Below are 72,089 nucleotides of genomic sequence, written 5' to 3' on the forward strand. Positions count from 1 at the left end.
ATACATAACACCCTTGGCCTTCATTCTAGGTTTATTATATATATATATTCACAACCCCCACCCCAGTTTTTGTTTGGTGTTCATAGCTATGGTGGTTCCCAATGCTGCTATTTTTTCACTTAAAGAAGCATCTTTGCTTACAAATCTACCAAATGCAGCCTCTTCTAATTTCTTGTCTCTTGTCAAGATCAGAATGTGTGTTGTATGCTATGTCATGGTCTCTACAAGCAGCATCTAGGGGATTAACACCAGGATCCCCTCTGTTTAATCTATGGTCCAATTTTGTACCGGGACCACAATACTGATAGCCTGGAATGTGTAGTTCAAATGGCAGCTTGTTTATAATGTCATTAACCAACCCCCGGCCCTCAGAAATATTCCAAAATTTAGGTGGTAGAGTATTAATAATTTTTATAAGATATCCAATCCCCTTAGTGTCATTCACTATAAAATTAGACAATTTTGTGCTTATCATGTCCATAATTCCAACCTTTTCATTGTAAAAATTGTGGTTGCCAGCATTTTCCTCGCCAGCTATCACCAATATCCTGTCTACAAGTTTCCTGACATCATCAACCCACACAAATTCTTTAGGCAGGGTGTTGTATTGTTTGATTCCACTGCCAGTCTTAATTTGTGACCATATGGGCTTGATTAAATTGTTGTATTTTGCTCCACTGCTAGACTTGACTCTTTTTTGTGTGGGATCATTGTTCTGGTATAAAGCATCTGATTTTATTAATATTTCTTTGTAATGCTCATAATCTTGATCTGTATAGCTGCCAGGTCTTTTCCTAGTCATCAGTTCCCACAACCCAGGTGTGCCGGGATATTTAACAAAACCACCTTTTTCTCCAAGATGAGATTCTGAATATACAATTATATCATCTCCCATAAATGTTACTCTGAAATTGCCAATTCTATGTATGATGCTACCATCACGCTCTGTGTCAGCATATAAGCCAAAGACCTCATCTTTGTTGTCTTTAGGTGTGCTTAAATATTTTTGAGCAAGAAGACCCAATTCAATAGGATCCTGACTAGCTTCAATTCTTCGAGGAGCAACAGGACTAGGTGTATGAATACTGGAAAGTGGGGTGATTGGATAATCTAATATGTTCCTTGCAGCTACAGGTACAAGCTCTGCGATCAAATTTTGATTTTGCTCTGTAACAGTTTTGATATTTTTACCTAATTCACTAATAGCATCAATAATAGGCTGTTCTGTTTGTTTGTGTTGTTCATAAATTCCTCGGTTCTGTGATTTCCATCCCTTAAATCTTTTTACAAGATAATCTCTTAATTTAAGATCATCAATGATTGGCCTTTTCATGGTTATTTATATATGTTTCAATGTCTAGAAAATTGTTGATTTTATTTCTGTATTTGCCACTATTGGGTTTTCTTGTCATATCAATTGTGACAAACCCATAACTGTCCTGGTTCCAGCACCTACTGCAAAACTTGGAAAAATCATTGTAGCTCAAGTCCCCACCTACATATTCATCATGTATGTGTTTGAGGTTAGTATGATCTTGATGAAACACACATATAAAATTGCTGTTGTCTCGGATCAGCTGCTTCGGTATTTTAGAAAAAGTCTGTGCCAGGTAGAAGCAATCAATGTTTTTGTGTCGGCCCTGTGTAAAGAAATTTCTAACCTTGTTTTGATTATCCAGTATAATGTCATCAAACACAACAACAGAATTATCGAGACATTCATGAAGTGGCTTAACATCTGGTACAAAAGTGGCTATATCCAATCCATCATATAGCTTCATCAGCTGCTGATATTTTAATTGTTCCAAGCTCTTAGAAAAGACATACAAGTGCATGTTTTTCCAGTCTAACCAGTTGGGTGCCAATAAAAAATTATCAATCATTAGTGTAGTTTTACCACAAGCTGATGGCCCAACAATAAGACATCTAATATTTTCAGGCAGCAACTTGCCATTTCTCTTAATCTGCTGTTCAGGTTCTGGCAACCTTTTTATAACATCCCAGGTGCTCATATTATCACTTTGTCTGCATCGATCCAGCTGTGTTCTGGAAGTCCTAGCCATTTGACAAATAACTTGTTGCCTTTTCTGCAGATGATTTTTTCTATGAGATATGTGTCAGGCTGTTTAGTTTTGCTGAGTTCTTCTTCATAGAATCTGCCTTTGAGAATTTCTCCTCGGTGATCTTTTATTATATATGTGTTAAGGGTCCCAGGTTTAACTTGAACCACTGTAAATAATTCAGTGCTCCAGTTTCTTGTAAAGCCTCTTTTGAATAAGTGCTTATATTTGCTGATTCTTACTTGATCACCCACCTTGTATTTGGCCTTTCTTGTTGTTGGCTGGTATCTAGGATAATAAACAGTCCTGATCAATTTTTGCTCATCAGATGAAGTTACTTCAGAGGGTTTCATGTTGATTGTGGAATGGACCGAGTTGTTATATTTATGTAGAAGTTCTGGAAGAATATTAAGCCATTTATAATTACCTTGAAGTGTAAATTGTTTATACATAAGATTTTTTAGGGTTTTGTTGAATCTCTCTACAATTGAGGCTTTGAGATCACTGTAACTCGAATAATGTTGTATTGACTGGCTTTTAATAAATTGTTGGAACACAGAATTATAAAATTCTTTGCCATTATCTGTTTGCAAATAGCGCGGTGATCTTCCACTCTGATTGATGATTGTCCTGATGGCTTCTGTAACACATTTTCCAGTCTTGGATTTGAGTGGCACAGCCCAGGCAAATTTTGAAAATGTGTCTATTACAGTGAGTAGATACTTGTAGCCCTTGTTGATTTTGTCTAAGTTTTTCAGCTGTCCACTTGCCATCTCAATCAAGTCGCTCTGCCATAAATCATCTATGCCTTTTGTGACTACTGGCAGTCTCTTATAATTATGTCTGGCTTGTCTGTGTAATTCATCAACAATAATTTGTCTAGACATAATATGTAAACAGGAATATTGCAACTATGGGGTGTTCAGCAGCTGATACTACAGGATTTTCTAAATATAATTTGTCTCCTATTTGTATATGAAATTCCAGAGATCCATCATCTTCAGCATAAGATGTTTCTAATGTATTGGGATCTGTAAAATCCTCTAACTCTACACTGGTGATTTTTGGTTTGTTGTCAGCATTTGTTATTGATAAGGTGGGGTAGTGGTGTGCTTGTGGTTGAAGCCAATATTTGATCTTGCTTGGTCTCAGTGTGCCCCCAACAAAAAACTGGTAATAAAATTGTGCAGGGGACAGCATATATATTTTGCCACCTGGTGTAAATGGTGAATCATATTCTTTGTTGGGGATGCTGTACAATTCAAGAATTACTGTATGTTTTGGATTCTCAATTATGCCGGTTATTTCTTTTTCTGCTGTAAGCAATCTGCTTGGTACAGATTCAAGGTGCTCATTGATGGTCCTAACAACATCATCATGGCCTGGCTTGATTTTTATGTCCACAACAAATTTCTTGTATTGTTGCACAATTTCTTGAAGCTGGGTGGCAAAAACAGACAGAGCATTTGCTTGATTGGATTCCATGGTCCCTAGCTGTTGCTTGATATTAGCTACAATTTGTTGCAAATTTTCAATAACTGCAAATTTTGAATTTTGAGCAGTAAGATCATGGACCTGTCTTCTGATATCCTCAAACAGGGCATGCAGTTCATTAATATGTTGATTGGTTGGAAGAGTGGCCACTGTCTGAGTAAGTTGTTTGATCTCTGTCTGGATATTCTTGATATCTTCTGATTTCAATATGCGATTCACTGCTCTCTTAATATTTTTAAGTTCCTGTGATGTAGGCAGATTTGATACAGTATTTTGCAAAGATTCAAGTGCCAATTTCACATTATTTAATTCAGATGCATCAGCCACATTTTGCATAGCATTTTGGAGCAGGGCTATATCAGCCTGAGTGGGTGTTGATTGTTGTAAAATTTCAAGTTTTGTTTGGATATCATCGATCAAGTGATGAAAATGAGATAGCTCAGATTCAGTGTTGAGGTTTTCAAGCTTTGTGATCTGTTGCTGGACACTGACAAGTGTGTCTACAATACCAGGCAGGCGAGATTCTTGTACATTTGTCAAATCACTTTGCACTGCTGCTATTGTACCCTCAAGATGGGTTATGGTACTTTGAATTTTTCCAAAATCTTCATATGTTTCAAGTTGCAGCTTAATGTTGGCAACACTCCGAGTTATTGCACTCAAAGCATCAGAAGATGGCAAGTTGTTCATAAAATTTTCAAGTGTCTCAATTTTTTCTTTAACCTCGGCTATGGCATTGTTCAAGGGGTCCAGATTAGGTATTTGGAGTGATTGAATCTGTTCTTTTAGAGTGGAAATCACTAGATCAAAATCTTCTTGTGATTTTATGCTTTTGACAATTGTTTGGAGCTGTGCCTGGACATTATTTATCTGCTCTTCCAATTGCTGTTTCAATTGCTCAGAGTTGGTGGCCTGGGTCTTAAATTTGGCTTGAAGAGCTGCTACAGCTTCTTCTAAACTTTGAAAATTATCTAATGTTGCCAGATCAGTATATTTCTGAAGCAGCACTTTGAGTTCTGAATCAATTTTAAGAAGAGGGTCCATGCATTGTGATTGCAAATTTGTAATTTCTAATTGAAGACTGGCATTAAGTGTGGTTTGTAAAGCTTGTAAATCACTTCTTAATTTCTTGACTCTGACATCAAGCATCAGAATCTCATCACCGTGATCTTCATGCCTTGTATGGCCAAATATATCATTAGGCATTTTTGTTTTAGTGGTTATTTATTATTGAATATCTGATTCTTAATTCTATAAAAAAAAGGTATAAGCTTGTCATATGATCCCGGGACCTCAATATATAAGCAGTCACCAGCAGAAACAGTATATACAGTGCCAGAAATCATGTTTGAGTGCTTAATTCTATAAATATTTCTCCCTACTGAAATCTTGACATTACCCTCAGGGGTTGTAATAAATTGCAATTGCCCACCTACAGGTAATTGGTAATGATTTTAATTATTGTTAAATATGTACAATATTTTACCTGTTTTATCATCAACATCGGTAAGTATGCTGTTCAGATGAATAATTAACAAAGCACTTAGTTTAGATATCATATCAGAAGAGGGTTGCGGTGTTGGCAGGTCCATAATAGCCTGTTTTTTGAACCCAAATAAGTTCATAGGCATGTTTGTTTATTTCAAATCATGCTCTGTAATTGGGCATTGATTACCACTTTTCAAATCACAATGACCCCCATGGTAGAGTATGTATGCCACATGATAAAAAGCATTTCTTATCATCACGTGGGTCCAGAGCCACTTTTCTTACAATATTGCTAGTCAATAAGTGATCCACACTCTGAATTCTATTTTCTGATGTTCTGATTGTGCTACATAATTTGAGGCAATTTTTGTAATCCTCAAATTCAAGCTCTTTGTCAACAATAACTCTGCCAATGCCCTTGGCCTTTTTGGCAACAGCACCACTACATGTTTCAAAACTGTACATCTTGGCTCTTAACCCAGCAAATGCCACAATAACATCACCAAGTGTCTCATCTTTTAACTTGCCAGGCACTTTTTTGTTGTGGTGTTTATTTTTTGAATGTTCAGTGGTATCAAAATATTTAAACAATTCAGGCTGTGCCATATCTTGATAAACATCTTCTGTTTGAATATCAAGAACAAAACTATCTGTGTAATAATTGAAATTAGGCTTTGCAATCAATTTTTTGCTCCGGCTGGGGTCAGTAATTATTTTAACATCAATATGTTTTCTGACATTCTCAATTGTTTTGCCATACACTGAATTGACCATCAATTTAAACAGGGTCTTATCAAATTGGCTCATTGCAGATGTTCGAAGCTCTGTGTTTGTATCAATATATGGCTTCAACCATCTTGAGTGCCTGAACCTCAAAACTTTTCCAACTTTGGTCACTTGAACACCATGATTCATCAGGAACTGGAGGTTTTTGTAATATATGACATAATCCTGTTTTGGCTCCAGAGTCATCATCAATTTATTTTGTTTAGAGCCAGGTGAGCACTCAACCTCAGGAATTGGGGGCAGATCAGAAAATATGTTGTGTAAATCATCAGGAATTGTCAGATCAACCTCTAAGAACAGGCCATAGTTACTGTCATCATAATCCTTAAGATCTTCAATATTGAAATCGTCGACCCACTCAAGCCCTGCATATGGCAGTTTTTTCATCATAGCATAACCATAGAGGCTGTTGGCATCTACATACAGTATATAATTTGATGGCAGTGCTGGATCATCATCAGGAATATATTTGTTATTTGCTCTGGCATATCTCTGAGAACATTGCACCATGCCTCCTCTTATACATTGTTCCATAAACAGATACATATCTTGATCCTGGATCAGATCCAACTGCATTTTAGTGTTCAAAAACATTGCAGACCATGCTAGGCCCGGAGCACTGTAAAAATACATTGGATCCAGCTTATAATTTTGCATGGAAGATTTTCTGAATGCCTGCAATATATCAGCTAAGAGAGTCACATCACGTTTTAAATATGCCTTGTGATAATCACCAAATGTCTGGCATTTTAAATTGTTCCACATCAACTGGGCATGGTGATAATCTTCATCAGTGATTCCAGATCCTCTGATTTTGCTGTAAAACTCTTGTTGTGGTGGCAGAGAACACTCATCAAATTTAGAAAAATCTGTAACATAATCATATGGATATACACCCTTCCGCCTAATTAATTTCAGGTCCTGATTTGGAAACAAAGCACATGTGATTTTGAATTGATCATCAGATAATTGAGTGGCCAGTGTAGCCAGGCTAGCAGACAGAATTCTGTATGAATCAAGAAATCTTAAGTGAATAGGAACACCATTAACTTTAATTATTTTGCTAATGGCAATATATTTTTCATTTTTTTCAGCTAAAATATTTAAATTCTGCTTGTCAAACCCCTCGTACCTGATCAAATGATGAAAATCATAATTGGATGCACCATGGCAAAATATAGGAACAAATTTTGGTCTCTGGATCTTAATATTACAGCTATTACACAGGGCCATTAAGAATTTACCATCTGTATGAGAATGGTGATGTACCTTGATATTTGTATCTGAAAATTCAGAATCACATACCGGGCATTTTTCTGCATTGTTGAAATCTTCAATCTGTTCCTCTGTTAAAGGCAACATGGGCTTTGATTTTAATAAGACATTAGATGCTATGTCATGGCACTCATTTTCTATTCTAAGTGCAAATTCTTTGATGGCATCTGCTCCCATGTATAAATATTCTTTACTAACAACCCCATCCTGTACAACCACATAATAAAAACTGGAAGGTTCATGTAGCTGGTATGGTGTAATTGAAGGTTCATGAGGATCTGGGCTGCAAAATGCAAGGGGTTTGAGATTTGATTCAAAATCACAGACTATATATGCTGGGTGTTCCAACAGGGCTTCAAACTTTTTGAATTTTGCATTTTCACTTGGCATTGGCATCACCATATGAACAGGTTTATGGTTGCCACAGTATTTCAGATGCTCAAGTAACTTGTTTTTAGCAATTTCTGCATTCTCTTCACAAACACCATTCACCATTTTTCTACCATCAAATACAGACAAACATCTTCAGCACAACTTGAATATTTTATGAGTTTTGTCTAGTTGTGTTCTGACTAAAGCTTCAAGATTATGTATCAGAGTGTAATGATTTGTGCCATCCCCTTTAATTAAGAGCAGATCAATCGGAATAGCAGATTCATCATCAAGTGTACTGATTCTGAGAGGATCTATCAAGCAATTGTCACGGCCAGTAGAACAAGTAAATACATTAATAGATAATTGTTTGCCATTGATGTGCCTGGCCTTTTTTTCAAATTTATCAATATTCTGAACAAGCATTGGATATTCTAAACCCTCCATTGCCTCATCAAAATCATTTTCATGTTGTTTATAATAAGTTATTCGCTGAGGATCCTTTGAAACTGGATACAAAGCAGCTAAAATACACCACAAAAAGCATTTCTGGTCATTATTTTTTATATTAACCACGGCTGTTTTGTTTTTGATATTGGCAGGTAATGGCACATAAGTGGAACCTTGTAATGGGCTGAATTCAGAAATATTAACATATAACTTGTGTGAAGATCCGCATAGGCTCCATCCAGACTCTTTTGCAGCAAATTCAGAGTGTTTAATATTCAATTGATCTATCAAACTGCTTATTATTTTGTCTGAATTTGCATTTGAATATACCGGTACAGTTTCTGTTATGTGGGGCTGTGTAAATTTTGTGCCATTTGGCTTCTTATATTGTGTAAACAATTTGAGAGACAGCTTATAAGAGCCATTTTGTGCATTTAGAATTGCCTACACATCTGGATTTATATTGTTCAAAAAATTCTTAATGTCACATCTTGGCTCTGATACAAAACGGTGATCCCTTAATTGGCCGTTAAAACTGCTATGGATGGGTTCATAGCGTGGCTGCTTTGCCGGTCCAGCATTAACAGGTGTTTCATGCTTCCTTTTCAGACCAGATGTAGATGGTTGAGGGGGCAATGTTGATAACTGTGCAGAACAAGAGCCCACATGTCTATTGAAATATGCCTTGCTAAATATTTTGTGGCATTTAGGACATATTTTAGTGGGAGTTCTATATTTGCCTGGGTCACAATTCTTTTGGTGTCTGGCCCAATTGGGGCTGGATATATTCTTATTACACTGATTGCAATATTTTTGATTTGGCATTTTTGTTGTTGGTTTATTATATATTTCCTGGGGTTCAATTCAAAATTTTGTACTTAATATATATATATATATTTTGTTCAGCTGTGTGCTTTGTATATTTCTTGTGTATATTTAATATGTTAATATTGTTAATTTTTATTCTCAGTTTATTATATAAATTTTTTTGGGTTTTAAACCAAAACTCTATGCATATTATGACAGGTTGTAAAGCTAATAGCCTACAAGTGGAAAAAGAGAATAAATATTGATCTACACTGACCTTCCGCAAATGCCTGCACAGACATGCATGTCCTAGAAAGGCAATGACCTAGCGCTGAGTGTTATGTATTGATTTTTGTATAACAGGCTGGGACAGATATAAGCCTGACTCTAAATAAGAGTGGATTACAACAAACAAGCTGGATGCAACAAATATCAGATTTTTTATACAAAATATAAGCCCTTTTTGTTCAATATACCAGAAATATATTTAAGATGAATAATATATTAAACCAAACAGGTCTGTAAGTATGAGAAGCACTGTAACAACACATCTGTTCTCCTCAGCCACTCTCACAATACTGGCTGAAGAGTAATGCAAAATCTCTTTATATACCCTAAGCCGGTCCGAGAAGAAAAAAACGGGAAATTCCCGAGGGGTCATAATTTTTCACGGGAATTTCCCGAGAGTTTTTATTAAAATTATCTGTGAATTCCACGATACACTCCCTGATGACACTATATGTAGTGTTATTCTCATAGGTGAAAAATCATATGTTTATGATGTAAGAAATGAGAGAGTCACAGAGCAATTCTAGAAGAATTACATTGTTTTAATATTAGATAAACAAATTGAACCTGGTATCCAATTGAACTTAAACCGGAAGTAAATATGTGTGTGTGTGTGTGTGTGTGTGTGTGTGTGTGTGTGTGTGTGGGTGTGGGTGTATGTGGGTGGGTGGGTGTGGGTGGGTGTGGGTGTGTGTTAATACGTTTGGCCTAGTTTTAGGTGTGGGCAAAAAAAATATCAAAAGGGGCATATTTTTAACAAATTTATGGACAACAATCTCACAGAAGTGCCTTTTATAAGTGTAGGCAAATCAATCTGAGGGGGCTCATCATTTGTACACTGTAGCTTCGGGCATTTTTACAAAAATCTTGGATTAGACGGGGTGCTACACTTGAGCAAAAAACTCATATGAGCATGTTGAGCTAGGTTTAAGTGTAGCCAAATCTGCTTGAGGGGGCTCATCATTTGTACGCTATAAGTGCGCTGGTTGTATCATCAATTACACTACTTAACTCCATGCCTTTCCTGTATTTTGCCCATAATTTTCCAGGCTTGTTCAAGTACGTTGCAGGATATTACAAGAAACTATTCGTAATTTGTTTACTACCTCAAATCTATTCCGTGCTGTGTGCTCCCCCCCCCCCCCACCCTATCTGCTTTCAAGAGCTTCCTAGCCCGACTTGACCTGGGCTCGCGAATCCCATCTTTATTTACTCTGGTGGACATTACCGAACCCTCTGAAAGAAACATGCGGTTCTTCTCAGATTACTAGCAGACAGGCCTAATCTCGCCCCTCCCTCCTTCAACCCTCGACGGCAAGCTGCGAAGGGGGGAGGGAGGTCTGTGCCAGGATGGCTGAAGGAGACAGGGAGAATTTTAACATTGATCCTTATGGGTGAATTTTTTTATTCGTTCTCTTGGGAACATAAAACCTCCGATGGCCTTAAAATATATAGCTATCAACGGAAAAAAGACACTTTGAAGTACTGAGTGTCTATCGGAAAAGTCGAGAACTCCAGTTGATTAGCCGTAACTTGAAGTTTAAGTTGTGTTTTTTTTCCTGCGTAAAGAATACATGGGATTATGAAAATTCTTATTCATCATATTTTTCAAACATCGTGGCTAGCTTAATAATCAACTTGAAAACCGTTTCCACTTGCCACATGGGGAGAGATTCATGCTCACTTGAATACCTATCGCTCTTTTTAATAGCAGGATAATAGAGGATATGTTTATAGGCAACCTTGGAAACGCGGTTTCTCCCAACGTCGGAGAGACGGGGTACCACGAAGGATAGGTTCTATGAAGCAAATTTCTCAACATCGATATGATGAGGTTTTGCAGTTATTGTCCCAACGTCCTGAAGATTTGCAACCAGATATTAAGAAGTCTTGCAACATCATTTCTTGAGTATATTTTGGACTCTCAATTTCTTCTAAATTATCACCATTCAACCATGTATCTGCAAAATGTGTAAAGTTCAAACAATACGCACAGACGATTTTGATTCCATAGAAGCATATCCACAAAGTTCCACGGTATTTGGTTACCATTGTCAGTCAAATCTGTTGTCCTTTTTACAAATTTCAAGGTATTCTAAGAAGACACGTCAAATAGATTCTCAAATGTTCATCTGAAAAAGTAACAAATAAAAATATTGTTAATATGATGCATGAGACTATGAACTGAACAAAGATAAAAAAACATTTACATTACATTGTTACAACCTCAGACAAGTTAAGTTAATAATAAAATAAAAACAACTTAGAGATGTTGTGTAAGTGGATGTGAATATAATTGGTCTAAACTGCACCATAATGGTTAACGAAGTGGTCCTGTTATAACAGAATTATTAAAGGTTTGATTCACGATATCAGCTCACTTCAGTGACTCAGATCTATCGTTACAGTGCATGTTAAATATGACTTGGACTTCAATAGGTTATTGAATCAAATATTCGTAAAATAATCAGTACAAATTATGAATTCTCTGAAAATCAACCAATCTTACCCACAAATAAATGATTGGTCTTGTACTTGTAAAATATGTGAACTAGTAATCTTTACTAATCTATACTAATTTGTAAATTCTCAGTAAACATGCAAACTATTGTTTGGTAATCTTAATATTTTAGCTGTTAGGGTGTACTTGTCACGGTATCCAGTGACGTGTGAAAAACACCGTTCGATATTAATCATTTTTGATTATTGATTCATATTATGTTTAAATGTAAAGTGTGAGGTTTGGTTTATTTTATGGAAAAATTTGTATCCGAACCAGACGTCGGGAGTTGGGAGACGGGTTTTAGTGAGCGACAGCAGAACTGTCAAGGCAAAGTACATGACATATTTGCAAGAACACGGGTCGTCACGGAGAAAGGGAAGACTTATTTTCGTCGGGACCAACGGAGAATTCGCCGCGGGGGGCCGAAACTATTTTTCACGGATGACCAGGATAATCAGCTGGAGCCCAAGCTAGGAAGAACCGAGGACGCGCCTTATGACCGCATTTCGAGACAATGGACCAGAGGTCATTTCCATCTCTTCGGAAACCCAAGCCAAGCCACTCTAACGTGTTTCCAACGGACAATTTTGAATCTGGTATAAATCTGCAGGACTGCGAGTTCACCACACAGTTTTACCCGGATTTTGTAGAGGGAGCATCTCCGCGCTACACTCTCGCGCGACTATTGTTTTGTCTCCGTGGACTTTGTTTTTCTGACGTACCGTGAGCGAGTTACCGACAGAGAGTTTATCAGTATGCGCTTTATTCTGTGGAGCATTTCGCGGTGGTTTGTTTTTACCAAGCGTGGACTACCATAAAAATGAGCGGCTAAAAAGATAGAGATGGGAGGCCGTCGCCTGCAACGATGCACCGCCACCATCCGGTGAAGCCAACGCCGATGACTGGCGACCGACACACACAGCGCCGCGAAGCCCAACATTGCCCGACGCCCAGAAGGACGTTTCCAGTTTCACATCCGACAGAAGCCCGTTACCAGAGAGAGAGAGAGAGAAGGATGACTCTAGACCAGCGCCCGACAGAAGCCTAGTGAGAGGGAGATGATTCCAAGGCCGACGTTTGATTGATGCCCGACACATTAGAGAGATTCCGGACCGACGCGTGACCACGTACAGCCGACGCTTGTGAGAAGAGAGACACGCGACGTTCTATGAAAGTGAAAGTGCCCAATATCGTCGCAATCATCCTTCGCCGCGTTCGACCTCGAAGAACATTTTCGCCGCAAAGGAACCATGTGAAAACTCCGCGTCCAGGAAAGATGAACGATCACGCGATGTAGCAGAGTCCGGTAGAGTATTCTTCAGATGGTCTATGTCCATGTAAGCATGTATTGTTTGTCTCACTTATTTGCAAAGTGACTCAGGAACCCCGAACCTAACTTCCGTGTCTAATATTTTAGTAATGTTATATAAAAGGTAATTTAATGTCCATGTAAGCATGTATTGTTTGTCTCACTTATTTGCAAAGTGACTCAGGAACCCCGAACCTAACTTCCGTGTCTAATATTTTAGTAATGTTATATAAAAGGTAATTTAATGTTCATATGTAATAATTTGATTGTCTGTATTCAGAGTTAGAAGCTCCATTCCATTACGTTAATTTTTAGTGTAAATTGTCAAAGTGTGCTCCATTTTTGTGGAACTGACCGCCCCGTCGCGTCAATTAGCTTGTCAATAGTTGACCGATTAGTCTTCTTTATTTGTGGAAAGCGTATTTTATATTGCAAGGTCTTGCGAGTGTAGTATTCTTTATTGCATAGTGGTTATTGTTTTAATTTTTGCTCGCGCCGACGATTGATTTGTGTATTCCGGCAGCTGGAGCCGATTAAGTTTCGCATCACTATGTAATGGTGTATTTGTTCTCAATGGACGAGAGAGGCTTGTATGTATTACCCCCTTCCGAGAAACTTGGTAAATGTCGTGCTTACGACTTGATGCGTACGTTCATTCGAACGAAAGGTTTAACTACGCCGACCCAATTGTTTTATATAACTGCTTTCCGAGGGCTGGCGCATATTTGATTTAAAAGAGCACAGGAGCGGGCAGACTAATCACCTAAATTCACGCAAACCTTCAAACAAAAAGGAAATGGTATGTTGATTTGATCCATGATTTGTATGTATATTCACATGTAAAATACCTCAGAAGTACGAATGAGAGAGAGAGATAGAGAGAATGAGAGAGAGTGAGTGAGGAGGCGATGTAAACAGTTTGTTGATTCCAATATTTTTTTTTATACAATATATTCATATTCTTACCGTTCGTCAGTGTTATCATTTGATGTTTTTCAGGTATCTGGTATAATGCTATTAGTGAGTTATTATTGTTCGAGTCTACATATCCAAGTTAAACCAAAAACTTTAACATTTCAAGGTATTTATCTCCGCCTCGCACTAGTACGACAATAAACGACCGTCTCAGTACCGAACTAAAAAACCTGGACCGTAAGTAAAAGTCACGACTGGTTTCTCGTACCCATAATGACGTCTGGCCCCGTGCCGGGGTATGAATGATACGTCATTTCGGGGACCGCGAGTGCACTTATTACATACTTGTACACTTTAAATACATAAAGCATGAACTTATTGGAAATGATGCACTACCATTACAAGGCGTTCAAAATTATGAAAGAACGAGAAAACCGAAGAATTTTATACAGCTTACAAAACCGGTTTTCTGACCTGATTCTGTGAAGGAAGATAACAGAACGTTGTCCAGAACTTGTACAAAATTCGGGGATCTCACATTAAATCTATTCCAATCCAACCTAACTTAGCTTAACCTACTTAATGCATTAAACATTTGCGAGCTTTATGAACTGTGTTCAAGTTTCAAAAACAAAATGGAGAAAAATCTTGTTCAAAACAGGTCAGAAACGACTCGTTCCAACCATCTAAATACAAGGGCAAAGTGAAACTATAATGAACATCTGATTTGTAATACAAATTTCGATGTACGTACATTTGAATACCACCAGTGAAATACGAAAACAATCTGACAGGAACGATAGTACAGCATTTTGTGCAATATCGATTTAATTGCCAGAATGTAATCTATATCAAGCTATTTCATGCTCTAGTAATAATCACAAAACTGTTATATCCGCATTATGCCTAATTTAATATAATATTCTCTTCTGATTTTAAAATTGCAAGGAATTATCATCTTTGTTTGTAAGGGAAAATGAGTGCTGCGTTGAAAATGTAGACAAGTTGAAGCGATATTCTCACAGAAATTATATTGGAAGGTATTTCCTCAACATATAAATAAATAATACATTCTGCATCACTCTTGCATATTGCAAGCGTTTTGCTTTTGATGGATTAAGCAACAAGCATTTAAATATAAGACTTAGTTACCTTTTAGTTTTTTCCGATGTTCCCTTCTTCCAGCATGTACTGGATTCGTTATTCTCTGGTAACTTGGTTTAACTTTCACGATTTCGAAGCACTCGCATTGATCATATCGTTAGAAAACACAGAGTGAAATCTCGGCAACAGTGTTGACTAAAATCTGAACCACGAAACGTCACTTCAAAAATTTTAATGATAACCACTACTCTCTGGAGGTACGAAATGTTTTAAGTTTTTCACACAGTATTTCAGATGCTTGCAGCTACAGCCTATAGTCGTTGTTTCACAACAAAATCTTCCTTACTAGTCATAAAAAATGCACCGATATTGACAAAACTACCACTTCAGCGCCATATGTATGCAGAAGTTTGAACATGACGGACATCCTTTATTTTCTGTTATTTACTTATATACCTTCAATCGTAACAAAATTATAAGGATCACAGGTTCTAGTGAATAAAACAATCTTTTATATCGGAAAATGTCTTCCTTACCGAATCTATATTAGTTGTATGGTTATCCAGGGTGGTATTTGTAGGGGCGATGAGGGGGAATTCCCCCCTCTGGATACTTGTGCTTGATAAATTTTACCCCTGGGGGAATAATATTTGTGGGGAAACAACAAATTATTGGCAATTTAGTTACTTTTTCCCCACTTCGCCATTCAATTGCACCACTTTTCTGTCAGACAACTGGAAGCTCTATTTGGCGAACACGTGTGTGGTCTCAAGTGCTGCTATATTCCTGGAACTGTCAAACAAGTTTCCCTGTGATTATTAGTTGCCTAAGTGAAGAAAAAATTAACAAATGGAAAATTACACAGCCATGGCTGTGATGAAGTTACACATACATAATCTTTCAACATCACTAAATTAAAACAGATGAGGCGAGTTGGAATGTGATATTTTATGTTGGAAATATTTTTAGGTTTCAGCATGAGTTGTCAAGGCAGTAGTATTGTAATTTTGCAGCAAGCTAGACACATTTGTAAAATACACTGCTGGACAAAAAAACACGGACACTTGCATTTTTTGTGATAACGCATAAATTCTGATTCGAAGGCTAACTAAATGTTGCAGAAATTATTGGAAATAAGAAAACCTGAATATATTTAACAGAAAGCAAATTAAAATTTATTGTTAATAAGTTAAATTAGAACATAAACGAAAGTTACAGAAAACTACCAAAAAAAATAGAAAAAAATCTTAGCAATATTTTTTTAAATATTGTTAACTGGTACTGGTGGGGTATATAAGCTGTCTAGTAGCGGGTGTTACCTCCCCTGGCATCAATTACAGCTTGTAACCGCCGTGGCATACTTCGAATAAGGTTGGCAATCACTTCTTGGTCCAATTGCTCCCATTCTTCTTGAATAGCACGTCTTAGCTCTTCAATTGTTTCTGGAACTATTGCGCGGTTTCTGATATGTCGTTTCAGTTGATCCCAGACGTGCTCTATCGGATTTAGGTCCGGACTTTGTGGTGGTCATTCTAATCGCGTAATCTCAACTTCGTCAAGGTACTTCGTGACAATATTCGGAATGTGAGGACGCGCATTATCATGCATAAAAACAAAGTCCGGGCCTATGAATGGTGCATATGGTACTACATGATCTGCCACACATTCAGTAATATACCTGCGAGTTGCCATTGCCCCATTCTCTACAAGAACCAACTCTGTACGTCCTTGTAAAGAGATACCTCCCCGGACCATGACACCACCGCCTCCAAAGGGTGTTATTTCAACGAAACAACATTGTGCATAACGTTCATTAGGACATCTATACACATGTCCACGCCCGTCTGATGAACGTAGGTTGAATTTTGACTCATCGGAGAATAAAACCTTTTCCCACTGCTCCACATTCCAATGTAAGTGTTTTGTAGCAAATTCCAGTGTTCGCGTCCGGTGACGTGCTAACAACCTGGGACCTGTAACCGGGCTCCGAGATGATAAACCACTTTCATTCAGTCTTCTACGAACTGTTCGTGAATAAATCACAGATCTATGAACATTTCTCAAACGTTGTGCCACAATATTTGAAGTCGTACGACGGTCTCTTAAGACTATGATACGCATTATACGATCTTCCCGTGCTGTTGTGCATCGTTTCCGAACAGAACAATGCCAGAACCCGGTCTTCTACCATAGGAACCAGTTGCATCATACCGTCTGAGACCTTCATGTATAGTACTTTGTGCTATATTTAGCACCCTAGCAATATAGTGCACACTACGACCATCATCGCGAAGAACTACTGCTTTTACTACTTGTTTACGTCTCATTTTCAAGCTAGCAAACTTACAATACACTTGCAAGAAAAATACCAGCAATGACAATGTCAATAATATCTGTTACTATGGTTACTATGAACCAAACGTCATGCCTCTCTAGACATTAAACAAAATAACACCAACAGGAATTGAAAATCAATAAATTAAAACAAAATTTCATGAAATTAATTTTGAGCCTACTAGGTGTTCCAAATACGTAAATACGAGTAAATAAATAAATAAATAGATAAATAATAAATGGAAAAACTATGGAAAATGTTTAATAATGAATGTTCAATTGTTCAATACTTAACTGAGAGCGTAATTCATAAGTAATTGCAATTCAGATGTCAAATATTAAGGTGTCCGGGTTTTTTTTTGTCCAGCAGTATATCATCACTGAAAATACTGAAGAATCAATATTGAATTCATTATCTTGATAAGATCCATAAAAATTGATTATGAGATTACATACACAATGTAGAGTGCACAGTAGTCTTGGATGCTATTTTGATGAGATAGAAAACTTTTTGAGTGTGCCCACCTAATGTTATGCCCAAGTTTAATTCTGATCCCCAAAAGCTGGGTCCCAAGTTACTCCCATTCCAGACTACATTTCTGGTGATGGTTTCAAACCCCAAAACTGTAGGTCCAATCCCGATTAGCTGTGATGATCGTAAAGTGGACTTGATCATATTTTCTGTTAAGATCCAAATTTAAATCGGCAATTTTTCAGCAATTATTAAAAATATATTTTGGTAAAAAATGAAGTGTGGTCTGACCTCATTTCCCATTTAAAATTGTTGAGGTACCCCATGCAACCCCTCTAGCAGGCGCAAAAGGCGAGCACATATATGTACTTGGAGGGGTAGAGAGAGAGAGGGGGGACTGATTATGTTAGGTGGAGTAAAATCATTATCTTATGCTGTTTCTTGACAGTCAGTAGAATTCCCCCCCCTGGAAATTTCTTAACTACCACACTGCGGTTATCCAAAAAAAAAATGGGCCTATGCATTAGTATGGCTTTAGAACCTCCTTAATGAGATATTAAAACATGAAAAAATTTCCAGTGCAATGAAATTCTTTCCCGAATACGTTGTACAGTGTCTCTCAAAAGTTTTAGGACAACGACATTTTAAACTAGGCAACCCAATTTACACAAGGTGTTGGTGGGTTGCGTGTAGAGTTAGGCTCAATTTCAGGGTTGCCACAAGCACAATAAATATTTATAAAATACGCGAAAGAAATAAAAACAAGTATTAGTGTATAAAAAGTATTAAAAATATCAATATTATATCGCAAGTGACAAAATTCTTTCTGAAAGAAAAAGAATACGTTTTCTAGCATTTCATCGCTGATGAGTCTACAGAAAGGAGAAGAGGTGAGAGAAAACGAGAGGTGACAAATGACAGGAGAAAGAGAAAGCGAGAGGAGAAGAGGAAAAGTAGAGGAGAGAAGAAAGAGAGGATAGACGAGGAGAGGAGATGTAGTGAGGAGAATGGAAAAATATTCTAGGAGAGATGAGGAAAATAGAGCAAAGAAGAGAAAAGAGAAGGAAAACGAGAAGAGAGAAGAGTGGAGAGTGAGTAAAGGAGAGAAAAAGAGAAGAACGAAAAGAAGAGGAGAAAAGTGCGTGGAGTCGGAAATCTAAGACAGGAAAGGAGATACGAGGAGTGGAGATGAGTGGGATGGAGATAAGATGCGAGAAAAGTAGGGAAGGCGATATGAGATAAAAGCAGAGCAGAAGGAGGGGAGAGAAGAAGGAGAAGAGAAGAACAGAAGGGACTGAAGAAAAGAGGTAGTTGCAGAAAAGCGTCAAGAATTGATGCATTGGTCAAATTATCGACATGAAACATTCAATAACATTTTGAAATGTATTGGAGAATGTATTAAATTGGTGCGAAATGCCTTTTGGCTTAGTTCAGAGCAAGGTAAAATCTTCCATGTAAGATCTTTGATTTTACCTGCGATTATACCACTAAAAACATGAATGTAATTTTAATATTTATAAGAATTATCCAATTCTCGGTTCGTTGAAATGGAGATTTTGTAATTTAATATTTCCCCTCCCCGCATCGTTAATTCCAAACTGAATCATTCCGTTTCACACGGGGTGAACAATGAACACAATGGGATAGGTCTAAAACTTACGAAAATTTTCTGCCACCGGAAGGGTTTGAACCTACGACCATCAGATTGACAGTCCTGAACGTTAAACACTACACTACAAGCTTTCGCTCCTGAAAGTAAGTAGAAGGAGCTGACCAATGTGAAATGTAGATGCAACTCTCCTCCTACATGTAATGTGCAAACAATACTTGTTTGTAACAAAGAAAACGAAGGTAGTACGACTCGGCGAAAACATTTAATGGAGAATTGCACATGATGAGAACTTTTCATTCGATATTTGCGGAGGTATCCTTGCATTGAACTCGAGTGGGAAAAGGTGTAAAATTAGTATGTCCTGAATTGCCACAAATATAAATAGTTATTTCATTAATATTTGTCAATGTCTTTGAAGCAGTACACAATTATCGTTAAAGTATTATAATTCACGATCTTATACATGAAAATATCCCTATGAAAGTGTGTCAATTCATTTATTTGTTTATTTTTTTATAAATTCCATTTGCAGAACAATGTAGCTACTATACACTGCTATTACAATTAATGTTACCATGCTCTTGTTTGTAATAAAAGGAGAATTAAAAAAAGAACACCTCCTAAGGAGGATCGAACCTGGGACCATAATTAATGCTTTCAAGAAATCTAACCACTACATCTCGCCCTTACTTTCGATTGAAACAACAATTTTTAAGTATTCTGTCTCTCCAATATTGTAAATGAAGTTGGGTATACATATGGTTGAACTTTTACTTTAATTTTGGATTGCTTTCTTGTAGTATAGCAGATATCTTCGAGAAATAATTTTCGAAGTGATGAAGAATAACGAGAATATTGGTAGTTGTGAAAATGCGAGTTATTTCTTCTAACCTATTATTGTGATTAGACATTATTAATGGAAAATATCTAGAGGCTTTAACATTGCAAGACGATATTATTTTTCTGTAAAACTGTAATAGACGAAATGATTGTTTACTGACGCAAGTTTCGTGTTCAGAACAGTCTTATGAAATGTATTTGCTGTTGCGTAAGGTAAGACGAAATAATTACACCGTTTGCGAACTACCAAATCTGCGCAACGTTAGACGTAAACAGGCGGAAAATTTTATTCTTCACACTTGACAGTATTAGTCAAGAGAGACTCGTGGGACACTGTGTTAAGGTGCTGGAGTAAATCCTTCTTATTTTTCTTCCTCGAAGGACAACAATTTTTATAGTAGAGCAACAGTAGTTCCGCTCTTTCTTATTTCTTTTAAATTCTTCCACATTCCTTTCATTGGGTTAAATATAAATAAAAGTATTGCTTGCATTTCTGTCATTGACGTAGACCAGGCCAGTACGCAGGATTTCTTTGCGGGATTGGCCAGACCCTAATATGTGTGTGTGTGTGTGTGTGTGTGTGTGTGTCTATATATATATATATATATATATATATATATGAGAGAGAGACAGATATTACAAAATAGTTCAAATAGTGCGAGCGCGATTCAAAAGTCATGATAATTCTATGTTTTAGAACATAATATATTTATAAATTAAATGTTGCGTACTAGGAATTATTATTACAATAAAGAACATGTCTAATTGTGAGTTAAGAAAACAACAATAACAAAGAGACATTCTCGCATCACGATTGCAGTTCGAAAAAGTCGGGTCAGGGATTGAAAGTAGCGCATTGTCCTGACTAAATCGGTGAATCGGACGTCTGCTAGCCTTGCATTATAAAACTAAAACCATCCAATATGCAGCCTGAAGACTTTTGCGCAAGAAACAGATTCATTTATGTAAGAACAAAATTGAAATGTTTACACATTTCTAAAATCGACGATGTTATTTTCGTAGTTATTGATAGGTTCACATTTAAATATTTCAGGGATACTGAAATATCCCCCCCTGGATACTGGCCTGACGTTAGTGACGTAGACAGTGGGGGAGAAATTTTGGAGAATCTTTGTATTAAATTTATTATTTACATCCACCTTATGCTCAGATAGGTTTATTGACAATCGTGAACTTTTCGTTTAATAGATAATATTTGGTTTTAAACGACGGGAGAACATTGGTCTAATTTTCTTTCTTTCTCTTTTGTGAGAATATATACTTCTACAATAGCAATCGCGTTCGGAAACGGTGAAAAAAAAATGACTTGGTTTTCAAAGGCAGACAGACAACCTTGGTAGCGTAGCGTGCTCGCGTTCAAAGTGACTCACTCACGCTATTCAAGGCCGCTTCTTATCGCAAAACATTGTCCGTCGATGCACCCAGCAAGTTACGAGTGACCAGAGTCGAATTTTAAAGATAATCTGAAGAATGATAGATTTCATCAGAGGCGGCTAGGTGGGCACTAGCTCAACATGCAATATTTTAAGTGATAATTTCTGACAACCAAGAAACCTTATTGAATAAGTATTGGGATAATAATACGCGTACCAGCTCCTTTTTAACAATGTAAGCTCGAAGACAATCTGTATTCCATTTGTTTGTATTGGCAACTTGGTCAACCTGAGGTTATTATAAGGAACTATTTCCTAGATGTTCATGTAACCGTTATAAAATTACAAATAAAATATATTCACAAGCTTAGATATACTAACAACGAAGAAATAAATTCAGAGATAATTTTCAAATGCATGTGTATAGAGTAATTCTAGAAGTACAGAGCTATATCAGAGTATTGAACTTCTTTTTGCAGGATAACGTTTACAATATTGACGCGACATAATAATTAAGAACTGTTTCTCCAAGGGAAGCAAAGGGTGTAGTGTATTGGTTAGAGTTCTTGAAAGCATTGATTGTGGTCCCAGGTTCGATCCTCCTTAGGAGGTGTTCTTTTTTTAATTCTCCTTTTATTACAAACAAGAGCATGGTAACATTAATTGTAATAGCAGTGTATAGTAGCTACATTGTTCTGCAAATGGAATTTATAAAAAAATAAACAAATAAATGAATTGACACACGTTCATAGGGATATTTTCATGTATAAGATCGTGAATTATAATACTTTAACGATAATTGTGTACTGCTTCAAAGACATTGACAAATATTAATGAAATAACTATTTATATTTGTGGCAATTCAGGATATACTAATTTTACCCCTTTTCCCACTCGAGTTCAATGCAAGGATACCTCCGCAAATATCGAATGAAAAGTTCTCATCATGTGCAATTCTCCATTAAATGTTTTCGCCGAGTCGTACTACCTTCGTTTTCTTTGTTACAAACAAGTATTGTTTGCACATTACATGTAGGAGGAGAGTTGCATCTACATTTCACATTGGTCAGCTCCTTCTACTTACTTTCAGGAGCGAAAGCTTGTAGTGTAGTGTTTAACGTTCAGGACTGTCAATCTGATGGTCGTAGGTTCAAACCCTTCCGGTGGCAGAAAATTTTCGTAAGTTTTAGACCTATCCCATTGTGTTCATTGTTCACCCCGTGTGAAACGGAATGATTCAGTTTGGAATTAACGATGCGGGGAGGGGAAATATTAAATTACAAAATCTCCATTTCAACGAACCGAGAATTGGACAAAATTGGATAATTCTTATAAATATTAAAATTACATTCATGTTTTTAGTGGTATAATCGCAAGTAAAATCAAAGATCTTACATGGAAGATTTTACCTTGCTCTGAACTAAGCCAAAAGGCATTTCGCACCAATTTAATACATTCTCCAATACATTTCAAAATGTTATTGAATGTTTCATGTCGATAATTTGACCAATGCATCAATTCTTGACGCTGAGACGATATTTTCTGCAACTACCTCTTCTCTTCAGTCCCTTCTGTTCTTCTCTTCTCCTTCTTCTCTCCCCTCCTTCTGCTCTGCTTTTATCTCATATCGCCTTCCCTACTTTTCTCGCATCTTATCTCCATCCCACTCATCTCCACTCCTCGTATCTCCTTTCCTGTCTTAGATTTCCGACTCCACGCACTTTTCTCCTCTTCTTTTCGTTCTTCTCTTTTTCTCTCCTTTACTCACTCTCCACTCTTCTCTCTTCTCGTTTTCCTTCTCTTTTCTCTTCTTTGCTCCATTTTCCTCATCTCTCCTAGAATATTTTTCCATTCTCCTCACTACATCTCCTCTCCTCGTCTATCCTCTCTTTCTTCTCTCCTCTACTTTTCCTCTTCTCCTCTCGCTTTCTTTTTCTCCTGTCATTTGTCACCTCTCGTTTTCTCTCACCTCTTCTCCTTTCTGTAGACTCATCAGCGATGAAATGCTAGAAAACCTATTCTTTTTCTTTCAGAAAGAATTTTGTCACTTGCGATATAATATTGATATTTTTAATACTTTTTATACACTAATACTTGTTTTTATTTCTTTCGCGTATTTTATAAATATTTATTGTGCTTGTGGCAACCCTGAAATTGAGCCTAACTCTACACGCAACCCACCAACACCTTGTGTAAATTGGGTTGCCTAGTTTAAAATGTCGTTGTCCTAAAACTTTTGAGAGACACTGTACATAAATACTTTTGTTACAATTCTAGAATTTCACATTTTGTAGGATCATGTATGCAGTTTTCATAGGGACAGTGAAATCAACAAGTGAAGAGGCACTTTTCAATCTCACATATTTTGATTCATTTGAAATTTGGCATACTGAAAGGGCCACTTGAGGTAGGAAAATATGCAAAATTGCAGATCCATATCTTTTGTATTTTCGACATTACAGTATTGCAAACTGTGCGATTTCGATGGCGTTGGAAAGGTCATGAAGGGATCTTTCACACGAGATATTGCATATCCATGTCAAAGTAAAGAAACAATTGAAGGTGGTGTAAAGAAAACTTTGGTAGCCATTTTCTCAAAAAAGGGTATTTTAATTTTTTAAAAAAAAATATGTCATACATACACTATTACTCAATAACTGTACAAAATTTGAAAATGGGACGCCAATGGGATCCGGAATTATGTTAGATTTAGGGAAGGGTAGAATAGGATAGGTAATGTACTAGGGACGTTCAATATATAAGTTTCCCTGTGCTATAAAATATTGTATAAAGCAATACCATTAAAAAGAAGCACATGGTTGACAAGCGCCATCCTTCGTCTACAAGGAACAACAATCGATTCTTTATCAGACGTGAAGGCGCATGCGCCCAAGGGCGAAAAGTAAGTGCTTGTTCGGAAAACGCGGGTTCTCGTCATAAGGAGTTCAGAAGCATGGATGGTAAGGGTGTTCTGCTTATGGAATTTTTGGAACGAGGAAGAACCATTAATGCTGACCGTTATTGTCAAACATTGGATAAACTGAAATACGCATTTCGACATAAGCGACCAGGTCTCCTGTCAGCTGGTGTCATTCTTCTTGACGATAACGCACGCCCCACCACTCAGCAGTGTAAACACAACACAAAATTGAAGAATTGGGGTAGGAACGGCTGCTCCACCCTCCATACAGCCCCGATTTATCACCGAGTGATTTCCATCTTTTTCTTGTGTTGAAGTCTGAATTGCAAGGTTACCGTTTCGAAACAGGTGAAGAAGTGAAGCGGAATGTGAAAATAGTGCTCAATAGCCAGAGCCCTGATTTTCTTGCAAAGGGTATGGACAAATTGGTGCAACGGTGGGACAAATGCCTGAATCTCTATGGGGATTATGTGGGGAAGTGAGGAAGGATCCTCCTACACATGTATGTATAGTTTTCTAATGTATCTTAAAAATAAAAACGTTTACAGCATACGGAAACTTATATATTGAACGACCCACGTATTTTAACATATTTTGATAGACAAATTCATAATATTCAAAGGTAAATGTCTAACAGAAATGAAATACAATATTGATTGAATTAACGTACATGGATCTAATGTTTAAATTCACAGTTGTTAAAAATATAGGGTGATTCAAAAGTCCGGTACCATAGGTAACTCCTGCCTCCCCAATGGCGCAGTGGTAGCGTTGTCGCCTTGTAATCAAAGGGTGGAGGCACATAGTCGTTCGGATCCCACTTTAAACTGTAGGTCCAGTCCCGATTAGCCTTACTGTGCATAAAGTGGACTTAAAACTTGCAAATCAATCAATCAACCATATGTAACTACGTCAGGGGTTTATCCAGGATTTTTCCCTTGGGGGTGTTGGAAACATTTGGGGGGTGTAAGTTTGGGGATGTTAAGTGTATATTTTGGACCGTTTTCAAAATGTTCGCCCTAATTCAATTTGTTCCTTGATGTTTCCAGATATTAAACCCCCTCCCTTTCCCTTCACGTAACATTTCAGAAGAAAAAATATACGAAATGCAGGAAAAATGGAAAATAGATTTTTGTGATAATGTTAACATTTCAGTCTAACGTTTCGAATATTGCTATCTGATAATGTTCAGTGCTTGATTTAATCAATTGTTAGATAAAACACAAGAGATGACATTCAAAAACACAAAGTTTAAAAATATCATTACCAGGAATCATTTCATGCAATTCTTAAGCTAGTTATAAAGAAATTAGAAACATTTGCGCAATATTTTTAACTGCATTTCTATGGTTCTTGTCGTAGGTTCATCTTGGGGGGGGGGGGTCCCCAATTCATCGATGAAATATCAGTGCATGGGTACGTGTGCGCTGGCCTGTCTGAAGTAGTAGTAATAAGTACAGATATAATATGACTCTTTAATAAATTACGAAACTGTGAGCGAAGCGAGAAAGAGCATTTTTAGAACTATTTCCTTGCAAACTGATTATGCATATTATTAATTAAAGATAGCGACAGTATCTCAAGATGTTTACTCCTTACAATCTAGCTTTGCTCGTTCGGCATCCTCTTTACCTCAGCACATACCCCCTGCCCCCTCCTGTTCTAGCTTCAGTTAGAAAATATGCATATATATAATTTTAATAGTTCTATGTAGCGAGTGAGTTCCAAATTCTGCTAGTGTTTTCAAATGTCTGTTTAAACAATGATTCACAAACTGAAAAAAGTAACGAATCTCTCTATATATTTAGAGCATGGCCATGAAGACTTTAAAATATAGTGGGAAGTTGGGATGCACGTTTGATAGATGATACCTAGTATTGCTTTTGAACGAAATCGGTCAAGGAATTTCATATTGAAGTCTTATACCCTTACAAAACTTTGGAAAATACGCTTGGCGCTATTGAGCGTGTATCTTTCAAATACTGAACAAGAGACTCTATGGAATTAGGAGTCATGTGCTTGTTTGCCTTAAAAGAAAACTAAATAACATGTGCAAATGAACGCATGGCATGTTAACTGCAAAGTGAAGGCAAGAAATTTTCACTTCTAAATTGAGGTAATGCTTTATTTTCAATTATTTGAAAATTGAATAGCATTTCTTTCAATTTTCAACACAAGGAGCACAATGAACCGAACGAATTTATTTCTCTCCACGTTTTCCAGCAGGCAGTGGCAAGCGCCGTCATGCCCATGGTCAGATGTAAATTTGGGACTTAATGTAATTTTTTTTGTTTAATTCCTTATACTTCCCTTCGTTTGCTTCTTCTGAAAAGTTGAAAAAAATTAAATATGTCATTATGTCAAGGGACCGATTGGATAAAAAGAGGAAGACAATTTTTACTAAATCTATATCTTTGCAAACTGACAATAACTTTAATTTAATAGGATGCCAGTAATTTCACAGGGCACTACCACGTTAACGCTTTTCTAATTTTTATCTGTTTTGCTTGTTCGGCACCCCATTTGTACTTAGCGCCCACAGGCAACCACCCCACGCGGACTCCCCCCCCCCTTTGCAACTCTCTTTCTAATATATAATTTCTTTTACAAAGGTAAGAAATCTTAGAGCCACAAAAATGGTCACATACATCAACTATAGACGTGAATGAATCACTTAGGTTCTTCATGAAATATTTGCGGTTTTATATCGAATACTCAGTCAGTAAATTTCATATTGGTACTTTATGAATATCGTAGGAAGAAATTATACCTACATATAGTGTCACTGATTTTCTACTCACCACTTCCGGTTTCTTTCTGTCTGGTTTTATTTTATCTACCTTCTTCAGCCAGTTTTACAGTAAAGTTTCAGACACTGTTACACTAAGCAGAACGACAACACACGAACTGAGATGCTACACTGAGACTAACCTAAGGCCCAAGACTTTGTTCTCTTCTCCACCACTGTAAAATCATCCATCTCGCCCAAGTTACAGAAATATAGTGTTGCTAACTATAGTAACAGAATTCACTGTAAAGAGTTAAACCTGTATCATTCAATTTCTTCCCTTACTTTTATCGTACATTTTTCACATGAAAGAATCGAATGGAAAATGCAACAACATGTAAATTTCATTACACTCAGGGGTTAAATTTATAAATCTGTAACGTATTTAAGAAATATTTATTTAGGTATTCAAACACAACTGTCAACACTGTGTGCTGTATGTGCTCCCTGTAAGAACGGCGAGAGGTCAGTTTGACATTTTCTAGATGGCATTGTCCCTTCCCTAGAGCTGACCGAAGGGAGCTAGTGTTTCCAGGAAATGCCATGCTGCACATTCCACCCTCCTTCCTTCACACTTTTGTTTTAGTTGATCGAAAGGTCCATTGGACTACGCTTCTCTTGTAGAGCTATAAATAGTTCCTCTCTGTTAATGTGGAAGTATTGTCAGTCTATTGTTGATTGGGGGGTGTTCGTCAAAATTTGGGAGGGTGTTGGGGAGTGTTAGGTTTGTTTGGATAAATCACTGAACTCCGTTATTAGTGCACATAGCGAAATTGGAAAGAGAGGAAAGTTGCTGGAAATAGATGAGTTTCGAACTAAAATGCTTGAATTTTCAACGTATCGTACACCGTTTAGGCTGTACACTGGTGCGAGCCTCATTGGTAGCCGAAAATGCCACATGCTTGGCCTCAAATACTGCATGGCATCGCAATACCGTACAGTACAGGGTAAATTAAGAATTGATGACGATAATTGCAGGCAAAATAAACAAGTATTAAAAACGATAATATTTGACGTGCACACCCCTCCTTTCCCCAGACCTTTAGAAATGGTGAAAAACTCACAAATAATAAAAGCAGGCTGCAATACCTAGTACTTCACACTTTGCCACTGCGCGTGTCACACATTCACATTTTTAATACTTTAGTATAAACATTTGAAGACTAAAACTAGTAAACGCTGTAAGTGCCACAATAATTCAAACATCGTTTTCCATGTTAACTGTGAAATGTGCCATGCTTTATAATGTGGTAAACGTGAAATGTGGCTGGTAGCCCTCTAAGTAGTTCAAAGGGCGTGTATAGAGGTCAATAGTGTGAACGTTCTTACGGGCTGATGTGCAGAAAGATGCGATTTTCCAACACTTTCGCTTTTGGCACTTACAACGTTTACCACTTTTAGTCCTCATTTGTTTAATTATGTATATATATATATATATATACAGGGTTTTTCAGAGCGACCCAGACACTACCACTACCTTTTTCTCGAGAACGGGAGATCGTATCAAGTTGAAACAAAAAATGCACCACTAAGTTGGGCCCAAAGAATCCGTAAAAATTATTTGCAACAGCCCGAAAGCCACCCTTTGTGGTTTTAGTGGGGGGCACATGCCCCGTTCGTGCGATTTACAAATGGGAAGGGTATGTTTGGAATGCAGATTCGGAAAGGCGGGGAAAAAAAATTATTGTCATATGAAACATTTGTCTCTACCACCTACCGTTTTCCGTGTAGAAAATGGTTTTGCAAAAAAAGGAAGGTAAGCCAAATCGAGTATACCGAGCTTAACAATTAAGATAAGTGCAGCACCATAACAGTTTCGGAAAGTGCAGGACACAAGCTTTCCAACGATATGCCACATGATGACTGAGGGACTAAAAAGGGATGAAACCGCGTGACCCAAAAAAGGGGGTCTAAAGTTAGGGAAGGACTCGAAAATTTCAAATGGCAGGGGGGATCGAGTAATACCTCGTTGTAAAGGTCACAGAAAACGTGAAAAGGATGCGAACATGATTTTGTAATCCACTGACCGGTTTCAAAATGGCGACCAAAACAATTCCGACTCCTGAAGTTGGTGTTCCAAAGTGAGGAATTACGTACGTAAATAGTAAAACACAAACACTGGACAGAGTACATAAGATCCTGTACAAAGAATGCCAGCGGAACAGCTGTTTATTCGTGACAAGGTTTCTAAATGGTTACTGGTTCGCTACGATTTTCAGACCATGCCACCCGTCACATGTAACGTCATTGTACTGAACGTCCGGGTGAGAGGTTTGCGGTTTCGTAGTAGTACATGCCTCTGTGAGTGTACAACATGCAGTGAGTAGAACTTCAGGTCCATTGTGTACGAGTAGGAATAAGCATAAGCCCACGTGTTGGGTAGGCTGCAGTACACAACACAGCATGCTGGCCCAGTCGACAAATTACAAAGTACGCCAATTGCCGGTGAGTCCAGTTCCATTTGACTGCACGTACGCTGTTCCCACTGCCCGGTTCAAAAAAGGCAATCGGAAAGTACCACGAGTCGAGGTGTGACGAGCTCTCCTGCATAGCAGTCGGTTCCAGTTTGCTTCCACTGATAACGCGAATACGCCCCTCCAATCTTGGTTTCATTCATCGTTGTCTGTTACAAGTGGTTGCATCGTCGAAGGCATTGTGTGGTACCTCAGGACGTTCTACAGTGCATTCCTGTACTTATTTCGCAGTGGCAAATTGTTGAATGTGAACTAATAATGTCTTTCACGAACGAAGAAGCATTTGATATGCTCATGGTGTTGGGTGAGTGCCAACGAAATAGTTCTGCTGCTGCTCGTGTGTATGCTGCATTGTATCTCGATCGGGAACATCGTTCAAGACATGTTTTTCGTACCCTTGCCGATCGTGTACGCAGAAGGGGCAATGTTCAGCCTTCTAGCAGTCACAAACATGAACGCATTCCTTGGCCTGTTCGAGATGAGAGGTCTGCTGGTGTACTTGCAGCCTTCCATTTCTATCCTCACGTGAGTATCAGGCAAGTTGCTCGTGATTCTGGTGTCAACGAAAGTACAGTGAGAAGGATTTTAAAGATTCACAGATTTCATCCGTACCACGTGTCCTTGCGTCAAGAGCTACACGGAATTGATTTTCAAAGCAGGCTAGACTTTTGCATGTGGTCTCAAGCTCAAGTGAATGCAAATGTTCGATACTTTGACGAAATGTTGTGGTCTGACGAGGCTACATTTAAAAGTGATGGTCAGGTAAATCGGCACAACATGCATTACTGGGCTGCGGAAAACCCACGGTGGATGCAAGAGGTTGATCATCAACGTAGATGGTCTGTGAATGTGTGGTGTGGAATCATCGGCGAACGAATAATTGGACCTCATTTTTTGCAAGCAAGGCTTACGGGTGTTGTGTACCGCACATTTCTTCAGGAACAATTGCCCAGTCTTCTCGAAGACGTCCCCTTACACATCAGAACACACATGTGGCTACAACAAGATGGCTGCCCAGCATATTTTGAGCTGACAGCGAGGAATCAGGTGAATGCAATATTTCGTGGTCGCTGGGTAGGTAGAGGTGGGCCTGTGCCCTGGCCTCCTAGGTCACCAGACTTAACATGTTTAGATTATTACCTCTGGGGACGACTGAAAGAAATCGTTTACCTTAATCGCCCTACAACGAGGGTAGACATGATCGAGCGCATAGTTTCTGCATGCAGGCAGATTAATGAGGCAGAAGTTATTGCAGCACAGAATGATTTCAGTGTCCGTGTGCAGAAATGAATTGAGACCGAGGGAAGACATTTCTAACATCTACTGTTAGTTGGTGAATGTGCATCACACTGGGTGCTTTACCTATTCTTCTCGTTTTCGTTGTTCATTGGTTTCTGATTACTCTCTCGTTTTTCTTATCATCATTTCAATTACGCCTATTTCTCTTGTCAAACAATGGTTTGGCAATGAATTGTAAGAAAATAACCTTTTTCGTTGGCGAAGCAGCCGTTAAATACGCCAACGAATTCCTTATTGTGCGTGACAGTAAACCATTCGTTGCCAGTCCAAAGCCTGGAGAAAATGTGAAGGGCTGTCAAAGTTGCAGCTCAAACAAAGCTTTCAGTAGTACGGTGTTTCAAGAGCGGACCCATAACCATAATTGCTTGTACAGGATCTTATGTACTCTGTCCAGTGTTTGTGTTTTGCTATTTACGTACGTAATTCCTCACTTTGGAACACGAATTTCAGGAGTCGGAATGGTTTTGGTCGCCATTTTGAAACCGGTCAGTGGATTACAAAATCATGTTCGCATCCTTTTCACGTTTTCTGTGACCTTTACAACGAGGTATTACTCGACCCCCTTGCCATTTCAAATATTCGAGTTCTTCCCTAACTTTAGGCTGCGGTGGCTCAGTCGGCAACGCGTCTGACTACCATGCTAAAGGTCCCGGGTTCGATCCCCGGCCGGTTCAAATCCGAGAACTTTTATAACGTTGGAAGCGGCCCCGGCGCCCACCCAGCGTCGAATGACATGGGTACCTGGGGGAAACCCTGGGGGGTAAAGGCGGTCAGGGGCGTAATGCTGATCACATCAGCATTATTGTAGCGATTTTCGGTAAAAACCTGGTTTATCTGTATAAAGTTACCGAAAATCCTATAATCTTCAACACCGAGTGTTGCTTGCGGTAATCCGCTCATGTTACGAAAGAAAAGTTTTGTAGTTCTGGAAATTTCCTATTGGTGGCAGCACCTGTTATGCTACTTCGGCTGCTTTCTTAATCACGCCAGTTGGCATGACGTAACCTGACATACCGTGCGAAGCAAGCACACACAGTCGAGTACAGTTCGAATCACGCATCAGAAAGGGGCAGTTGTAATTGCCGTTACGGCAGTTCGAATTTGTATCGCGTGGCCTTTGCTATTTTCGGTCAGAGCGATGCAAGGGCAGTATAATTCACGTATTTATAAGCAACGTCAATGAACTAATATATACCAACGTCTGACGATAATATGTGAAAATCCAGATGTATAAAGTTTACGCGTGGGCAAAACTCGAGAAATTGGTCAAATTCTTCTTGGTGATCAACGTGTTTGGAATACGCATTGAAAAAGGACTGAAGGTTAGCCAAACACTAGAGGACGTTGTGTAGAACTTCTAAAAGGTATGAGAGTTACATTTTTAAAGTGTGCCCACAGTATTTAGTTACATAATGTAATCTCCCCAATTTCCCTAGTGTTGGAATAAGTGACGTTGTGCAAGTGATCCCCCATGAACCTATTTTACATTTGAGTACGGCGTGTTCAACTATGGCTTCTGACATATATCGCAAGATTGTCCGTACTGTTTGATGTCTTGGCAAGAGGTAGGCCACCAAACTAGTACATTGATCCCTTGAGACGTAGTTAAAATAAATCACGATATATATATATATATGATATGGAGATTATTAAACCGAGAAAACCTCGTCATGGTAATATTCACGCTTGTTAATTTCCTGGAATTGTCCGACCAGCGGGTGATCCCAAGAATGCGCTAACTTTGTAACTTCCGTTAAACAAGGAACTGAAAGGCAAACGCGTGGATCAAAACAAGATCTAGCGCGTTCGAAAGGTTTAACAACCTTTCGAAGCCTATGATGATAAAAGTGAGCTCACTCCCTGAGCTCACTCTCTTTTGGATTATGACGCTCATTTGAACTACACCTATCATCGACGCTCACATGGATAATTAGTCTCTGATTACTCTACAAACACATTAACATTACTGAACTACGACGATGGTGAGCCAAGGGTCGAAGGATAGAACCTTGGCACCTGTCACAATTCGGTCTGCAAGTAGCATCAGGACAAGAACATCACACACCTACCAGGTATGAACAAGCGTGAATAACCTTTACATCAACTTTCCATATCTCTACCCTCCTAATCGGAGCAGGTTCAGCCAAGAGATACAATTAAGCTCTACCTAAATGTATAATTGAAACTTCCCTGTGACCTCAGATCCCAGGTAAAACGGGATTACAACAATATATATATATATGCGCTCAAGTGATATTCACGAATGCTTAATTTGAACAAGCGACTTGCTAGTGAAATTCTACATAAATTGGTAATTCTCGTTAACTGAAAAAACCACGAACCTATAATTGTTAGTCAGACGAGAAATCAGAATTAGTTACCACTAGTAGATTCTGTCCGGCGATAAAACTGTTATTAAGTTGCGAAAGATAAAATAAAGTAAACCGTCACGAAGCGAAGTCGCTTTGGAAAATCGCGACAGTGGTGATTTTTTCGACGCCTTGTTCTGGCATTAGTATCGTTGAATTAAAGAAAGTAAATTTACCATAACCTTCCTTTCGAATGAGCATCTAGTTAACGTTGCCCCCTTTTACTTGTCTAGTTGCATAATAAGAGTAACGCAAATGAAAGCCATGGGTACTGGTCACGGTTTATAACTTACGAATACAAAGTGTTGAACACTTGTTAATTAAACCGATTTTGCTGGACAAAATTGTAATTGGTTTTAAGCAAAACGTGTACGTTTTGCAATTGAATAGTTTTTGCAAGTTTTGTATCCACGTGAAATTAAAAGCAACGATTGTTGAAATTTATGAAATGTAAAAAAAAAATGCGAGATTATGCAAATCAATTACTTCGCTTTCTTGGTGTGGCTTATTGAAAGTTATTAAGGCTGGATGACTCTACGAGTAATTGAATTGTTATTGTTAAAGAAAGACATAATTGAATATAGTTGTCAAAATTCTTACAAATTGAAGTACGTGTACGATAATTTGACCTTGCCATATCAACCAATAAATGTGGGCATACATGACATGTGTAGTTAGTGGTGAAGGCATTACTATTAACAATCGTAATACTGTTTGTTTATGCGTGCGCAAACTTGAAAATTTCGCTTAACATTTATTTTTGCAAGTGAATTGTCGTACAAGCCCTTATTAACGCTACACCGTCTCGTATACTTTTAGACTCCGGAAGTTCGTTTTTTTAAATTGCCAGTGGGTTTCTTTCAACTTTAAAGATCCGCTCACCTCTTTTGCAGGACATCACTCAAACACTTCATACAGTGGATAGTAAACCTTTAAATTTGAATTCAAGGGTACTTCTTTCTATCAAGATAGATTATTTGTCCTGGAAATGGCATTTTTGGATTTCCGATGCTCTTCCTTTTCCTGTCATCATGGGGTCTGATTTTCTATAACATTCACAGGCTAGTATTTCCTTTGCTGATTTGGCACTTACCTTTCCATTTTATACTGGGTCTGTTTCTTTTGTTCGTAAACCTCCATTTCAGCAAAGGATTGCGGATTCTCCTTCACCTCCCATTCCATTAGAACCTGTTTCAATTCCTGCTTCCATTGATATTTTATTGAAGGATTTCCAAGATGTAGTTACGGCGCGTGTTGGTGAGTGTAACTTGGATCCAGTTACTATTCCCATTGTCACTGATGTACCTTTTAGCACCAAACCCTTCCAATTGAATCCTAATCAAACAGCGATATTGCGTGAGCAAATTCAAGATCTTCTGTCACAAAATATCATAGTGGAATGTTCATAGCTTACGCTTCACCATGTTTTTTGGTAAACAAAAACGATGGAGGACATCGTCTGGTATGCTCTTACAAGCATCTAAACAGATTAACTGCCTACGATAATTTTCCCCAACCGAAAATTGACCTTACTTTTCAGCATTTACAATCGGCAAGAGTCTTTTCATGTTTGAATTTATGTAAGAGTTTTCACCAGACCCGATTAGATGAACAGAGTAAAAATCTCACTTCCTTTGTTACATCATTTGGACAGTATCGTTATACTAGGGTTCCTTTTGGGATTAACCTTGGCACACAAATGTTAACTCGTTCTTTGGATACAATTTTGGGTAAATTTAAGAACAAATTTCTTATCAATTATGCAGACGACTTGCTTGTTTATAGTTCAGATGAAACAACCCACTTCCAACATCTTCAGCAAATACTACATGCTTTGCGAGAGGCCGGTTTAACGGTTAACCCATCAAAATTTACTTGGATGCAGCGGGAGTAAAGTATTTGGGGTAACTTTTGCGTGAGGATCAGCTTATTTTGGATCCTGACAGGATTTCTGCGATTCAAGAATTCCCTCCTCCAAAAAAAAAAACAACTTGAAAGCTCTGCAACGCATTCTTGATTTACTTGCTTACTATGCTAAATTTATACTTTCCTATGCTGATCTTACTAACTTTTTGACTGATAAAAAGAAAAAGGGAGTCACTTTTGTTTGGACTGAAAATGACCAATTTCAATTCGAGCGTTTAAAACTTTTTTTAATAACACTGTATTAGCCTTGCCTGACTTTTCACGGGATTTTGTACTGCAGTATGATGCGTCTGGGTTGGCTCTAGGAGCCACACTAAATCAACGTGAACAGAATGGTTCTTTACGTCCCATCGCGTTCGCTTCCCGCAAACGCACAGAGTTGGAGCGTCGACAGTCCATTTATGAGGCAGAATGCTGCTAAATTGTTTTTGGATTGAAGAAATTTGAGACTTATCTCGCAGCCAAACCTTTCACCTTACAGACGGATAATCAAGCCTTGCCTTGGCTCCTCAGACATCCCGAGCAATATGGCAAATTTGGACGTTAGCTCCTATATCTCTTTAGGTTTTCATACTTGGTGGAGCATATCCCGTTCCGTCTCAATCCAGTAGCTGATTGCTTATCTTGAATGTATTATCCGGAAGAATTCCAGTCCTCTCTCCAACCAAGTACATTTCTGGCTTGTGCAGCACCTACATTTCAGGTAATACCATTTAATAAGGCAGATATTATTGACCTAAAACGTAAGGATTCTGGTTTGGTTAAGATTATCCAAACACTTCAGTCAGGACAATCTAATAAACATTATGCTTTGTACCAGGACATGTTGGTATGGCAACCTCCTCAGACAAATTCCTCGTTAGTGGTTGTTCCACAGTCACTACAACATTTGATTTGTCGCTATTATCATGATACCCCTGCAGGTGGATCACATTTAGGCATTCAAAAATGTACAAAAAAGATCAATTCTTTATTTTGGTGGCCTACCTCTTGCCAAGACATCAAACAGTACGGACAATCTTGCGATATATGTCAGAAGCCATAGTTGAACACGCCGTACTCAAATGTAAAATAGGTTCATGGGGGATCACTTGCACAACGTCACTTATTCCAACACTAGGGAAATTGGGGAGATTACATTATGTAACTAAATACTGTGGGCACACTTTAAAAATGTAACTCTCATACCTTTTAGAAGTTCTACACAACGTCCTCTAGTGTTTGGCTAACCTTCAGTCCTTTTTCAATGCGTATTCCAAACACGTTGATCACCAAGAAGAATTTGACCAATTTCTCGAGTTTTGCCCACGCGTAAACTTTATACATCTGGATTTTCACATATTATCGTCAGACGTTGGTATATATTAGTTCATTGACGTTGCTTATAAATACGTGAATTATACTGCCCTTGCATCGCTCTGACCGAAAATAGCAAAGGCCACGCGATACAAATTCAAACTGCCGTAACGGCAATTACAACTGCCCCTTTCTGATGCGTGATTCGAACTGTACTCGACTGTGTGTGCTTGCTTCGCACGGTATGTCAGGTTACGTCATGCCAACTGGCGTGATTAAGAAAGCAGCCGAAGTAGCATAACAGGTGCTGCCACCAATAGGAAATTTCCAGAACTACAAAACTTTTCTTTCGTAACATGAGCGGATTACCGCAAGCAACACTCGGTGTTGAAGATTATAGGATTTTCGGTAACTTTATACAGATAAACCAGGTTTTTACCGAAAATCGCTACAAATCTCCCCGTTCTGGCTAAAAAGAAAACCTTCGGCATCATCCTAACTTAGGAAGTTGATAAACATGAATTAGATTTCCAATATATTTACCCAAAAGATACAACCTAAATGCTATAAAATAAATAAACGTTTAACAAACCAGCACCAAATTTTCACTTCTCAAAAGTGTATTCGACAAAGCGAATAAAATGCAAAAATATTAGCATAAGTTAAAAATATAAATATATAAATTGAATGAAAGCCATGTAAAAATGTGCCAATATAGCATAATACCAATATATGATTAAATATTGAAAAAGATATATATAATTTTCAAATAATGGATGACTATGAATGAATGATGTGATTTGATTTGATTGCAATCATTTCTAAATGGAGAAACAAAATATGAATGAAGTATCATTGATTCCAATGAAAAAATGGTGACAAATTTTATATCATAATTAACATATTTTAAATGTTCCACACTTAAATTCCTAAAATAGAATGTTTGCTGGTACCCTTATAGAACTATACCATACCGTGCCTTCGTGAATCTCTTAGTTATGTCGGTATATATTGTTGTTGAAGAAAACCATAATCGACGTTGAACATGACGCTGTATGTTGAACGACATGAAGTAGGTAAAGCATGCATATCCCATATTTCCTATATTTTGCCAGTCGGTACGGCAAATTGTAATGGACGAACAATTCTCTATTTAACGACATGAAAGTAAAAATAACCAAAAATTAAAAAGGTGAAACGAAGAAGTGATAGGAAAGAAATAGAAAAAGGAAATAATTTTTTAGATTGAAAGGACAAGGATTGAGCATCTATTACAGTTCAAGCAAAATTTTAAAGAAATGACTAAATGAAAGGCTCTTTAAGCTAAAAGTACATTCAAGTTGAAATTGAAAATTTATAAGCAAAAGTTAAGTAAAGGTCTGATAATATACAGGGTGAACAGAAACTATATGGACAAACTTCAGGAGGTGATTCCTGACAGGTAAAGGAACAAAAAAGTTCATATCAACATATGTCCGGAAACTCATATTTCCCAAGGTAGATGGCACTGAAGAATGACATCACCCTCTTATAACAACACTCACAGTGTGCATTTTCGTGTTGCATGATTGGAGCTACGTCGAAGCACCATGGTCCGTTATTCATACCAGGATCAAGCAGCGATGGTCCTCGTATACGGTCAAGCAGATGGAAATGATCGAGAGGCCGCACGGATTTATCGAACCATGTACCCGGACAGACAGCACCACCCAAACCACAAAACCTTTGCAGCCATTTATGGGCGTTTGTGTAAGCAAGGGTTCTTTCATACAGGCGAACATGGAGGGCGGCCGCGGCATGTGCGTACAACAGATCTAGAGGAACATGTACTATACGATATTGAGAACAACCCCAGTATAAGCTCTAGGCAAGTGGCCCGCCAGCATGGTGTAAGTCAAGCGACGGTGTTGTGTATCCTGCATGAAAACTGTTACTACCCCTATCACCTGCAACGTGTGCAGGGATTATCACCAGCGGATTTTCCTCTAAGGGAACGGTTTTATTTTTGCTGGTTTTTGCAACAGGTCACCACCATATTGTGATTTCTGTCGTCAGTCCTCTTCACAGATGAAGCGACCATTGGTACAGATGGTATCGTCAACCTACACAATCGTCATCTGTGGGCTACAAGTAATCCTCGGGCAATGGTTGAATCGTCTCATCAGCAAAGGTTTAGCATCAAAGTTGGGCAGGGATTATTGGCGACGATCTATTTGGACTATTTTCTTCTTCCACAATGCCTTAACGGACAGACGTATCTGGATTTCCTGCAGAATACTGTGCCTCATTTGCTTCAGAATGTACCTTTGGCAATACGACAGGTAATGTGGCTGATGCATGATGGAGTGCCAGCCCACTTTCGCATTATTGTTCGTCAACACCTCAACAACATCTTCCCCAAAAGATGGATCGGACGAGGAGGACCTGTGTCATGGCCCGCTCGATCACCGGACTTTAAACCCCTTGAAGTTTACTTGTGGGGCATCTGAAAAGTTATGTGTATGCTGAGGCAGTTCCTGATGTGCAGACCCTTGAACAGCGTGTCCGTGTAGCCTGGACGCTGTTCGGGTAAAGGCTGGAACATTCGAACGAGTGAGGCAATCCATGATGCGACGTGTTGCCGCTTGCATTGCATCCCATGGAAGCCACTTTGAACACTTGTAACATGGATGAAAGTCATGGCATGTAATGTGTACCAGTACTAATTGCTTTATTGCAGACTCACCGTCCATTTCCGGACATAAGTTGATATGAACTTTTTTGTTTCTTTACCTGTCAGGAATCAACTCCTGAAGTTTGTCCCTATAGTTTCTGTTAACCCTGCATAGAAAAAATGGTGAGGCACCAAACATTTATATGAAAGATATGAAAAGCATTGAAAAGATCAAAAGAATGAAAGAAATATGGCACACTACAAATATACAATATTACCTGTTATCCAAATATATTACAGAGCATTACAATTTTAAAAAAAAATCCAGATGATGATGACTAATTATTAAAATGGAAAACAGACAACAGTATATCATAGGTACACACCTTGCAAGAAAAAAAATATAAAGATTATACACATACATACACTAAACAAGTTTGCGTACGCAATCTTGAAAGTCTCTTTCTACAGTATCTAATCATATGCCCGTTAGATGAAGATCTAGTTTAATGTACTTGTGATTGGTCAAGAAAAAGGTAGCCAATGCATTTGAAGATTTTAAATCTGGTGGAGGTGAATCAAGGACATGGTAAGGTTTAATATTGGAAATATGCACCTTACGTAAAAATGCTTGAGTATCCGGATCAACCAGAAGAACCGTGACAGGACCTAAAAATTTAAAAATTTGGAGAGGACCAGACCAACGCTCTTGTAGCTTAGCTGAAACCTTTTGAAGAGCGTTACTCTGCGGAAAAGTGCGATATAGCACTAAATCGCCAACCTTAAAGTTACAATCTTGACGTTTTGGGTCGTATTTATTTTTACGAACATACCAGGCCTTTTGTAAACAGTGATATGCCTGTGCCCAGCATTCAGCCCGCTCAGGAGAAGGAGGTCCGGCTAATTCCACCTCAGATTGTAGGTCCCAATGAAAATTCATGGGTCCATCAATGTCTCGGCCGAAAAGAATTTGAGACGGCGATGTCTGGATACCATCATGGATTGCAGTGTTAAAGGCGAAAGCTACATCTTGGAGATGAACATCCCATTTTGTATGGTCATCCGAATGATAACAATGAAGGGAGGTCTTTAGATTGCGTATAAAACGTTCTGCCAAAGATGGATTTGGATAATAGGCACTCGTATAAATATGTTTTATTTGAGACTCAAATAAGAAATTGTTGAAAAGACGAGATCTAAAGTATGAAGGGTTATCCGAAACGAGTTCACACCTGCCCCAAAGGTAAGAAATAAGGAACGTAATTTGTCTACCACCTGAAGATAAGTAGCAGAACAAATAGGATGGAGAAGGCATCGACCACCACCAAAATGAAGGTGTTTCCTTTTGAAGAACGGACCAAAAGTCCCACAAGATCAATATAAAGACGACGCCAATGATGACGAATGATCTCCGAGGAGAGAAAACCTGGAGGCTTACGAATGGCTAATTCTGAAGGCACCGCTTAGTCCTTCTTATAGATTTATTGGGTCCAGTTTGCATTAAATGAAATTGAGGTGCTGTGAACAAGCGCGGCAAATACCTCACGACGTTTCCAACTTTAGTAATTTTGTAAGGGTTCTGCGAATATTAATATTTTGATCACGGCCTCTAATGTTTATAGTTTTGGTAGCTTATTATTTTTGAACCATCGAAGCAGACCGTTACAGTGGGATGAAATTCTTAAACCGGGCATAAAACTGTTTTGTCTTAGTTATTGGAAGGAACGTTCTAGTGACTGGAATAATAAATATATTTTTTATTACCGTTCGCTGCGTGAACTTATACATGAAGCCACTGAAGGGAAACAAGTGCAAACAGAGGTAAAACGTGTACAAGTTGTACTGCTGCGAATGACAGCTGAAAGACGACAAGGTGTAAAAACTCGTACCAGGCTCCCCCACTTTGACAAAGAAGAGGTTGCATCTACATATAAGCTGCAAGAAAGACACAATGCGAAAAGACAATTTATTAGTGAAATAAACGATAATTCTGGAATTAAAATAAAAACAGCCCCGGAAATACGTAATAGAATTTACAACTATTTTGAGAATCAATTTTCTCAACCAATAACACATAATGTAGATTTGACTTATAACTTGGAATCCTTTTCCGGGGTCCTTGACGATGAGGAACGTGAGAAATCAAATAACGACTACACAAGCGAAGAAGTATTCCGAGCGGTTAGGTCGGGGCAGCCGTTTTCTGCACCCGGTCTGGATGGGATACCAAACAAACTCTGCCAAAACATTTTGGACGTTGATGGGAAAAACAATAACTGAATGGATAAATGCAGTGTTCTTAAGGTATAAAATGGGATTATAGTTTTAATACCAAAATGTGTGAAACCCACTGAAATTGGTCAATATAGACCCATTACCCTCCTATGTACTGATTATAAAATATTCTCTCGCTGTATGCTAGGCAGACTTATGCCCTATGTAGAAAAAACTAGTTGGAGATACACAATATGTTTTTTGTATGAACAAGAAAATAACAAATGTCTTACAAACGCTTCGTGAAGTGCTTACCTGTTATAGAGTCAATAGCAATAACCATGATAATGCTATATTAGCAATAGATTTTGAACGAGCATTTGACTCGGTACACCATGATTACATATTTAATGTGCTTCAAAAGTATCGTATATGTGGACATTTTTTGTCAGCATTTAAAAGCCTTTATAGTAACGCAACATCCAAAATACAAATAAATGGATTTATGACAAGAGAACTTCCTATTCACAAGGGAGTAAGACAAGGTACCCATTATCGATGATAGCTTTCTGTATTTCATTGAAACCCCTCCTCTCTGCATTAGAAAAGCAAGTACAAGGCATCACCATACAATCTACAAACATTAAGGTGTTGGCCTATGCTGATGACGTCAATGTATTAATAAATACGCAGTCTGATATTGCTGCAACGTCTAAAGTATTACAGGAATTTGGTTCCCTTTCAGGGCTCACAGTAAATCAGAATAAATTAACTCTTATGCATTTAAACCTGGATATAAGTTACCCTCAGAGCGGAGAATTTCATGTTGTTCCAACGATAAAAATACTTGGAATAATTTTCGCGCACTCCCTTCAACGAATGATCCAGTTAAACTATGACAGAGTGATAAATGGTGTTAAAGCAGTTCTACAAATGAATAAATTTCGCATACTTAGTATACAGTCAAGAGTGACGTTTATACAGGTGTATGCTCTCTCCAAGGTGTGGTATGTAGCAAAAATCCTCCCGTTGCGGCAACTGGATATTAATAAGCTCAAGAGTGCTGTGAACTGGTTTGTCTGGAACGGTCAAATCTTGCGTGTAAATCACGCAACGCTTTGTTTACCCTATGCAGAAGGGGGAATGAACCTTGTAAACGTGGAATATAAAAGCCAGGATCTACGTATTCAAACTGATGTAACGACACTGATTCAACACCCTAAAAGCCTCACTAGTAAAGTTCTGAGAAACGCCTTGGACAACATTCAAATGGAGGCCCCCGTTGATGTTACAAGACTTCCGGACAGATTATGGTATTTTAAGAATACCATAGTGAACATCAGTTACGTTTTAATACAATCTCCTATCCTTCCAACGCAAGAGACGTCGAAAATATATAGAAGAATGTGTGCACTATCACAAAAACAGTGTAAAATTGTAGATCGGAATCCAAGAGTCAATTGGCCAGAAGTATGGAATAATATACAGGCACGCCACTTTACGTTAAGAGTCATATCAGTGTGGTATATAATTGTACACCAAATATTTATTACTGGAGTTAAACTTTATGATATAAAATTAGTAAATACTCCAATGTGTGCTACATGTAATGTACAATTTAATTTAGTGCAGAAGCTTAGTGAATGTCAAATAATCCAAAAATCAGGCTCCCCCACTTTGACAAAGAAGAGGTTGCATCTACATATAAGCTGCAAGAAAGACACAATGCGAAAAGACAATTTATTAGTGAAATAAACGATAATTCTGGAATTAAAGTAAAAACAGCCCCGGAAATACGTAATAGAATTTACAACTATTTTGAGAATCAATTTTCTCAACCAATAACACATAATGTAGATTTGACTTATAACTTGGAATCCTTTTCCGGGGTCCTTGACGATGAGGAACGTGAGAAATCAAATAACGACTACACAAGCGAAGAAGTATTCCGAGCGGTTAGGTCGGGGCAGCCGTTTTCTGCACCCGGTCTGGATGGGATACCAAACAAACTCTGCCAAAACATTTTGGACGTTGATGGGAAAAACAATAACTGAATGGATAAATGCAGTGTTCTTAAGGTATAAAATGGGATTATAGTTTTAATACCAAAATGTGTGAAACCCACTGAAATTGGTCAATATAGACCCATTACCCTCCTATGTACTGATTATAAAATATTCTCTCGCTGTATGCTAGGCAGACTTATGCCCTATGTAGAAAAAACTAGTTGGAGATACACAATATGTTTTTTGTATGAACAAGAAAATAACAAATGTCTTACAAACGCTTCGTGAAGTGCTTACCTGTTATAGAGTCAATAGCAATAACCATGATAATGCTATATTAGCAATAGATTTTGAACGAGCATTTGACTCGGTACACCATGATTACATATTTAATGTGCTTCAAAAGTATCGTATATGTGGACATTTTTTGTCAGCATTTAAAAGCCTTAATAGTAACGCAACATCCAAAATACAAATAAATGGATTTATGACAAGAGAACTTCCTATTCACAAGGGAGTAAGACAAGGTGACCCATTATCGATGATAGCTTTCTGTATTTCATTGAAACCCCTCCTCTCTGCATTAGAAAAGCAAGTACAAGGCATCACCATACAATCTACAAACATTAAGGTGTTGGCCTATGCTGATGACGTCAATGTATTAATAAATACGCAGTCTGATATTGCTGCAACGTCTAAAGTATTACAGGAATTTGGTTCCCTTTCAGGGCTCACAGTAAATCAGAATAAATTAACTCTTATGCATTTAAACCTGGATATAAGTTACCCTCAGAGCGGAGAATTTCATGTTGTTCCAACGATAAAAATACTTGGAATAATTTTCGCGCACTCCCTTCAACGAATGATCCAGTTAAACTATGACAGAGTGATAAATGGTGTTAAAGCAGTTCTACAAATGAATAAATTTCGCATACTTAGTATACAGTCAAGAGTGACGTTTATACAGGTGTATGCTCTCTCCAAGGTGTGGTATGTAGCAAAAATCCTCCCGTTGCGGCAACTGGATATTAATAAGCTCAAGAGTGCTGTGAACTGGTTTGTCTGGAACGGTCAAATCTTGCGTGTAAATCACGCAACGCTTTGTTTACTCTATGCAGAAGGGGGAATGAACCTTGTAAACGTGGAATATAAAAGCCAGGATCTACGTATTCAAACTGATGTAACGACACTGATTCAACACCCTAACAGCCTCACTAGTAAAGTTCTGAGAAACGCCTTGGACAACATTCAAATGGAGGCCCCCGTTGATGTTACAAGACTTCCGGACAGATTATGGTATTTTAAGAATACCATAGTGAACATCAGTTACGTTTTAATACAATCTCCTATCCTTCCAACGCAAGAGACGTCGAAAATATATAGAAGAATGTGTGCACTATCACAAAAACAGTGTAAAATTGTAGATCGGAATCCAAGAGTCAATTGGCCAGAAGTATGGAATAATATACAGGCACGCCACTTTACGTTAAGAGTCAGATCAGTGTGGTATATAATTGTACACCAAATATTCATTACTGGAGTTAAACTTTATGATATAAAATTAGTAAATACTCCAATGTGTGCTACATGTAATGTACAATTTAATTTAGTGCAGAAGCTTAGTGAATGTCAAATAATCCAAAAATTATGGATATATATATCAAAAAACTTTTGAGTTCAATTTGTCGTACATCAGAACGTAACATTTCAGTAAATATTCTTTTGTATCCTTCCTTTGCATATTATCCAAAAACAAAACGTCACAGTGTACAATGGCTCTTAGGCCAATATGCTCTTTTTGTATCCATATATAGGCAACAAGATGTTCACACCCAATTTATCAATCACCTGCACCTGGAATACCAAATGATCCCTCGTTGTAAAAGAGATATGTTATATGCAAATTTCCTAAATGTAATGTTCACTTTATAATGACCTGAAATGTATAACATGTACAATAATACGTAATAGTTTCAACGAAATGTAAATAATAATAATTTTAATAAAAGTCGTTAACGCGGCTGACTACCATGCTAAAGGTCCCGGGTTCGATCCCCGGCCGGTTCAAATCCGGGAACTTTTCTAACGTTGGAAGCGGGCCCAGCGCCCACCCAGCGTCGAATGTCATGGGTACCTGGGGTAAACCCTGGGGGGGGGGGTAAAGGCGGTCAAAGGCGTGATGCTGATCACATCACCCCCACTCACGACCGGATCAACAAAGTGTGGGGCGTTACACCCACATCCCCTATACGCCTTCGTGGCGTGGTGCTAAGCACAGGGGAGCACTTTACCTTTACCCCCAACCTAAAAAATATCCTGGTCCACAACCAGTGGCGAAGCGTAGAGTTCCTAGCAGGGTAGGCACAAAAGTGCGATAATATCCATTAGTTGCTTGAATGTGTAAAGGGGGGCGGGGATTATGTCATGGAGAGTGGTTCAATGTCTCTCCTAGTCGCTTCTTTACTTGCCAGTGGCATGACGTTTTTCAAAAGTGTTGTTACCGGCTTTCAGTACGACAATTTTGTATGTCTGTTAGACGTTATCTCCTCCTGCCCACCATATTACATCGATGTAGATTTTTGTTTATTTCTGTTGTTTTTTCCTTTAACCCCTGAGTGATTTATGCACACACCTCTAGAAAGAACTACCAATCATGAGACATCGCGAAAATCCAACGAATAGTGGTCGAACCCTGTTGTCAATTTTTCAACCCTATTTTCTAAATTTATTTATTTATTTTGCAATTGAGGTGAAAAGGGGAAGAAGAACCCATCATTTTCGGGTCAGTATGTGCCGTGAGCAGACGACAGGATGTTGCACTTTCAGCGACTGTCAGTTTGGTACGAACTACGTACTTTTGCCAACTTAGTTTTTAGGAGCAAGACTTCCTTGCAACGAGGAAAACACCATTGTTATCTGTTGTCTAACTAAATGAATGGTTGTAATTAAATACAGCCTTGGCTTTGCAGATAAATGAATTTCTGACATCTGTATGTGCAAATAAACATAATTTAAATTTTGGTTATTTTCATCTCATCGTGACGATGATAATGTAAGGCGAATGGAATTGATGAATTAGAGGATCAAGAAACATTGACATGACCACAATCAGGTCACCTGGGTTCGTAACGTGTTAGGACGATCACTACGCTGCGGAAGCTATCAAGAAAATACAAAGGTAAAGGTGACCTCTCACATTCAGTGTGAATACAAAACGTCACATTGTAGTTTGATCTGCCCTTCGTGTGAGTGGACACCTTTACGTGGACATAACATCCTTGTTTTGGACCCTACTATGATGGCAACACGACAGGTTACTATATAACATATAAACAGGTTATAATAAGTAACTGTAATTGCTCGAGAGAAATAGAATCCCAATTTTTAGGCGCGATTTAGCTCTTTTCTGACAATCCAATGTGACAAAACTGGCTTGTTCCGCCAGACATTAACCGGACATGGCCCACGAGAATAACCCCGTAACACTCTTTGTCCTAAACCCCGAAGAAGTCTTCCCATGCATTGTACTCTCAAAGCCCTCTCCTCTTCAGGGTAAACGAAACGGCCTACCTCTTCGCTTGTGTCGCCTGCATAAAAAATGTCTACTCGACGAGAGTGTTAATACATTAAATAACGTTTCAACAACTTCTTAGCATTAACTTCATAAATCTTCAAATTTTGCTGCCACTTGCCACTGCTACTTACAAAGGAAAATAGAGTTTAAAAAATTTTAGAAATGAGTGTTATAAGAAAGAAAGAACAAAAGTGGTTCCTACCTTACCGATGATTTCATTTTCACTCAAACACCAGTTCGGCATGATACGATTAAGAACTCAATATTTCTTGCATATCAGTCCAATCAGGCACTTTCTTGCATAAATCTGATCTCTGCACAGGACACGAATACCAAACAAAGCTCTACCACCACGAACCTCGCGCTCGCGAGCCACGCTGCCTTGTAGCGTCATGGGGAGAGCAAGCTTTCACAGACAGCGAACAAGCCAGGGAATTCCCGTTCACGATAAAAATAAATTATTCTATTTCCAGTTAAAGTAAAACTACTTTGTCAATATAGGGCGTAACTAGCATTTTAATTTACATAATTTGGGATGAAGACTTACTTTACAAATATAAGTGTTTTTAGACTTTCTGTTTACGCTACGGTGCTGGGTGAATCGACAAGACCATCAGCACTCCGACCAGAAAACGAAGTCAGAACTACATTACTCCGTAATTTTCAATTTCGCTTACTCTTGTCTATGACAGGAAGAAAAACCTAAGTTTCGTACAAAATATGGAGAATGTACAGTTCTGTTCACAAGATCTGGCACACTCGTTTGAGTTAAAGATCAGCTTCGGAACCGATCGAGTGTGGCAGTACAGCCGAAGTAAAGGTTCGGGAAAACAGCACTATGCAGTGTTGCTTACCACGAAAGTTTTTCACCGAATGCAGTGAATTTTCTGACTTGCCGAGTGAAAAAATATGGTTACAGGAAAGCTTTGCATTTTATTCATTAATGCAATGCAGTATCCAATTTTAAAAGAGAATGGCGGTGGGAAATTCAGGAAAATAAGTACGAGACAATCAGTATCCCATAACTAATCCAAAAAAAGAAAAAAACTGCCTCAATCCCTTCGCTTGCGAATAGCTAATGTTCATTTGAAAGCAGAGGGGAGGTGGTTCCATTACCTCTTTCCCTAGATTAACGTAACAGCGAAGTCGACGTTCACCAAGAGGACCCGGGTTCGAATTCCGACCTGAGCGTGGGTGTTCTTTGCGAGTGTCCCTTCATAAATTTTCTATATCATCATTTATCTTCTTCGTCGCGATTAACTAAAAGGGAAGAAAAGCGAAGCTAACAAAATGCGACTGGAGGAAATAAACAATCCAAGGCAATAAGAATATCTATCACGGCCCGAATGATGTGACTTCAGGATCACTTTCGTTACTTTCTCTTACGTATGCAAACTGCTTTTCTAGATTGTAATTTGAACACGAAAGAAGGATAAAAAAAAGCTCCCAAAATCAGTACAGGCTGGATGAATGTCTTCACATTTTCCTGAAAAGCCACCCTTCTTCAAACAGTTAGTTTAAAAATATAATTATTTATGTGCCATTGACATATAAGATTCGTCGCCACATACAAGAATCTGCTATGTTGACAGAAGTTAGAGAACGAATATCATTAGGGGTTGGCAACACTAACATTGCACAAAAGCACGTCTTCGATCGTCTTCAATAATATACACGCACAACATTAGCTTATAGTCTGTGAGCATTAAAATTTCAGTAACCACCAAACGTCTCTAATTCCCTTATTTTCGTATTTTTCACATTGATAGTTACGTATTCTGCATTCCTAAGGATTCTTCAAGTTCGCGTTTCGTTTTTTCCACGCAAATAATGTCAATTTTAGAAATATCGAGAATTTTTATATTGTTCGCTTTCGCTTGCGTTACATGCGATATGGCGGAGAAATCTTGACTAGCGTTGTCCATGATCAGTGGTTATGCAGTGTTGCAACCTTCTTCATAGAAAAATAACTACTTTGGTGTTACTGATTTTGTAGTTCTTTCCAGATTCCAAAAACGCACGAACCATGCACGGATAACCCCACGAATGATTGATAAATAGCCCCACGAACTATGCACGAGAAGGTTACGTTAGGTTGTGTTAGGTTAGGCAAACATAGTTAAATTTGTTTTTTTAAAATTAGAAAAATATTTTTTTTCGGGTTCGAAAACCCAACGAACCATGCACGGAAACCCCCACGAACCATTCATAAATAGCCCCACGAACCATGCACGGCAAGGTTAGGTTAGGTTGTGTTAGGTTAGGCAAACATAGTTAAATTTGTTTTTTAAAATTAGAAAAAAAAATTTCGGGTTCGAAAACCCCACGAACCATTCATAAATAGCCCCACGAACCATTCACGGATAGCCCCACGAACCATTCATAAATAGCCCCACGAACCATTCACGGATAGCCCCACGAACCATTCATAAATAGCCCACGAATCATTCACGGATAACCCCACGAACCATTCACGAATAGCCCCACGAACCATTCATAAATAGCCCCACGAACCATTCACGGATAGCCCCACGAACCATTCACGGATAGCTCCACGAACCATTCATAAATAGTCCCACCAACCATTCACGGATAGCCCCACGAACCATTCATAAATAGCCCCACGAACCATGCACGGCAAGGTTAGGTTAGGTTCTGTTAAGTTAGGCAAACATAGTTAAATTTGTTTTTCAAAATTAGAATTTTTTTCGGGTTCGAAAACCCCACGAACCATTCATAAATAGCCCCACAAACCCCACGAACCATTCACGGATAGCCCCACGAACCATTCATAAATAACCCCACGAACCATTCACGGATAGCCCCACGAACCATTCATAAATAGCCCTACGAACCATTGACGTATAGCCCCACGAACCATTCATAAATAGCCCCACGAACCATTGACGGATAGCCCCACGAACCATTCATAAATAGTCCCACGAACCATTGACGGATAGCCCCACGAACCATTCATAAATAGCCTTAGAGATACTGGGCGAAAGGGGGGGGGGGGTTATAGCCCCCATCAACCTCACATTGAGCACGCCACTGATCCTGTGCACGTCATGTTGTCGCAAGTTCGTAATCAGAAATGATGAACAGTAACTCACGTTTATTTACGTTTTAGAACTGTTACACAGTTACAAAACCGCGTATTTGGAAACACTGACCGGTTGTTACGTCATTAAACGCACGCAAAAATTTGGTTCACGTAGTAGACGGACATCAAGGGAACAGCTTTCGTGCATCGGAGTGACATTAATGCCAAAAATTACATGATTTACCGGCAAAAAAAATTAAGCGAGGGGAAAATACACTTCCAAGACCTTCCTAAAGTATAAATAATCTCATTTTGGTAAGTACTTTCTCCTGTAAAAGTGAAGAAATACGTTTTGGGGAAAAAACGAAAATTTTACCCAACGTTACCACTTTTAGTCCTCAATTGTGAGTTTTACAGTGTTACTCGGTTTGTAATCTCTGATGAGATTTTGTTTACTACTTTTAGTATTATGAGACAAGAAAGCAAGTTTTATTCATGAGATGTAGCAGAATTTACCCTATATATAGTAGCTAAATTCACACAATAGAAAATTTCGTACTCATACACAAGACTGTAATTGGAGGTTTTACCTCTATTGAGGGAATTACACCAACCTATCCGTGTTGAAAATTATGCATTTATTTCTACAAAGTTTGATCTCATCTCAAATATGTATACTTTTAAAAAAAGACTGTGGTGTGTGCTGTTGTCTGGCACATAGATTAGAATATTGTATAAACTTTATTTTTTAACTCCATTTTAAATATTATTAGGGAAAGAGACTTGGGACAACCCAATCAGGAAACTAAAATATTTACACAATATTGGAGACGCTTAAATAATATTTTTCTTCTTGATGCAGTCGCAATTTAGCTGTCACTAATTTCAAAATGCGACTGCAATTTTGAGTTTGGCGCCTATCTGAACTCATCAAGTTTGCAATATTTGGTGAGCATTTAATTCAGACCATTAAAACCATGATCTTGCCTCCTTACTATGCAGCAACATGGGCTATTTCACTTTTTCATTATTGAACTATGTTTTTTTATGTTTCATGAATGTATTTACAGAATCAATTTTATACTTCCCTAGCTTAATCGTGCCTACAAACATTATAGAAACAAAGGTCTCCCCGATGGCATAGTGGTAAAGTCGTCACCTTCCAATCGGTTGGTCCGGGTTTTGATACCCGGTGAAGGTATGCTGTGGTTCGGATTTACCTCAAACTGTAGGCCTAGACCCGATGAGACTCCCTTTGCATGAGCGGGTTTAAATAAAAAGTCAAGCTCATGATGGAACAACTATAAAAAATATCAGCCTAGATCTGTATTGAAGGTACTAACTTCATAACATCTAGTACCTTAAACTCTCCAACAGTGAAGTGTGACCTGCCGATAGATTTGCGAGACATGGTGCAGACAAAAAAAAATTGCCAGAAGCATGTCACTTTGAAAATTAAATATTTTTTACAAAAATAAAGTCATTATTATGTTCTTTTTTGTGTATTTTCCCCTGAAAACGAAAAATATAGGTTTCTCTTTGGCACTACTTTTTTACATCTCAATGTTTGCTATTGAATTGAAAGTTGGCGGCTTTCGCAATTATGTTATGCATTAATCACATTCGTAAATGCCAAATTGAGCCGATGAAATTTAGTCTAATTTCTAAACATGTCACATGTAACTTTTCACCTTGAAAGAAAAAAAAGTTAAAGAAAATATTGGTCTCACCAGGCTTCGAACTCAGGTCATGAAGTTTCAGAATTCTAATTTAAAGAGTAAAACGAGATGTGTCATCCCCACGACACATGCGCTTTATGCACTCATTGTGTGCGAAGGTTTATGCATGGAACCTCACTCTTGCTTCCTGGTGAGGAGCCAGTTGCGAGGGAAAGACGTGATTGCTTATATTTGTCTAGCGCTTGCATAATTTGTTGGCTGATTTACTTTCATTTATTTTACTTCTATTTTCTGTTACTTTTGGCTAATCGCGAAGATGAGGATGAATGACGATAAGTTGAATGATTCAATCACAAACGCAAATGAACAACACGCACATGTTAGTCCGGAAGGGGAGATAGGGTGGCGTGCCTCCGTTTGTATGTGAACATATAATATAGGACGCAAGGAAAAATGGGTTGGAAATTAAAAAATGGAGATTATTAGAAAAATTGTAAATGTATTCTTATTGGAGGAAGGAGTGGCTACCAAAGGTAAGAGGGATGAGAAAATGCATCTTGAAAAATACGAAAAATAATTATTGATATGATTAAAATAATTCAAATATCTAATTATCAATCAAATGAATTTACGTTTGTTTTCTAAACATAACATCAATGATTTTCGTCCAATAATAGTAGTTGAAGATTATTTGTATTTGTTTTTAATAAAAACACCTTCATGGCAGACAGCAATGTCTTGACTTTACAATTTTAACAGCAAATTCCTCCTCTCATTCAGGAATTACTGATATGGAATAGAGCGTGAAACCAGTCTGTCAGTGTTTGTTTGTGTGTGTGCTTTTGCAGATGCTACCTTCACTCATCAGTTGTGAATCCACCTTGTGGGGACCACACCGACTTGTTGGTACCAAAATCCGGTCCCCACAAGGAAATCGTTACGAAAATACCTTTAGAAGCTTCGTATCACTGCTCTTGAATTTTTGAAGAATGATAACGGAATTACCTAATAGAAAATACATGCAAGAACCTGATGCATAGCATCCTTACGTGGGCAGATTTGTTTTTCACTTGTTCCCACAGGGTGGCAAATTTCAATGCAACGTATATGATGAGCTTACTATTTACCCCACCCACCAGGTGGCAGAAAAATAGCGTCCGCGTTACACACCCACACGCTCTGGTTTTATCGCCCTTCTTGGTACACAGGGAGAAGTGGAGTAAGGAGGGATGTTTCGGGTGGTGGAGGTGCGGTGAAAGGGGGAACGCATACACACGATTTCTTTCCGTGCAGATCTTGTTGGTACCGGAGAATCACCTCCCGATCAAAGGCCAAGATATTTAAGGTGTATCGTCGCTCGTTAGGAAAGGTTGAGACAGTGTCTGGCTGAAGGTCACTTTTTACCCCCACACAGAGAATCGCTCCTGAAATGCCATGCAACCTGTGCAACACCCTCGCTTGAGCACCTTGCCTGACCACCTGCCCAGACCGTTCTTGGCAGGTATTGAAAACCCGCCGGGTACCTAATAGGTCTCAGTGCGTTCATTCAATCAACTGCACGCCCCTCCCTCTGCATGACGTAGTTGCTTCGAGTACAAACTGCACCGGGCGCACACCTGTCTGCAGTGTTGCCAACTGCAATAGATTTTCACTACTTAGAAGGGAACTCAAATCTTCGTAAGCCACATCGCCATTGAAATGAGATTTACGAATGTTGCAACTCCCCCCCCCACACACACACACACATTGAAATAGGTTTTCCGTGGCACAGGATCATAAGTATATGTCGTAAACAACCAATATATATATATATATATATATATATGTGTGTGTGTGTGTGTGTGTGTGTGTGTGTGTGTGTGTGTGTGTGTGTGTGTGTGTGTGTGTGTATATATATAGGGCAGGACTGAAACATGTCACGTTCGACGATGAGGTCGCGAGTCGAACAACGCACTGTTCTACTGCAAACACCATGGCCGTAACCAGGTAGGGCCAGGGGCATTGCCGTTACCCTCGTTTGGGGGGTGTGGCAAGTACATGGATAAAAGTGCGTACAACAACAATAACAATAATAGTAATAAAGTAGCATCAAAGGCATTATTATCCTCATAAATCATGCAAAAAGGGGGTAGAAGTCGGTTCTCACGCATTTGTGTTGAAACAGAGGATTAGAAATATTTTTTCAACACGTCAATTTCACATTAGCTAATAATGGAAAACGAGCACACAAACTGTATTTGAAAGAAAGAATTTGCATGATAAATGCATTCCGAATATACATACATATGGCATGTAAAATTTCCATCTACAATATTTTCTCTTCACATGGAGCGACGTAAAATAAGTACATATGCTAACACTAAATTGTGTAAATAATAAAAGTTTCATTAAACATATATATTATTTAAATACATTACATAATCAATTCATCCAACTCGTAACAAACCAACATTAATAGCAAATAATATCACGGACCCCCATGCCATTCTCTGTTTTAAAACTTTTCCCAGTTAGATCTTTCGGCGCCCAGGGCCGACTCCAGCTACCCCCTAGCTACGGCATTGAACTTGATGAGACTGTATAATATATTAAAATATGTTTCTACTTTCATAAAATTTGAAATAAAGGGGTTGCAATTACCCCTCCGTTCCCCCTCTGCAGGTGCCCTTGGCCGTCTGGAAGGAAAATGCAAGAAAAATATGAAAACTAATTCCATCTTGAGTATCCTTTAGCCCTGCTACTCTTTAAATTCTGCTAGCCTGTTTTTTCTTGTGCTTTAATGTTTGACCCCCACCCTTGCCCCTTCGCTAGACTTAATTTCCGTCCAAGGTTGATGACCAATGCCCCCTTCCCCCTCTGGTTGCGCCACTGCGTGCCCATAGGCGTCCGGAAGGGGGCCGTGACTCCCCTGGAAAAGAAAAGTCAACCAAAAATTATACATTTCACACATATAATTTCATTTCAGCCACAATAATGTGTGTTAATTATTGCATGAACATCATAAATTCAAATTTAAGCAATGTTTTTTTTAGGGAACAACACTATTTTTGTGCCTTGTTTGTCCCCCCTGGAAAAAAATACCTTCGTTGCCCCTCCCTGGAAAAAATCCAGCGGACGTCCATGTGCGTGCCTGGTTAAGACACCATGCAATAAAAAACAATTCGTTTTCAGTGAGGAGATTTTTGATTGCTTGATCATTCATTTAGATAAATGAAGCTTTAATATTGCGTGCATTTCCTGGCAATAAGATAAAAACTGCTTACACTGAACTGAAATCGCTAAGTATATAAATTCTCCTTGGAAGAGAGAGAGCTCCTCCTAGGACTTAGTAGGATTTAGGAGCTACGTGAGTAGGCAACACTGGCTGCAGCTGTCCACGTGGTGAAGAAACGCCTGGAGCGACACGCTGCCGGAATGCGGTTTCCTTCCAGCAGGTTTTGCAGGTGGCCGGGTCTTGATGAATGCCCATTTACCTTGTAAGCGCAGAGCGCCTTGAAGACCAGGAACGCGGGTAAAGACGCAAGTCGACTCGTTGCCGTGGGCCGGAGAGCAGGTATACCTGTTCTCGCGGGCAAGCGGGAAGTGGGTAGGCAAAATCCAGACTATGCAGGCCTCTGCCCCCACAGCTTTGTGGAATTCGATTTGTGAATTACTTTTAATTTGGCGCCATTGCTCTCTATCTAAATCTATGTTTCGCACCGGTGTGCCTCTACAAGGTCACGGGTGTGCTGCGAACTTTTGTCTGTAGTAACAAATTGAATGTAAATGATTTAATCTGACTACCATGCGAGAGATCCGGGTTCGATCCCCAACGGAGGAGAACCGGTATATTTTCCACCTGTTCAAGCGACTCCGGCGCCAACCCAGCGTCGTATGAAGTGGGTACCTGGAGAAAACTTTGGGGGGTAAAGGCGGCCATGGACGTGGTGCTAATCACATCACCCCCACCTTCTACCGTGATCAAGAAAGTGTGGGGTCCAAACTCCACACCCACTTTACTCCTTCATGGCATGGTGCAATGCACAGGGAAACACTTTACTTTTAACTTTATGTTTGTATTTTTCGCTCTGTCGTTGTCATGACTTAAATAAGACGCCCCTTGATTGCAAGGGTCAATTTGTTTTTACACACATATATAATCTCTACAGGCGTTTCGGATTCATATAATCAGCTGCATGAATAGTTTCAATAATAATAATACCAAAAGTACTTATGAGTGCAGTGAATTGGATTATTATTATTATTAGTAGTAGTAGTAGTATTTTTATTATTATTATTATTAACTGATTATATTGTAACTCATTCCTAAACTTCTTATTTATATCAACAGTGCCGTAATACAGGTTTTTAGAGAAATAAAATTTATGATGTGCCGTGTTCAGTACTGGATCATTTATGGTATGCTGCAAGGACAAGAAGGAACCCCCAACCCCAAAATAAACCCTCCTCCACCCGCATACTTTCGGAGGTATGCGCTTATGCCCTGGTGCCTGAAAATTAACTCAGTGTTTCAGTTCCGCGATTTTTTTTACGGATTCCCCCGCTTTTCTTGGATTCATCCTTTATTTTCCTTATTTTTTGTTTACAGTAATTCACTGTGACATTGGCATGAAGAACCAAATTTGTTCGGTTTTCCTAAACAAAATCGGTTTTACAGCATTCTACGAGGAGATAAGTAAGATTAAATTAAACGATAGTAATAGTAGGTGGTAAATGTGTGTTAGTGGTCAACATTAAAAATATTTATGAATGCAGATACAAAATTACATAAGTGTGTAATGGTTGGGTAATATTTTGTTAGGATAGGTTATATTGTGTGTCGTGTGCCTTAGTGTTAGTGTCAGAAGGAAGTCATGAGGTAAAAAGACGTCCGTGAAAAGTGTAAAGTTATAGAGGTCCTATCACGGGTAAATATATGTTGGTTAGTTATATTGCCCACTTATTTGTCCTTGATTCGGCCGCGACAGCGAGAAAAGATTAAGATTCAGTTGAAGTGAAGAAACTTCTCTTGGTACTTAATTACTGTGATGCGTAGGGAGTAAAACCACAGACTAAAAAACGACATTAATACCTATTTTGTTCTTTGTTTCTTGACTGTAAACTTACTGCTCTCTAGGACACAGCCTATATATTATACAAGTTATGTCCTAAAAGTAAATAGACCACTTCTGGAAAAATCGTTTTATTGAAGGTACTGGTGTGTTTAAGGGGGCTATCGAATTTGAACCTTCTCAGAACATACTCCGCACATAAATACTATCAATTCAATTCAATACCAATTTATGTGATGTAAAAATGTTACTAGAATTTCTATTTTTTCCCATATGCCATTTTCAATGTAACAATGCCATGGTACGTTAATATTGTTACCCACTTGCTCGATGACTTAGAGACAGTTAAAGACGACAGTTTCTACCACTAAGTTATCCAGATACCTGTACCATGCACCGTCCCGTTTCAATTTAATCATCATTGTTGCGGTCTACTGGGAAGGAATCATTGATTCTTCAAACTGTTATGGGTTTTCAGCGACGCATTTATGCGCAGCAATCATAGGCGTAACTTAACGGGGGCAAAGGAGACACTTGCTCCCAATTTTTTTAGGTTTATGGAGATTCACGAGATAATGGTACTTTTGATAACCTCTTGAAACCCGAGGACTAAAGTAATCAGTAATTTTATGATTTTTGCAAATGTAACACCTATTTATCAAAATAGTCCTGGATGATATTTCTATGAGCTTCAAAAAAGAAAATATTCTGCTCCACCCCACCCCCCACCCCATCAGTTAAGCTCCAAGTTTTTATACTATATTCTGAGCATACGAAACAAACATTCAATATTTTATTCTGTAAAATAACGTAAAGTTTATGACCGATGTACCAATTTCCATTTACCATTACCATCGGTCTTTCTCCACACTTCCCCAAGATCTCATTTTTTTGCTCTCTCAGAAAATGACACAGCCGTCTCAAACGAACCAGCATTCTTTCCCACGAAGCTAGCCTATATTTATTCACCGGCCTACTTCAAGAGAAGGAAGCCAGTGTGTTCCCGCAATAAACTCTGAATCCATTCAGTCTACATTCGGCTCATGTCACCATCAATTCACGTTCGGCTTGATGGTTGAAATATAGAGAAGCAGGGGCCAACGATGAGATGCAGCTAATCACGATACTTCAAGCATTTTAAAATTTAAAACCCCCAACGCGACTCTCGCCCTCGTCCTGAACAACGATCCTCTGTTATCGAGGGAGTAAGCAGCTTCCCAGGCACGTAACCAAAACAACAGCTCTGCACATAACAGACCGGAGCAGACGACATAACTCCTGCAAGCGCGCCAGCCAGTCTACAGTTTGAACATTTCCCTGTCAATGTGACGAATATGAAAATTTAAACTACAACCGTGCCCAAAAATATATCTTCGCCTCAGTTAAGTTTAGACAGCCACAGAACGCATAACTTTAACGAATTGTCCGAAGTGAGTTACTCGCACCCAAGTTATGAGCAGCTAAAATTAATTAGAGCGAGATACTTTTCGCTCTCCAAATCAACCCCGCAAACAAGGAGTTATTGTGTTTCCATGCTACGCGATTATCACTCCTCAGTGCAAACTTTAAGTCACGTGAGGGAGGAGTTAAAGTGTATGGACCAATAGGGATCGAGGACAATCCCTCTTCGTAAGAGTGTACTCAAGGGAGGTTATCTAAGTGTCCCCCTCCGATTTCCATGAAACTTGGAAGATGTATAGAAGGGCCCAAAGGAAGAAATACATATTTTTTTGTTTCGGCTAAAAAACTGTTTTAGGGAGCAAAACCTCCCCTCTAATGTCAAGATGAGGACAAATTGAAGTAGGGGTCTGACCCCTGTATCCCCCTCCGATTTCTATGAAACTTGGAAGGTGTATAGAAGGGCCCAAAGGAAGAAATACGTGTTTTTTTGTTTCGGCTAAAAAACTATTTTAGGGGACAAAACCCTCCTCAAATGTCAAGATGAGGACCGATTGAAGTGGTGATCTGACCCCTGTGTCCCCCTTCAGGTTTCCATGCTCTGCTATTGGATTCGTGGAATGGACATAGTGATATTGTTATGCGAGAGGTGACACCACGGGACAAAAACATTACTCTGTTGACAATACCTAAAGGATTGACTGGCACTCTCGAACCATTAGATGTGTATGGATTTAGGATTTGGAAAAATTTCGTGCGACGGTTTTTCTGATCTTGTCCTGTTACTACACAGTGACATTAATCTCCAAATACGCAATAACATTATCAAATTACAATGACTCACACATAACCAGTTGTCCTCACCCAGGTTTCGACACGTCTTCCAATACGCATGGTATAGGAGTGGGTATCTTCCCGAAAGGCCACCTCCATTTGAGAATCCAGTGGCATTCTGTTTTGGTGGTGACAGTAATCATATATGTGATGTTTGTGGTGCAGTGGCAGTAATCAGATGTGCATGGTGTAACCGAACATTATGTTTAAATCATTTTTTTGAGGAGTACCATTACTGTGACGAGTATGTACATTGACACCGTGGAAGCAACAATGGGGGCGGTTTTCAATGTGATGCATGGGTGCTTGTCTTTACTTTGTGTTGGCAGATCGGTTACCATAACGTTGTTTCGTGTTACTTCCTGGTGGTAATAAATGTTTTATACATGCTGTGTATTAATCTATAGAACTATCCTCTTGTGTCCTTGGCTATGGATATCACCTATATGATATCTAGGTAATGCTTGATAGGGTTATGGTTCCCGTGTGCGGCTATTTTGATGCTCCGTTACCCTGCCTTAATCCGTCTATTGTTATGCCCATGGCTATCCGGGAACAACGGTGTCTATGAATTCGGCATCTCTCTACAATTGCACTGCGTTTGGTACCGACAATCCTACAGTTCTCTGCTGTGTGTGTTCCAATTATAATTATATGAGCGTGTTGTTCCTATGCCAGATTTTCGTGGTTTCGGAGTCAGATCACCACTTCAATCTGTCCTCATCTTGACATTTGAGGGCGCTTTTTAACTCCTAAAACAATTTTTTAGCCGAAACAAAAAAAAAAACAGGTATTTCTTCCTTTGCCTCCTCTATACACCTGACACGTTTCATGGAAATCGGAGGGGGACACAGGGGTCAGATCCCCACTTCAATATGTCCTCATCTTGACATTTGAGGGAGGTTTTGCCCCCTAAAACAGTTTTTTAGCCGAAACAAAAAAAACAACATATTTCTTCCTTTGAGGCCCTCTATACACCTGCCAAGTTTCAATGAAATTGGAGGGGGACACAGGGGTCAGATCCCCACTTCAATTTGTGCTCATCTTGACATTAGAGGGGAGGTGTTGCCCCCCTAAAACCGTTTTTTAGCCGAAACTAAAAAACACGTATTTCTTCCTTTAGGCCCCTCTATACACCTGCCAAGTTTCATGGAAATCGGAGGGGGACACTTAGATAACCTCCCTTGTCAGAGAACGGGGGGAAAAGGGATACTCTCGCAACAACTTTCTTCAACCTCGGAGGGGAAAAGAATTTTCTCCTCACTGGAACTCATATTGTGCTACAAGTCTTTGTCTATATACTGTGATGTTAAGTTAGTTCATTAAACTCACGAAGAGGAAAGGTGCCTCTATAAGAACGTTACTTATGTAAATTCGTGTTTTCTCGCGTTATTCAATTGTTCTGACCCAGTGCACTATGGGTAGTCAACTCCTTTGTTGACAAGTGAAGGTGAAATTCTAATGTGTGGTGAGGTATTGTAAGTATGCAGTGCTTCTATTAAATATTTTCTTTACATTATTTCTCGTGTCCTGATTACTTTGATATAATAACAACGAGTTATATGCTTGGCTTGTGATCGAAGACCATAGAATAGGAAATGTAAACATTTCCTATCCCTTGGCCGGATTCTGGGCCGTTACCAAAACACTACTCCCATGTAGGTGTTACACTTTATTTTCAGGTTCTATTCATGTAAACAAACACCCATGCCTGGTGTAAGTAAAATTCGAACCCACTCACTCCAGATGTTGTTTGACTAAACGTCCTTGCCTTGACGTAAGATTCGAACGAAAACATCCCTTTTGTTTATAAGTTTTATGGTTGACGTAAAAGTGTGGAAGAAATAGAAGGAAAATTACAATTAGATAATTAACCTCATAGAATCAGATCGTCTTAATGTGAAAGAAAGTAAATAACTTCGACTAATGCTGCTTTTGCACTCTTGCAGCTGTATTTTCCCAGTATTTCATATTATTTTTGACCGAATCGAGCGGAAGTCTACGTCCACTTTATGCTCGGTCTGATCGAACTGGAGCTACAATTCAAAGTGCGACAAGGAAAACTTGAAACGTGACCCCAAAAGAAATCAAATGCTGGAACCTATATTTACAAGTCCAACATGTTATCAGTGAATTCCCTGCGTAAATTCCTCAGAGTATATGTAAATAAAATAGAGTAAGTTAGTTAGCATATATTTTTAACAGTGTTTGGAATTACAGTTTAATGTGGAATCGGTGCTGGGGACCCTTCATTGCAGCTTCACCATACACCATATAGGCCTATACTGTATACATACATTATATATATATATAATTCCTTTCCAAGACTATATATATATATATATATATATATATATATATATATATATATATATATATATATATAGTCTTGGAAAGGAAAGGAGCAAGGGCCTCCTTGGTGATGCATGGTAGCATCGTCGCCTTGTAATCAAGGGGTTCCTGGTTCGATACCCGGTGGATGCTCATAGTGGTTCGGATCCCACTTTACACTGTAGAACCAGTCCCGATTAGTCTTACTGTGCATAAAGTGAACTTAAAAAACACAAACTCAATCAATCAATAAATTGGAAAGGAACATCATTTTCTTTTGTAGCCCCCAACAGTCTACGGATATAGACTCGCGAAATCCACAGGCATTATTCGGGAAACTAAATGCAGAATGAACTCATTAACTTAAAGACTGATACACCAAGAACAATGTTATTTAGTCTTTAGATTTGTAAATGTGCTCGAAGAAAATTGAGAAGTAGATAAAACCCTTTTCCGTGGTTTTAGATAATAAGTGCTGGAACCAGGTTTACAAGTATTGGCAACAGTGCAAATATGAAATGTGTGCGTAGTGAGTTCAAGCTAGGTATCTCATGTATACAGTTTGTACCGGAATCGAATCCGGTATCTCTTAGTTCAAGGCGACCGCGTTAAGCACTATTCTATAGGGTGGGCCCGAGTCTTCTATGGCATCTGATTGTTCACTTGGGAAATGATGACGATAAGAAATTTTATGCACACGTCCAATTCTTTAAAATTAATTGTGTGTGGCACTGGATAAAACAAAGTTCCCACACGCTCAAATGATTACGCTCTCGTCTTTGGTTCGGCAGGTTCAACAAGGGGTCCCGGTTTCGATTCCCGATGGAGGCACATAGTGGTTCGGATCTCACTTTAAACTGTAGGTCCAGTTCCGATTAACCTTACTGTGCATAAAGTGGACTTAAAACACAAGTTCAATTAATCAATCAATTGAAAGGTTCAAGGTTCGATCCCTGGTGGTCCCTGGTGGTTGATTTCAGAAGGGGCTTATCACTTATCAGCAGCCACCATCTAAAGGAGAAAAGATTGGGGGAGGGGTAAATGCGCTGAAGACGAATTTCTTGATATATTGCAACTAACCATATACAAGATGTTTAATCTTGTTCATGAAGTAAATTTAATTAATACTACACATTATTAAAATCAGATATTTGTTGGATTTCGGGAAAGGACTGCAGCCCCCGAGCCCCTTCCCTGGGCACGTGCCTGCTTTTATTACTTCCAAAAGTTCTGTGCTGTTCCAACATCGTGAGGACAATTTGGGAAATACTTGAAAGCGATATGGAAGCAAATTCTGCTCTCGAAACTAGATGGGACTTGATGTGATGACCACGCGCAACCGAATGAACTCTTCGCACGCCTTGTCCCTCAATATTAATTTTACTAACTAATTGTAAGTTTTTCTGCGTCTCCTCGATGACGCAGTGGTAGCGTCGTCGCCTTGTAATCAAGGGGTCCCGGGTTCGATACCCGGTGGAAGCACATATTGGTTCGAATCACCTATTTATGACAATCAGTTTTTGTCACCTACTTTTTTATCCTAGGTTTTCGTTATTTTATATTTTTCTGTAACTTCGTATCCGCTTGAAGCTTCGGTAGAAAAACGCCACGTTCCTGAACCTTTTGTGTTTTTCTGCCTTTGTCAACTTTTCCCCCTTTCGGTCGTAGGAGCTCGGGACCGACAGTGTGCTGTGATAAATCCTTCACTGTTTTTGAGCGACTTTTGTGCATTTGGCGACGGGAAAGTCAACGTGGGAGGCCAATTACTGAAGGAACATGTTACGTACCGGATGAGGGTAGAACTATTCTTTTCACCCCATTTTAACGCAACACGTGTGCTTGAAGAAGCTGGACCAGGCAAAAAATGGACGCTTGACCACCAACGTCGTAACTTCAGATTCCCGCGCCTAAAAGTCAGTCCGTTGTATTCGAAGTTTCAAGCTGTCTTTATATAGTGGCAGAACGAACAAACAAGAACAGTCTAGCGCCAATTTTCGAACCGACAACACCTCTGCGACAGTCGGAGTAAAGATTCGGGACTTTGTCTTTTTCTACCGCGCCGTGTATTTTATCCTGCGTGAGTGAGTGACAGTGACTAGTTGTACGAATACGCAGTGTTAATTGGTGACCTGTGCACTGGATTCGCGTTATTCGTTTTGTGACGAGGAACACTAATACCACTATGGCGGGCTAATCACGAGAGAAGGAGGGCCTGGGGTCTTCCTAGCCTGCATGAAGCCGACAACGCAGCAGATCATCGCTCAGCGTCGCGACGCCACACCACTAAAACGCCGTCACAAACACCACATCGCCACGAATAACGCCCACAGCCCGATTAGAAGCCATGAAATGATACCGCCGAAAGCCGAAGCCGAATCAGCATCCTAGAGTACTTCGACGCCGACGCCGACGCCCGACGAGAATTCTACGGAGAGAGAGAGAGAGAAATTGGAAGATGAAGCGACACCAGCCCACACTTAGATCTACCGTCTAGAAGAGAGATTGAGATAATGAAGCGACACCTACTGCGTCTTGAGACGACGCCGACGTCCCGCGTGAGATTAGCAGCGAGAATCCACGAGTACCCCCGGTAAAGGAACTTCGCCCGTTTTTCGCCGTCCCCCGAGTAGAGAGAGAGACGATGCGAATCAATTAATCGCTCCATTACGAGGCCGACAAGATGACAGAGAGGCTGTTTTCCCTCGTCTATAATCGCCGTGATGTAGGAGCATAGAAGGAAAGTGTGTCAAAGAAGATTGCGAAGTGCCGCTACAAAGAAGTAGCGTGGGGAAGTGTTAGTGTGGCAAAAAGGACCGCGGATTGACGTCACCACGCCGTTTAGAGGACTACGGTAAACGTCGCTGAAACGTCTAGAACGCCGAGATGGTATAGTATACTACTGTTAATTTTCTATATGTGTGAGTGATCATCTACCCAAGCCTCCAAAGATCGGCCGTCGGACGAAAGGATGCCAGTATTTAAAGTTAAAAGTCGCAAAGGTATTGATTATAATTATTTCTCGCCAGCATCATCTAAATTTCACGACAATTGCTAATTCGGAAGATATATTCACAGCATACTGTTGTTTTTCCACGCTCTGCGCCGAACTGTTGAGTAATAATATTTATTTATGTCACCTTATATGCTTTACTCGGTAAATATTTGTTTAAAACGGCATAAATCGTGTATCTATTGCAGAAATCATCCCTCAAGTTTGCTAAGTGAGGAAGTAAATTAACTGCGTGCTATTTTTAATATATATTCATACATAAGTGTCTTCATTTTTTCTGTAAACATGTATGCCTTGCAGTTGACATCTATGTTGCACGAGTTGCGTGCCCTGCCTAACGTTACTGAAGTTCCAAGGCGCATTAGTAATAATTTAAACAATAATTGTTTAAATGTTTTGGTAAATTGCAAGAATAAAAAGTTTACGTGTCATGCCCGTTGGCAGAATGTAATGAGCACGCGCAGATGAAAGTTTAGTATCTTTAATTCTAAGCCAATTAACGTCTTCGGGCGCAGTTTAATATTCATAAGAAAAAACTAAATATTGCATGGTGTCTAAAAAAGGGCCAATGTATTTATCTTAATGTAATTATTCCCCTGCGGTATGAGAGAGTGTGTGAATGCTTGAATGATAGTGAGGGGTTGTGTAATCTGTCTATTTTTGTGTGTTATATAATATACATTTTTGTTATTTATGATTTGACTATGATTTGTGTTTAAACATATAGTATACTTATCCTCATAACTGGTGGTATTGATATTTTAGTTCAACGTTAAGTCAGCAAAGCATTTCTGCTGGCTAACATCAATTATTATTATTATTGATTATTATTATTATTATTCAACGTCACTTTATGCACGAGTCGGCTATTCGTCGGGGGTAAAAACCGATCCGGTCACACGTACCCTGGAATCAAAACCGTTAGCTGGGCCCGGCACCTAGGAAGGGGACTTCGGTCTCCGGACTAAGTGTCAAACATAGGTCATGTAAAAAGGGCCCCGGTGAGATATTAGCCTTACTGTGCATAAAGTGGACTTAAAACACGAACTCGATAACTGGAAGGTTTTAGAAGAACTCAACATGGCTTTTTATGCATCGTACAATTTTGCTTCTTTTCACCCTACTTTTACAGTTTTTCTTCCTAAGAATTCCACTGTGTATGACACGCTACGAAACCAGAGGTTCAAGGTTCGGACCTTGGACAGGTATGGTTGTATCATGTCTGTCCCATCGCCATTCCTTCGGCTCATCATTCATCCTCATCGTCGCATTTAACCCAAGAGGTAGAAAAGCGGCGTAATGTAGAAATATATAAATGATTGATTTGGTTTATTTTACTTCGCTTTTCTGACACTTATTGACTAATCGTGAAGATGAAGATGAAAATGGGTGATGTGAAATTGATGAGAGGACCATCATAAAGAACACACATGCCCAGGCCGGGGTTCGAACCCAGGACCCCTGGCATCGTAGTGCACATTGTTAACCACAACACAACAAATAGAAACAGAAAATGCTTGATAAGTAATTTGCTTCTCCATAACTCATGATTATATTATGTAACTATTATTCGATGTATGACTAGGAATTAATTATATTTGTATGTCTAGCCAACCTTGCCACCTAAGCAGCAACAGCTTCCTCATTTGCAGGTGGAGGCTAAATGAAGAAATATCACAGTCAGAAAGATATACAAATTTTGTAACGTAATAGTTATAGAGCATGCAGACGGCTGTAAATAAAATTAATTAAACTACATACCTAGTTTTCTTCCTTAATTGAAACGTGGTTTATTCTTCATTATACATGAGATCAACCACCCTGGAAGTCGAACCCAGGATCTTGTGTGGTAGTCAGACTCTTTTAGAACGTCAATATGTTAGACCTTTGGTCGATCAGTCGATCCTGATCCATTGTTTCCAGAGGAAGACAATCTGGCAGCTTATCATTCGACATTTCACTCGCGATGTAGGAAAACGAGATCACAAACACTTCGTGATTCTATCTTCTCGCGTTTACAGAAGTTAACCACCGATCAGACCACAAATCCTACATCAAACTATCTGACAGATATCAATTGTCCAAAAATCAACAGATGAACCGACCGCTTCGATGTTTCTCCGAATTTTCAGAAAGTGGCCTTTTCCTCCTTTGCTGGGCAGGTCATTAGCAGGAGGGTTGAGTGCATGTGAGAAGAACCGCTATGTCATTCATTCCCGCGCCGAAATAGGGACAAGCAATAGAATTAATTCTGTCCTTGGAATTTGAAACGCATGGGGATATCTTTTCTGAACCATAAAATAATAAACCCAGAAAGTTCTAGCCACCCGCAGCTAAATTTTTCTGTTTGTGTCGTTCTTTCGGCGCCCATGGTATCAGTGCAGGGCCACATGAAGAGAAAGTGGGAGGATCCTGGATCTGGTGTGCAGCAGGGAGGAAAAGTGCATTTTCAATAGGTGTCAGACTTCCCTGACCGGGGCGGACCACAAAACCATTGACTGCATCCTCTGCTATCTGCTAATACATCTGTTTGTGTTCAACAAGCAAGAAACAGGGAAATAAGAAAGAAATGCCTTGCTTGGGTTCGTGCTACTGAAAATTGAAGAAGTGTTTCAAACTGCAAGCAAAATTTACTGAAGAATTATTTTGCAATATTTGTCATCAAAGTAAAATTTCCAGCAACTATAGAACAGTTTCCCGGGGCCAGTGCCCCCCCCCCCCCAACGACGTCCCTGGTTCACATCTCGCGACAGCCTAAAGAGTTCTCGTTGTCTTGCTCAGTCTATTCAGGCGACTACCGAGATAGTGCCGCTGACGCTTTAATCCCTGCTCTTCATTTTCACTTTTTATACACCATTATCCTCTCTTCGCTGTTCAGCTAATTGTGAGGCCTCCTAGATTCCGCAGTGGTAGCGTCGTCGACTTGTAATCAGGGGTCCCGGGTTCGATACCCGGTGGTGACACATAGTGGTTCGGGTCCCACTTTAAACTGTAGGTCCAGTCCCGATTAGCCTTACTGTGCATAAAGTGGACTCAAAACACCAAATCAATCAATCAGTTCACTTAATTGTGCAAATAAGCAATGATGAGTAAATAAACAAGCACCCAATCAGAAAAAAATATTCTTGAATTTTCCGCTTCTGATTATCTTCATTCATATTTTCCAAAAACTTTTCAGCAGACGGGAATAAAAATACCTAGGTCTTTCCCCGTGACGTAAGCATATCAGTATCAGCTGCCTTGTGACTTGAGAAGGAGAGGGAAAACGTGACAGGTCAGAAGTTAGATTCCAATGCCTCTGGACTCGCGATACGCACACCCACATGCCTTGCACCCGAATGTCTTGTGTTTCGTTGTTGATAAAAACACAGCAGCGCAGATAACATTTGTGCGAGTAGTTTACAGCATGTCCAATGCCCCGTTTCAACCTTGAGTTCCTTCGCTCGAATCACTTTGAACTCTATCATGTGATTTTTTGCACATTGGAAGTCAAACGTACCATCTTGTGAACGTAGAATTACCTACATCTTTTATTGCAAAGTTGTTATTACAAAATATAATTACACTTTCAAAGTACTGCTAAGAATGATGTTATGAACAAATAATGGAAGTTATTTTCCTCAGGACGTCTAACTGCCAAGCGGGAGACCTGGGTTCGATTTCGGGTGGGGGCTGATCTCCGTCGGAATTTTTCCGGCCTTGTCCCTGCATAAAGCGGCTCTGGGACTCACCCAGTCTCAAATCTATTTGTACCCCGTGCCAACCCTGAGGGGTAAAGGCGACGGGAGCGTGCTGTTGATCACATCATCTCCAAAAGGCCGAGATGAGTTCGAGAATATGTTGGGCCCTATCCCTATATCCCTTAAATGTGCCTTCATGAAACGGTGCTATCTGCACGGGAAATTTACCTTTTACCTTTACGTCACATTTATCACAATAATAAAGCAATGTTTAATATATATTGAAACATATAGTTCTGACTGGGTAAAAGCTGTGTAATATACCACTTTATTTTTCGTGATTTTCTGTAAAGTTACTAAACACGACATTTATTGCAATATTATATTTATATTATATTTGGTTATTTTACATTCCTTTTAGGACACTGATTAGCGAATGAGTAAAGTGTTTCTGTTCAAGTCCATCAGTCCGTATGAACGATTAGTGTCTGAAGATCTACAAGATATTGAAATTCAAAAATCTGATAGACCTAACAGATAGTAGGTAAACACATCTCTATCGGACCGTCCGTCTGTCTGGCCGTGAGGGACAAGAGTTGATGCGAGGTGAGACATCCATATCTCAGAATCTGTTGACGCTACATCCACAAAAATAAACACAATTTTACGACAAAGAAAATTCTAAACAATCCCGGTATTAATTATCTCCAATCCAATCCAAATGTCGGAAACCACCCATATAATTTATCCAGATATTATTTATTTATTTATTTAACAAATGATGCCACAGAACATTGTTACATTGAGGCATACATACATTTTGTGCATTATATTTGTGCATTACATATATCTGTGCATAACATAACTAACTAACTAACTAACTAACTCTCTAGCCTTCTTAAACCCGAAGGTTCATGGCTGCAGCAACACAGGCCTTCCATCTGTCCCTATCTTGAGCAAGATCTATATACTCTTTTCCATCCCTACCGATTTCCCTTAGGTCCATCTCAACGTTGTCCCTCCATCTTCGTCTTGGCCTTCCTACAGGGCTCTTACCATCAGGTTTCCCAACAAGAAACCTGTAAACTCCTCTTTCCTCTCCCATTCGTGCCACATGGCCTGCCCACCTAAGTCTTCTTGATTTAATTATTCTAATAATATCTGGACATGAATACAAATTATGTAGTTCTAAATTATGTAACCTTCTCCACTCACCTGTCTCCTCATCCCTTTTAGGTCCAAAGATTTTCCTAAGGATCTTATTTTCAAATACTCTCAATTTATGTTCCTCTTTCAATGTAAGGGACCAAGTTTCACATCCATATAATACTACAGGCAAAATTACTGTTTTGTATATTTTAACTTTTAGTTTCTTAGATATTAAACGAGAAGACAAAAGTTTATGAAGAGAGAAGTAACATGCACTTCCTGAATTAAGCCTACTTTTTATTTCCTCTTTAATATAATTTTCATTTGTTAATATTACTCCTAAGTATTTGAATTTGGAAACTGGTTCAAACGAGTTGTTATCAATAATTAGATTTTGATTATTACCTAACACTTGGTTTCGGCCTGTAAGCATATATTTAGTTGTCTCTTTGTTAACTTCCAAACCTATCTTTTTAGCAGTTTTGAAAAATATTTTAGCATTATTCTTAATTGTATTCACATCATCCCCCAATAAGTCTACATCATCTGCATATGCTAACAACTGAGTCACACCATTTAATTTTAGTCCTTCTTTAGTTTCTCTTACCTTCCTAACAACATATTCTAAGGCAAAATTAAAGAGCAATGGAGATAATGCATCTCCTTGTTTTAACCCATCATGAATTGTAAATTTGTCAGACATATTAATACCCACACGAATTTTACTTTCTGTTTCACTGGTGCATATTTTTATCATACTAACAAGCTTCTTAGGTATTCCAAACTCTACTAATATATTATATAATTTCTCTCTTTTGACCGAATCATATGCTTTTTTGAAATCAATGAATAGTTGATGGACATTTTGATTATATTCCCACTTTTTTTCAAGTGTCTGTCTGATGTGAAAAATTTGATCTGTAGTTGATCTGTTACGTTTAAATCCACATTGATAATCACCTATAATTTCATTAGCATATGGGGTTAGTCTTGTTAAAAGAATGTTAGATAATATTTTATATGTTGTTGAGAGTAGAGAAATTCCACGGTAATTATTTCAGTTCATTTTATCACCTTTTTTAAACACAGGAACAATTATGGATTCTTTCCACTGTTGAGGGATTTCTTCTTTATTCCATATTAAACAAATTAATTTATGAATTTGACATATTAATGAATTTCCACCATATTTAATTAACTCAGCTGGTATTAAATCAATGCCAGGTGCTTTGTTATTCTTTAGCCTTTTAATCGCATCTTTAACTTCAGTCAAGTTAAGTTCTGGAACTAAAGGTTCTGCTGTGTGTACTTCATTCACTTCTGATTTATCTCCTACATGGACATTTAAAATTAGTTCTTCCATCTATTTAGAATATCGCTTGGGTCAGCTAGAAAATCACCGTCTTTATCTTTTATCAAGTTTACTTCAGGTTGCCACCCCTTTCTAAACTCATTTACACCTTTATATAAATCTCTGATATTTTTATTTTTGCTGTTTGTTTCAATTTCGTTAATTTTGCTTTTCAAGTAATCTCTTTTTTTACTTCTAAACGTGAGGTTAACTGCTCGCTTTATTCTATTATAATTGTTTAGATTTGTATCATCAGAGTTATTTAACCACCTAAGTCTAGCCTGATCTCTTATTTCTATTAGATTATGACATTCATTATCAAACCATGGCTTACTTTTTCTCGGTTTATGGTATCCTATACTTTCTTTAGCTGCTGATTCTATTGCATTACGTATGTGCTCCCAATTCTTATTTACGTCTGTTTCATTTATATTTTCATCATCATTTAAATCCTGCAAAATATCAAATCTATTTGACAGTTTAATTTGGTAATCTTTCTTAATTCTTTCATCAGTAAACTTTCCTGTATCAAATTTTATAACTTTTAGATTTTGTTGCTTATGATTTAACACTGAGAGTCTTTCTCTTAATTTAGCAATTACTAAATAATGGTCACTGGCACAGTCAGCACCTCTATGTGTACGAACGTCAATTATACTAGTATGTCTTCTCTTATCAATGAGAATATGATTATGAGTTTTATGATCTGATTATGAGTTTTACCATCTGGAGAAGACCAGGTATATTTATGGATATCTTTATGTTTAAAAGTGGTACTTTTCACAATTAAATTTTTTGAGGTTGCAAAAGTAATCAATATTATATCATTATCATTACTTAATTCATGAAGACTTTCTTTACCAATCGTGGGTTTAAATGTCTCTTCTTTGCCAATCTGTGCATTACAGTCACCTAACAGAATTTTCATATCATACTGAGAAAATTTATCAAAGACCTGTTCTAACTCTGTATAAAAATCATCTTTAGTATTATCATCTTTATCTTCCGTTGGTGCATCTATGTTAATTAAAATAATTTTACACCACTTACCCTGTAAAACTGCATATGCTATCCTATCATTAATAAATTCTACTGTTTTAAGAGCCGAGATAATTCTATTATTTATGAAAAAGCCTGTTCAAAAATTATGATTTTCAGTACCACCATAGAAAAAAGTATAATTTTTAGTTTTACAATTCCCTTCTCCTGGCCACCTAACTTCCTGGACAGCTACTACATCTAATTTATACTTAACTATCTCGTTAACTGTACACTGAAATGCCCCAGGCCGGTAAAGGCTCAGAACATTCCAGGTGCCTAATTTAATATCCTTATTCCTAATGTAGATCTTATCCTTAGTCCAGGGACCTCCCAAAGTAGTCCCCACCCGGAGATCCGAACGGGGGACTATTTTACCTCCGGAATATTTTACCTTGGGAACATCCATGGCCTTATATTGCTGATTCTTGACATGGCTTTTTACAGTGCAGAGTTGTCAACTCTACGCCTAACCCCCAATATGAATGGAGGAACTACTACAC

General features: G+C 38.6%; 1 pseudogene; it reads left to right on the forward strand.

Annotated features, from left to right (window-relative positions):
- The first annotated feature begins 30,462 nt into the window (after positions 1-30,462).
- LOC145983591 (uncharacterized) lies at positions 30,463-59,284 on the forward strand (annotated as a pseudogene).
- The last annotated feature ends 12,805 nt before the right edge of the window (positions 59,285-72,089 follow it).

This window comes from Lepisma saccharinum, chromosome 2 (assembly GCF_977018435.1).
Source record: "Lepisma saccharinum chromosome 2, izLepSacc3.1, whole genome shotgun sequence".
Classification (NCBI taxonomy): Eukaryota; Metazoa; Arthropoda; class Insecta; order Zygentoma; family Lepismatidae; genus Lepisma; species Lepisma saccharinum.